Source organism: Ceratotherium simum, chromosome 34, assembly GCF_057802395.1.
Source record: "Ceratotherium simum simum isolate JZ-2026a chromosome 34, ASM5780239v1, whole genome shotgun sequence".
Lineage (NCBI taxonomy): Eukaryota > Metazoa > Chordata > Mammalia > Perissodactyla > Rhinocerotidae > Ceratotherium > Ceratotherium simum.
In genome coordinates, this window is record NC_141933.1 from 10,673,182 (window position 1) to 10,745,270 (window position 72,089).

General features: G+C 42.1%; 2 protein-coding genes and 1 long non-coding RNA gene across 4 annotated transcripts; 1 reads left to right on the forward strand and 2 right to left on the reverse strand.

Moving 5' to 3' along the window:
- Positions 1-592: 592 nt before the first annotated feature.
- Positions 593-25,947, reverse strand: ASRGL1 (asparaginase and isoaspartyl peptidase 1). 2 transcript variants are annotated; one of them, XM_014792892.2, is made up of 8 exons: positions 25,330-25,947; positions 24,550-24,750; positions 14,270-14,412; positions 13,314-13,471; positions 5,047-5,165; positions 4,087-4,197; positions 3,247-3,489; positions 593-3,014 (listed from the first exon to the last, which is right to left on the reverse strand). In XM_014792892.2, the coding sequence occupies exons 2-7, from the start codon at positions 24,737-24,739 to the stop codon at positions 3,284-3,286; spliced, it is 927 nt and encodes a 308-aa protein (XP_014648378.1). In that variant the 5' UTR covers positions 24,740-24,750; positions 25,330-25,947; the 3' UTR covers positions 593-3,014; positions 3,247-3,283. The 2 variants fall into 2 exon arrangements, with proteins under 2 accessions (XP_014648378.1, XP_087278913.1); XM_087422787.1 differs by having other exon boundaries at positions 593-3,489; positions 25,330-25,946.
- Positions 10,041-23,372, forward strand: LOC147912557 (uncharacterized). Its single transcript, XR_015549722.1, has 3 exons — positions 10,041-10,225; positions 11,624-11,713; positions 23,234-23,372. It is a non-coding gene; the product is annotated as an uncharacterized LOC147912557 (long non-coding RNA).
- A 19,449-nt stretch (positions 25,948-45,396) lies between the features above and the next one.
- LOC101398213 (mammaglobin-A-like) lies at positions 45,397-49,025 on the reverse strand. The gene is made up of 3 exons (XM_014793146.2): positions 48,851-49,025; positions 47,340-47,527; positions 45,397-45,435 (listed from the first exon to the last, which is right to left on the reverse strand). The coding sequence occupies exons 1-3, from the start codon at positions 49,023-49,025 to the stop codon at positions 45,397-45,399; spliced, it is 402 nt and encodes a 133-aa protein (XP_014648632.2).
- Between the last annotated feature and the right edge of the window lie 23,064 nt (positions 49,026-72,089).

Consider the following 72,089-nt stretch of genomic DNA (forward strand, 5'->3'; position numbering starts at 1 on the left):
AAGCGCGTCTCATTCCACCTTCCTTTGTCCTCAGAGTTTATAACCTCTCACGCTAGAAAGGAACATGTCTAGAAAGGACATTATTTGAAAAAAACATTTATTGTGCAACAGCTACAAAGTTAAGGCTCTTCCTTCCCAGGACTTGTCCTTCCAGCTCAACAGGGTGGGCCGACTGCAGCGTCTCCTGCTTGGGCAGACATTCGCTCTCAGCTCTGGCCCCTCCTGTGCTCCTTATTATCCCACCATTTTGGCAAGTTTAGGCCAAGTTACAATTGATCTGTCTTCCTGGCTGGAAGGAGCAATGAGGGCAGAGGCTGGGGCTGCCTGAGTGTGCTCACCCTGAGATCCCCAGCACTGGCAGCAGGAGCAGAGTGGGCTTCAGTTGTTTTAAGAGTCAAAGACATGGTTGATTTTGACGGGTCCTGTGGGGCATTTGCTAGTGTTTGTGTTTTGGACAATTCTGCTATAAAATAAATTGTAGTATTCAGATGAAAATGAAAATCAGGAACAGGAACCTCTTTTGGTTCCAAATTTTCTGACTAGATTGTTCTGATCCAGAGTCAAGATAAATGATCTCTCCTTTGGATATTTTATAGTTTGCTGCCCTCTTGTGGTATAGAAGTGATAAAAAGATTGCCACTCTCTTTCAGATAATATCTTGCTCATTTATTTGTCTGACAAACAGTTACAGAGCAGGTCACAGGGCAATGTGTGGGCAAAAGACAGAACCATACATGGTCTCTGCTTATGGAATTCCCAGGCCAGTGGAGGTGACTTTTCACAGAATCAAGGTCCGAGGGCAGGAATACACACCTTGGCTTGCACAGGGGGCTGATGTTTCCTTACTGGACGGGGCTGGGGCCGCTGGGCCCAAAAGGTCAGGCGCCCACACTGAGACTCCAGCAGTCCGTGATAACTGGAGTCACTTCCCTTGTGAATGGCGGAACTCATCAGCGCAAAATCACACCTTTCACCTGGCCTCCCTATCCTGCCCCCACTCCTTTTCCCTTATCTACTTAGTTATCCCTACTTCTCCAACCCCTAATGTGTTTCTGCTTTGGCTCCTCTTATGGGCTAAACTGTGTCGCCTCAATATTCATATGTTGAAGCCCTAACCTCCAGCACCTCAGAATGTGACTGTAGTTGGAGACAGAGCCTTTGAAGAGGTGGTTAATTTAAAACGAGGCTGTTAGGGTGGGCCCTAATCCCACCCGACTGACATCTTTAGGAGAAAATTTGGCCACAGATGTGTATAAAGAAAAGACCGTGTGAGGACACGGTGAGGAGGCAGCCATCTGCAAGCCAAGGAGAGAGGCCTCAGGAGAAACCAGACCTGCTGACACACCCCAATCTTGGACTTCCATCCTCCAGAACTGAGAGAAAATAACTTCTTGTTGTTTAAGCCACTGTCTGTGGTATTTTGTTGTTGGCAGCCCTAGCAAACTAATATATCTCCTAACAAAACACTGATTTCTAAAGGGCAGTTGTTGCATATTGAGGTTTTCAAGGACAAACACACAGACTCCCTGCTGGGCCTGGCCACAGTTTCTACATTTGTCCACAGGATCCCTAAGGTAAATACTGAGCAATTTTCCTTCAATTTCATTTAATCTTCATAGTAATCTATTTTATAGATGAAAAAATTCTTAGAAGTTAACTTGCCCAGGGTCATCCAGGTAGTAGGGAGAAGCAGGATTCAAACTCACTTCTGCCCTCAAGTGCCACCTCTTTCTCTGTAGTTCAGAGCAGCTGACGTGGCCCAGGGAGGGTCATGGGACAGGAGCTAGAATTGTGCGACTGTCTTGGCGTGAACAATGGCAAATTACAGGAAGACTGATCCATAAACCCTGCTGATACTTGCAAATGGTGGTTTGGTTTCTTCCTTAACCCATCCAGAAAAAGCTCAATTCTTCTAAAAAACTCTCCAATGTACTCTACGAGACAGGATATATTATCATATCCACACCCCACCCATACCTCGGAAGGTCACTTTAACTAGTGCACCTGTCTTAATTGACAGACCAAAGGGAGCTTGTGTACATTCTGGTCTTTGTCAACAGTGACTCCTAACCACACTGTTATTCTTTCAAAATACATTTTATTAGTGGCACATGGAATTTAAAGTTAAGCAATTTCTTTCCAGAGAGAAAGTAAGCCCTGACAGACTAAAAGACTGAGCAGATATGTCACAGCAGAAATACCATTTCCCATGTAAAGAGAGATTAACAGGAATACTCTCCACCAAGGAAATTACTTTCTTCACCATGCTCACCACATTGTACAAACACCTGATTCAGCTGGGGTGGGGCGGGGGGAGGAATCCCATAGCACTGGACAGTATGAGAACGCGTAGAGTCATGGTGTCATCTCTACATGGATCAGCCCTGCCTTGTCGTAGGAGAGGAGAAGTTGTGAGCCCCGTTGCTCACTATGAGGACCCAGAGGGCCTGTGGCAGGTGGAGGCTCTGGTCAGCCGTCCTGGCTGGTGGGAAGACAGTAGGTGGGTAGACTCATGTGTGAGCCCAGGAAAACCATCAGACTTGAAGAGGCACCACAGAGTCTCCATTGTGACCCCTCATCTCCAGACTAGGGAGCTACGGGTTACCAGAGGGTGCTTTTAAAGTGTCTGTAAACATGTCCATGTTAGTAAGTCAGAGAAGATCTGAACTTCCTTAGAAAAGTCCGTTTACCCTCTCACAGATTCTTTCACCTGATGTCTGACTCTAAACGAACTCTGTGACACGCTGCGGTTCACCTGGACTTCTCTATTAGCTCTGGGGCTGCTCCTGTCTCACTTGTACAGACCTCCACCAGGCCCTTCCCTCCTCCTTGCCCCTTCCCTGGTCCTGGGGGAAAGTCTCAACCAAGAGAGCCCGGGCAGTCGGTCTCCTCCGGATCCCCCACGGCTTTCAGGCTGCAGCTTCTGTCGCTGCTGTGGGTCTCCCACTTCCAAAGGCTCCCCGCACTGAGGCCATTCCTGTTGTGTTAGCATCAGGTTGTTTCTTCTTCCTAACCTAAGATAAGGGGACTATTCACGAGGAAGGCTCAGCAGGGTTTGTCACCCTCACTAGTCTTACTTTGACCTGAAGACAGGCATTTCCCTCATCACTTCAGAATCCGCCTCTCAACCAAACAATCATATACTTATTGATCAAGGCAACAAAAGGAGTGACAGACTGCAGAATTTTTCCATTTCTAAATCTAATTGATTAAGCTAAGTCTCCACACCAGGGAACTGTACTTTACCTCCAAGCTAGCATCTAGAATACAATCTTCCAGGGGCTTAGGGCAGGTCAGTGATACAGGTGTCGTCAAGATCAATTCCGCAGTGCAGCTTGCCATCCTTGACGGCCGCCCAGGGCATGGATGCAGAGGTCCACTTTACTGCCCAGTCTCCTGCTTTGTTGACCAAGATGACGCCCCCTAAACCTTTGAGCCTTGACTTCATGTAACCCAAGGAAGTATCAGCAGCCTCTTCTAATGTCTTTCCTGAAAACAAGAAAAGTTTGAGAAACAACACATTGAAAGAAATCTCATGGGAAAACCATTTGCAGTATGAAAAACCAAAGCGAATTAACAAAGATCTTTGGTAAATAATTTCTGTTTGCATGCTTCAAAGAAGGATCCTCACCATAAAAGGCCCTCCTTGCACTGAGACGGAGCCCTAGCACCAGCCTGAGCAGAGCTGCCCTGTCTCCCACACCCAGGCTCACAGCTTCTCTACTGCCCCTTCTCCCGAGACGTGCAAGACAAATGGCATTCTATTCGCATCCTCTGCCTATTTTTTGATGGGGTTGTTTGCTTTTTTGTTGTTGAGTTGTATGAGTTCTTCATATATTTTGGATATTAACCCCTTATCAGATATATGATTTGCAAATATCTTCTCCCAGTTGGTGGGCTGACAAACGGTATTCTAAACACTCTTCTTTCCAGATCCTAACAGGAGTCACAACAGTGTTAACCTGAAAATAGTGTTAACCTGAAAGCAACATCTACAGCAAACAAGAAAGGGCTTCATATACTTCTCCATCTATTTACAAACAGCTTCTCTTTACTCATCTTCAGATCATATGAACTTCTACGTACCTTGTTCTACGTGGAAGAGAGCAAGTCTGGCCAGATTCGTCTTCATGATGCTTTCCCCATGCCCCGTCGTTGAAATGGCTCCAATGTCATTGTCAGCATAACCTCCAGATCCTGCTCAAAGAAGGTGACTGGTTCTAACTGAGCATCAACAGTCAAGAAATTCAAACACATACCACAATCTAATGCTACATCCATATGAAATCCCAAGGAGTGCCAAAGTGTAGACGAAGATCAGATTAGCAGCCATCACTTGCGATGCACAGGGGGACCAGTAAGCGCCATGTGACTACCCTGCAATCAGGACGAAGGGAGCCTCGGGGGCGGAGGCCTGACCTTTCATGCAGCAGCTACAGCAGGACAGCTCCTCCTTTGCCCCAAAGCATATCTACCCAGCTGGCACAGGGTGGAACACATACACCCCCCACTCACCCACTCCTGGGAATTAGATAATGTGCTTCAATGTTAATGCAAAGAACATTTTGATCTGTAATATCTCTATAATAGCAGTATGTCACTTTCATGCCACTCAAATATAAAAACTGTAAACTTAAATTCTCAGTTTTCTTTGTTCGTTAATCTCAGCCCATGCCCATGAAGAGGTTTTGTGTACTTAGTCCTTTGGGAATAAGTCTGCAGATGCTGACACTGGGGCTAGAGAGAAGAAAGGGGCACTATGGGGTAGCATGGGGGTGACTTTAGCATCCTCCATCTCCATCTCCCTCCCAGGTCATCCCAAAGATGTGCAATCTAGGAGAGACAGCCGACTAGATACAAATGCCCTCTCAAAGCAGTGTCCTAACTCCTTCCAGCCCAACTGCCACTCCCAGAAATTCTGAAGCTGCCACCAAGAAGAGGAGGGAAATGAGGAAAGAAAGAAAACAAGAGGGGGTGGAGAACAGAGGATGAGAACTTGAGGACGGGGGAAGAAAAGAGGGGGCAGTAGTCATCCATAAAGCCCACCTATACACGGTGTGTCCCCCACTCGGCCGACCATTTTATTAACGATGCCCCCTGTAGAGGTTGCATAAGCCACGTCTCCTTTGCAGTCCAAGGCCACAGCACCCACAGTTCCCAAGTTTCTGCCAAAAATAAACAGAGAAAGAGACAGGCTGAAGATGAGAAACACTCCCACAGGTAACAGTGTAGCTTAACGCCACTCAAATTCCCGCATTGTATGTTAATGGCAAATGGGACACGTTTTGATTCCAACATTCCCTACTCACGGAAATGGCAAAGCAAGTCTGTTTGCTTTTTATTCCACATGTCAGTTAGATTGCTAGACACTCTGTCAGGCCCTGACTTTGAGTACATCCATTCCCAGCACCATCATTTTCTAGCTGTGTGACTGACTCAAGTTTTACTTTCACTTTCCTTGTCTATAAAATGGGTAGAAAATAACTGAGTGCACCTCAACCTTGAGTGTGCATAAGAACCCCCTGGCTCCTGGCCTCCCCCAGAGGTCCTGAGTAGGTAGGTACAGGGTGGGACCCAAGACCCTGCATTCCTGACAACCTCCCAGGAGACGTCAATGCTGCCTGTCCACAGACCCCACTTTGACTGTTTCACGGGGCTTGCTGTAAAGATGAAATGTTCATTTTTTTCCCTAACATTATAAACTTTCAAGTAAAAAAGCTGAAGAAATTATACAATAACAGTTATATACCCCCTGACCCGGATTCTTGTGAGGCACTGTTGTAAGTGCAGGGACACAGCAATGAACTCAATAGACAAAAGTCCCTTCTCCCATGGAGCTTGCATTTGGGGCTGAGGATAACAGGGCAATAAAAATTTCAGGTTTAATCAAATAGCAATAAAAACTAAGAAGACTACAGGATGGGACCAGCCCCGTGGTGTAGCGGTTAAGTGCACACACTCAGCTGCTGGTGGCCCAGGTTCGGATCCCGGGCGCACACTGAAGCACCGCTTGCGAGGCCGTGCTGTGGTGGTGTCCCATATAAAATGGAGGAAGATAGGCACAGATGTTAGCCCAGGGCCACTCTTCCTCAGCAAAAAGAGGAGGATTGGCATGGATGTTAGCTCAGGGCTGATCTTCCTCACCAAAAAAAAAAAAAAAAAGACTACAGCAGATTATGGGGAGAGTCATGGTGGGGAGGTGCTGTTTTATATAGGGCCTCTTTGAAGGAAGTGAGGGGCAAGCCATGCTGATTGCCAGGGAAGAACGTTCCCAAAGCAGGAACATGCTTGCCAAGTTCATGGAATTTCAAGAAGGCCACCGTGGGTGGAGAGAATAAGGCGAGGGAGAGTGTAGGAGGGTCAGAGGGACCGCCAGCAGGCAGATCATGAAGGCTCCTGTGACAGGTGGGTGACCATCCATCCTGGTTACCGAGGACAGCCCTGATTTATGCCTGTAGTCCTGGCTTACTTAATAGCATCCCTTTCATTCTCAAAACTAAGTTCCAGTTTCTGTTTCTTAAGTTCCCGTTTCTTCCCACAAAAACATGGAGATATGTTCATCCAAAAAGTGTACAAAAATTTTCACAGCAGTACTATTTGTAAACAACAGCGAAGTGAAAACAACACAAATGTTCACCAAAGGTAGAGTAAATAAATTGTGATATATACATGAAACGGGATACAGTGCAACGAGAATGAACCATTGCTATGTGCACCAAATGGATGAATCTCAGAAATATGATGATGAAAAAAGGGACCCCAAAAAGCACAGACTATGATTCCATTTAAATCAAGTTAACAAACAGGCAACACGAATCCATGGTGTTAGCAGTCAGGTAAGTGGTTCCTTGGGGGGAGGCTAGTGAATGGAAGGGGGCATGACGGGCAGCTTCTGGCAATGTTCTATTTCTTGATCTGGGTGCTGATTACATGGGTGTGTCCACTGTAAAAGTGCACCAAGGGGTACACACAGGATCTATGCACTTCTCTATATATGCGGTACTTCTACAAAAAGTTTATCATAAGATAATTATTCTCACTACTGTGTTGACTGAAGGAGACAAGAGTGGAGATAGAGATGTTAGGAGGCTTGAAGAGACGGTGGTTTGTGTTAGGGTGGACCCAGTGGAGAGGGTGAGAAGTAGGCTGGACTTGGGACATTTTAAAGGTCGAGTTGACAGAATTTGCAGGTGGACTGGATGTGAGAGAGAGAAATCATGAACAACTCTAAGGCTTCTGACCTCAGGAACTGAAAGGATGCAAGGATCATTTACTGAAATGTAGACGACTACTAGGAACAGATTTTTGTTTTGTTGTTGGTGTGTGTGGAGGGGGACAGGTGGAGAAAGAAAGAGTTCAGTTTGGGACGGAAGCCTGAGGTACCTTTCAGGCAATCTCACGGAGAGACTGAATCGCAGCTATAGATGTAGCCTGGCACTCAAGGGGCTAGAAAGAGAAATCTGGCATTCTGTTTAGGAGAAACAGAAACCGTATCTCCCACCATTCACAAAAATCAACTCCAGATAGCTAAAGACCTAAATATAAAACATAGAACAAAATTCTTCAAGAAAATGTAGGTGACTATATGTCTCAGGGTGGGGGCTACCTTCTAAGTTTCTGGTCTTACAAACTCTACAAGAAGAGGGAGACTATGTATCTGATTACAAAAAAATTAAAACTTTTATATGGCAAAAATACCACAAGCAAGACTAAAAACAGATTTGGGAAAATTTCTTAACGGAGAAGATGGCTTTAGGACTGATAGGGAACGAAACAACTAAAGAGAAAAAATGACCATAGGACAAAAATAGGCAAATTCATAGAAAGCAATGAGCCACAAACAAATGGAAAATACTCAAACTTGTTAGTACTCAGGGGAAAGCAAATTAAAGTGACAACATCATCCTCATGTCAGATAAGGAAAGGGGCACTTCTAGTCATTGCTGGTGGCAGGTCCACCCCTAACATTTGCAAGACGCCAAAGCAAGACCACAAATGCAAATGGAGGCCCAGACACCAAATGTTTTATATTTAGAAGTTATAAATATGTTCTATCCTCTTACTGTGATAAATGTATCTTGAAAAGTATTGTAAAGCTATGGTTTTCATATGACTGAAAGTTGACAAACTAGTAACGATGACAATTTAATTATTATTGTGCACTGGATCTTTTGTTGATCAGCTGGTGATGGCTGGATGAGTGAAAAAGACAAGACACACACACACATTATAATTCATAAGTTATTTATTCAATAAAGTTAATTTTCCTTGCCTTCATTTCAGGGAGCACTGATTATGTTCTTACAATCAACATTTCCACACAACATGCATCCTATTGACAAAGTGCCAAATAACACAACCTTTCTTGAGTCAATGTGGTTCATAGCAAGTTTTTCATTCAATTTTAATTTGGAGAAGCTTCACTCTACTAAGGCAGTAGCAACTGGAATTATTTCTTATAGCAATACTTAGATTTGGAAATTGAATCCTGATTTTTACATTACCACACTCAAATGCTATATGGGGTTACATATGATTAATTATCACAGAAGATATTACTAAATATTGTAATTTAATCATATAAATCACAATCACTTATTATAGTCATTTTCATCATCTCTTAAGCAGTATTTAGATCCATGCAAAATGTCTTAGGTTCTCCTTTCAAATTTCAATGCTGGTATATTATAAAGAAAACTGAAAACAGCAGTATGTTGTTGGATTTTGTTCAAATCTCTCTTCAGATGGTTCTATGCTCTGATTTATAATGAACAGAAAAATAGCCTCCATAGAAACTGGTTTCGACATTATTTGTACATGAATCTTTTCTTTCAAGTTAGGCAAATATCTTCGTTTCCTTGTTTCAATTTCCTTATACTTTATTGGAATGTCATTTTTCTTGTGTATTTCACGTTATTTTTACTTTTCTTTTTCTAAATTAAAAAAAAAATTTAATCCTTTGAAAAGTGAAATAGCCAAACAAGATTTTTTTTTTTTTTTTTTGTGAGGAAGATCAGCCCTGAGCTAACATCTGATGCCAATCCTCGTCTTTTTTTGCCTAGGAAGATCGGCCCTGGGCTAACATCTGTGTCCATCTTCCTCTACTTTATATGGGATGCGGCCACAGCATGGCTTGACAAGCAGTGTGTCTGTGCGCGCCCAGGATCCGAACCTGCAAACCCTCGGGCCGCCGAAGAGGAGCATGTGCACCTAACTGCCACGCCACCGGGCCGGCCCCTAAAATGACGATTTTTAAAGCTTAAGGTTATCAATAGAAATTAACAGTTCATACTAAATAACTGCAGATAGCGCAAATTCAAAATTACTTTCACTTCCTGTTAAAGCCCATGACTTGCTCTTTGAGGATCTTCTGTGGTTTTGCTGAACCCTTCTTATCTAAATTCAACTTAATTACTTTAACAGCATTTACTTGGTATTCCCACCATATGTCTGAGATTTGTTATAAGGTCTGATATGAGTTTAATCAAGCTGTCCCATATTTGGGCATTATCTAGAAAATTGTGTACTGGACCCTCCACTGTCTCACAACATCATCGCTGTCCCCACGGCAGAGGGCCTGTCTCCTAGAAACAAATTCAAACTGTGAGCTGTTCATGTCACACAGAACACTTCTGGATTCTTGACAAACTTTGTGCTTCTACACCTTTTATCTACCAATCATGTTAGCTCCATTATCATAGGCTCGCCTTTGACAGTCTTTTAAATGTTAGTTTTTCAACATGTCTTCTGACCATGGTACATTTTAGTTGAACTGAGTATTTTTTTAAAAAAAACTTTATATACGATTTCATCTCCCACTTTATTATCCCTTAATCTGTTTGAATTCTCTATCCTAGATAGTGATCATTAGTTTCAATATTTTTTGTCCTAATTATGGTTGGCATTTTATCAAATTTTGAAATAATTTTTACTAAACCTAGAAATTTTCCATTGTTTTTTGTAAACATCGTGGTGGTGGTGCCATGAAAAGCATCATTAGGCTTGGCTAAATAGCGGAAATATTATATTATTCTTTCAAGAACAGTACATTGATGTTTTCTAGCTTTGTCTTTTTCTGGTATTATCATTTGTTGTTTATTCAGTCTTTTCTGCCAATTCTAGTAACTGTGTGTGTGATTCTTTGTGATTTGCAGTCAAATCTTCCTTTACTAAAGAACATGAAGTTGCAGAGATTTCATCTGAACTGTTCAAGTTGTGGATTATGGTGAGAACAAAAGTCTTACTAATTTTTATTGTTTTGAGAAGTAATTAAATCTTCATTGAACAAATAATTTGTAATGTCCTGTTTGTGATTTTTATGTGGGTTATCCTGGAAGAAGACTGCTTACTTTTACTGTTTTATTTTAATTTTTTTTGTGAGGAAGATCAGCCCTGTGCTAACATCTGCCAATCCTCCTCTTTTTTTGCTCAGGAAGACTGGCCCTGGGCTAACATTCCTGCCCATCTTCCTCCACTTTATATGGGACACTGCCACAGCATGGCTTGCCAAGCGCTGCATCGGTGCACGCCCGGCATCCGAACCGGTGAACCCTGGGCCGCTGCAGCGGAGTGCGCACACTTAACCGCCTGCACCACCTGGCCGGCCCCCTGTTTTATTTTTAAAAATGCAAGCAGACTATTTATTTGAAGATTTTTTGCTTCTTTTTTCCATTCAGCCTTTTTTTTCTTTTGTGAGTTCTTCTTAAGTATTCTTTTTCTATCAAAATCTTGACTTACACTCATTTTCAACAATCTAGAGATTAAAAAGTAAAATGTAATTATATTTAAAGTGTACAAAATTAAAATGTTTTCATCAAAATTAAGAGCAAATTCAAAAAAATAAGAAATCAAAGTAATTTGCAGACATAATTTCAAAAAGTTAGTTTTTTAATTATACAAAATTATTAATATTAAAGTCAAAATATGAATTATAATTAGTGAATATAAAATTTTAAATCAAAATTATTTAAGGGCTGAAATTTTTAACACTATCGAAAATTTAACCAAATCTTTTAAATATTTTTGTAAGAATAAAACCATTCATAATTCTAATATTCAGTGTCCATTTAGTTGCCGACATGGAGAATTGGTTTTTCACGCAGGTTCCATCTAGACCTGCGCTGTCCAATACAGCAGCCACTAACTACATGTGGCTACTGAGCACTAGAAATGTGGGCAGTCCACAGTGAGATGTGCTGTAAGTGTAAAATACTCATCCGATTTTTAATATTTGGTATCAAAGAAAGTAAAATATCTCAAATAATTTTTATATTAATTACATGTTGAAATAATAATATTTTGGGTATACTGGGTTAAAATATTATTCATTTCACCTGTTTATTTTCTTTTAAATGTGGCAACTAGAAAATTTTAAATTACCTATGTGGCTCTCGTATTTCTATTGGACAGTGCTGGTCTAGACCTACATATATACAAATTCAAAAGTAACAGGAATCAGCCCTCGCATGCAAGTCTTGCAGATACTGTACTAATTCACGAATACCTCCAGAAGCACAAATTGAAACGCAGAGAAAATGGACACTGGGCACTACTGGGAAACAATACTTCATCATGCAAGAATTTATTTGACAAGTTATTAATTTGTCTTTTTCTCTTACCTAAGTTGTTCTGCTGTTCGATTCTTCCCCACACTCCAAAGCAGCGTCCATTTCTGACGTCAGCAGGGGCACAATCCACAAACCTTTAAACTCAGGTGGGCTTTGCTTTTCAGATATAGAGCAAGAGATGTAGAGAAGCATTTCGCTGAGGGCTGAATGATGTTAGTCACAAGAGTGGATGATGAGGGTTATGGGTCATGCTGTGCCACTGCTGAGTGACAGAGGTGCCCCATGTGTCTGTAATAAACCAAGTGTTTTGTGTATTTGTGATATGAGGGTCCTCTAAAGTGCAGTGCCCAGGGCAGGAGCCCCTCTTGCTTATATCTAAAAGTAGCACTGGCTGGTGGAGACGTGTGTTGTTGCAGAATTTTTGGAAAGCAATGTGGCAAGATCTATTAAAATGTACACAAACCAGTGATAAAGCAACCCCATTCCTGTGACTCTAGCCTACAGATACAACAGCACTTGGTAAGGTTATCAACAGCTACCAACATATGGCCAATATTATAAAACAGATTCTTAACCTGAGGACACACCAGAATTACCTGGGAAACTTTTTCCTAATACACCTGCCTGGCCTCTCTACCTCAGATCTGTTAAATTAGATTCCTTAGGGAAGGGGCTCAGATAGGTATATTTTGAAAAGGCTCCCTAAGTGATACTAAAGCACAACTCTGGTTAAATATTACAAATCTAAAAAAGTATGCAGAGTCAATAGATTATATGCCATTATAAACTCTCAGGCCATATTCAAATTTTATTTTTCAAATTTTGCTTTAAATAAGGCGATTTTTATTTGGGATTCTGAAATCTCTAACACAGAAAACTGTAATTCAGAACACAATTAATTCAAACTTATAAGAGTTGTACTGATTTCTCTGCACTATGAAAGAGTGCTTAAGTAAGTTCACAGGGTACATTAGATCATAGAGAACCTGTTTAGTCTACAGCAGTCCCCCCTGACCTGAGGGGGATACGTTCCAAGACCCCCAGTGGAGGCCTGAACTGTAGACAGTACTGAACCCTATAGATACTATGTCCAATTTATAAATTAGGCACAGTAAGAGATCAACAATAACTAATAATAAACTTGGCTCTGGCGCCATTATTAAGCAAAATAAGGGCTACCTGAACACAAGCACTGCGCTATCACGATTGTCGATCTGATAACCGAGACAGCTACTAAGTGACTAACAGGTGGGTAGTGTACACAGGATGGTTACGATGGACAAAGGAATGAATCACCTCTCAGGCAGGACAGAGCAGGATTCCCTCATGCTACTCAGAACGGCATGCAATTTAATACTTATGAATTGTTTATTTCTGGAATTTTCCATTTAATATTTTTGGACTGTAGTTGACTGGGGGTAGGGGTAGCTGATACTATGGAAAGCGGAACTGCGGATAAGGGGGGATTCCTGTACTTAAGGTAACAAACTGATCTAGAAGCATCCAGATAGTTAATACATTAACACAAGGCATTCTCTTATTAAACCACATTGGAGAAGGAATTCTGTTAGCCTAATTTGAGTACCAAAAGGGCAGTATTTACATTATTTACTGTGAATTATTTCATATAAAAACTGAAACTACCAACTTATGTTTGACTTACTGAAGAAATGTGGATACCCAGATATTTGTCAAACTTTCACACTTGAATAAATTCCAAAAACGTGAGTCACAGATGACACTTACTTTTGACAGTCTAATTTCTGAGCATCTTTCTCATGCTTCTCCTTTTCTAGGCGTTTTATGTTTCTCTCTGTTACCAGCTGCTTTCCAGGAACCTCTGGAATCCCCATGGCTGCTGCAAATTTTGTTGCACCTTGGTCAGTCAGAAAGCAATGAGGTGTCTTCAGCCAGAAAGAAATGGAAAAATGGTTTTTTGAAAAAGTTAAAATCTTTTTTTTTTTTAAATTTTATATATTTTTCTCCCCCAAAGCCCCAGTAGATAGTTGTATGTCATAGCTGCACATCCTTCTAGTTGCTGTATGTGGGACGCGGCCTCAGCATGGCCGGAAAAGTGGTGTGTCGGTGTGCGCCCGGGATCCGAACCCGGGCCGCCAGCAGTGGAACGCACGCACTTAACCACTAAGCCACGGGCCGGCCCAGAAAAAGTTAAAATCTTTTAAACTGTTCCAACTGTATAAAAATAATTACTTTTCTTTGAGCATAAAGCCTCAAAAATGCAAATTCCACTGGCTTGCTTTTCTGGATGTTGAAAAGAGCCTGGTTCTCTGAGTTTCTATATTTTCAATAAAACTAAAAAAATGATGGAATATTACTAGGAACGTGACTTACATATGATCTTAAATTTAGAGAACTTAATCCATTTTTATTTAACACATGCTATTAAACAGTGGGTCTGTTCAGTTTGTATGTGTTACATGTGTTGAGAGAAGGCTGAAGAAAATACAGGAAGATAACATGAAAACAAAATAATCACTGGTTAAAGGATTACTACTCAAATTACATCGTCAACAAAGTCAGAATCTTGGCTTATTTGAGAAACTTAACGTTGCTTCTGTTCTTGTATATAATTTTAGGAGAACAGTGATTTCAAGTTATTTCCCTATAGTCAGACCCCTTGTAGTCACTGAAGTACACAAGTAACATCCCTTAGGAAAAGGATGCTTTATTACCACATATACCTTTTCCATAACAAGCCGCGCAAGTTTAATGGGATTTGCTATACAGCGGACTGCAGACACGGCTCCTGCAGACAGGTCTTTTCCATTCATGATGCTAGCATCCATTTCAACTTCACCATTTGCGTTCAAGACAGATCCACAACCTAAAACCAAAAAGAAGTTGAAAAACAAGAATTAAGAATTTAGAAATGAGTTCAGAGTTTCCTCTAAGCTGCCTATTTTATTTTATTTTTTATTTTTTTATTTTTTGTGAGGAAGATCAGCCCTGAGCTAACATCCATGCCAATCCTCCTCTTTTTGCTGAGGAAGAGTGGCCCTGAGCTAACATCTGTGCTCATCTTCCCCCACTTTATGTGGGATGCCGCCACAGCATGGCCTGACAAACAGTGCATCGGTGCGCGCCCGGGATCCAAACCCGGTCCACCAGCAGTGGAGCGTGTACACTTAACCGCTATGCCACGGGGCCGGCCCCTAAGCTGCCTATTTTAATTCATTCTCTACTCCATTAGTAGAGGAACAATTTTTAAAACACAAATCTGACTTGGCACCCCATGACCTACAAAATAAAAAGTATGAAGCCCTTCTTGATCTGGCCTCTGACTTACTTTTCCAGCTTTATTTCCTCTCCTTGGCCACACTTTTAGTAAAATATTAGGTTTCTCTGAAAGTACCATAAGCTCTCATTACTCTGTGATTACTCTTTACTCTTGCACATCCTGTTCTCTGTATCACTAGCACACTTTCTTCAACATTCTCTGCCTAGAAGTCTAGCTATTCTTAACCTCTTTGTGCCTGTTTCCTCATTTGTAAAATGGGATAAGAACAAAGCTCAAGAATATTTAAAGGATTATAAAAATATCCAGCACCTAACAAGGTAAAATTCACAATGTCTGGTATCCAATAAGAAATTACCAGGCACACAAAGAAACAGGAAAATGTGACCTATAATGAAGAGAAAAAAACCCAATCAATAGTAACAGACCCAGACATGACACAAATGATAGAATCAGTCGACAAGGATGTTAAAACAACTGTTATAACGATATTCCATATGTACCAGAATGTGGAGGAAAATATAAAAGGACCCAAATAGAACTTTTAGAGATGAAAAAGAAGAGGTCCGAAATGAAAAATACACTGGATAGTATTAACACCAGTTTAGACACTGCAGCAAAAACGATTTATGAATTTGAAGAGACAACAATAGAAACAGCCCAAAATGAAAAACATAAAAGATTGAAACAAAAAAAGGAAAAAAAGAAGAACAGAGCATGATTGAGTTCAGGGATAATTTTAAGAAGCCCAATGTATGTATAACTGGAGGCCGCAAAAGGAGAGGTGAGACAGAGGAACAAAAAAAATATTGAAGGAAATAATGGATAAAACATTTTCAAATATGATGAAAACTATAAATTCACAGATCTGAGAAGCTCAATAAACTCCAAGCAAAAGAAATATGAAGAAAACTACATGCAGGCACACCATTAGGTAGAGGCAAAAAGATAAGATTGATAGCATATTTCTGTCAGAAATGATGTAAGCCAGAAGGCAGTGGGGCAACATCTTTAAAGGCCTGAAAGAAAAAACCTGTCACATTGGAATTCTTTTCAAAAAATGAAAACAAAGACATTTTCAGACATGTAAAAGCTGAAAATTTATCAATATCAGATGTGCAATACAAGCAATGTTTTTTTTTTAAAATTTTATTTATTTATTTTTTCCCTCAAAGCCCCAGTAGATAGTTGTATGTCATAGTTGCACATCCTTCTAGTTGCTGTATGTGGGACGCGGCCTCAGCAGAGAAGTGGTGCGTCGGTGCGCGCCCGGGATCCGAACCCGGGCCGCCAGCAGCGCAGCGCGTGCACTTAACCGCTAAGCCACGGGGCCGGCCCAAGAAATGTTAAAGGAAGTTTTTCAGGCAGAAGGAAAATGACAGCAGATAGCAATCAGGATCCCCACAAAGGAATGAAGAGCACTGGAAATGGCTAATATGTGGATAAAGCAGAAATAGTTTTTCCCTTTATTTTTACAATATCTTTAAAATATAACCATTTAAAGGAAAAATAATTACAATGTATTGGACAATTTATAACACAGACAAAAATAAAATATATGGCAACAATAGCACAAAGGCCAGGAAAGGGGAAACAGAAGTATGCTGTTATAGTGTTATAGCACTATGCATGAAGTGCTGTATTACTCGAAGGTAGACTGTGACAAGTGCAAGATGTATACTATAAACCCCAAAACAGCGCTTAAAAAAAGTTTAGGGGGCTGGCTCAGTGGCGTAGCAGTTAAGTTCCTGTGCTCCGCTTCGGCGGCCCAGGGTTCGCAGGTTCGGATCCTGGGTGTGGACCAACGCACCGCTTGTCAAACCATGCTGTGGTGGCATCCCACGTAAAGTAGAGGAAGATGAGCATGGACGTTAGCCCAGCGCCGATCTTCCTCAGCAAAAGGAAGAGGATTGGCAAAGGATGTTAGCTCAGGGCTAATCTTCCTCACACACACACACAAAAAAACCCAAAAAAGTTTAGCTATTAGGCAAACAAAGGAAGTAAGATGGAGTCATAAATGATATTCAATTATTCCAAGAGAAGGCAGAAAAAGACAGAGAAGAAAAAATGAACAATGAATATGCTGGACGAATAGAAAATGAATAGCAAGATGACAGATTTATACCTAACTATATCAATAACCACATTAAATGTAAATAGTTTAAACACCCCAATAAAAAGCAGAGATTGTCCAATTATATAAAAAAGATAAGACATAATCATATGCTGCCTATAAGAAACCCACTTGAAATGTAAAGACACAAAAAGGTTAAAAGTAAAAGAATGGAAAAGTTATATCCTGCCAAAATGAATCAAATGAAAGCTGGAGCAGCCATATTAATATCGGGCAAAGTATACTTCAGAGCAAGGAACAGTAAATAATAAGAAGGACATTAAGTAATAATAAAGGGGTCAATTTACCAAAAAGACAACAATCTATGCACTGAACAACAGTTTCAGAATACATAAAGCAAAAACTGATAGAACTCAAAGGAGAAATAGACAAATCCACAATTACAATTAAAGACTTCAACACTCCTCTCTTAGTAATCAATAGAAATAAACAGAAAATCAAGATATAAAAGATCTGAATAACATTATCCACCAACTTGACCTTATGAGATTTACAAAACTTTCCATCCAACAGCAGAGTACACATTCTTTTAACGTGCAAATGTGATATTTACCAAGATAGACCATATTCTGGGGCCAAAAAACAAAGCTTACAAAGTTTAAAAGAATGTAAATCACACAAAGTATGTCCTTTGATCGTAACAGAATTGAATTAAAAATCAGTAATATTTGGAAAACCCACAAATATTTGGAAATTAAATATCACACTTCTAAATAACCCAAGGTTTAAAGAGGAAGTTGCAAGGGAAATTAGAACACGTTTTGAATGGGACAAAAATGAAAAGACAACATGTAAAAACTTGGATGTAATCAAAGCAGTACTTAGAGTAAAATTTAAAGCATTAAATGCTTGAATCAGAAAAGAAAGATCTCAAATTAATGATCTAATGGGAAAAAGAAAAGCAAATTATTCCCAAAGCAAGCTGAAGAAAGGAGACAATAAAGATAAATCAACGAAATTCAGAACAGAAAACAGCAAAAGAAAAAATAAGAAAATCCACAAACCCTCCCCAAACCAAAAGCTAGTTCTTTGAAGCTCACTCAAAGAAGAAACAGATAATCTGAATAGTCTCATATCTATTAAAGGAACCGATCTCTTAGTTAAAAACTTTTGATAAATAAATGAAAAGCAATAGCATATGTTGGAGTATACGAGGAAGCCATTTGGTTTAAAACTAATTTGGCCTGACCTCATTTTTCCAAAAGGGCCTGACGTGGCCTGTTGAGCATGCATTGTAAATCTGCTTTAAACATTTACTATGTCCCAAAGACAAGAATGATGCCCTTAAAGATAGGGATGTAGCTTCCCCCCATATTGGCATTTCTTTAAGGATAAGCATCTCTTCCTGGAAATTAAGGATTAATCACCAAACTGCTGTGCCAGCTAAGCATTTCATGACAGTAGTAAAAGGGACATTCCTATCATATGTGATGTATACTCTTTGTTCCAAGATGGTATATAATCACTCTGTACACCCCACTTCTTCGGTGCCCTTCCTTCCTTGGGGAAAGAAGGCCCCGGACTATAGTCCTCAAATTTGGTTCATAATAAACTCTCCCCAATTTTGATTTATAGATTGACCATAGATTATTTGTGTTGACACTTACCACCAAAATGAAACAAAAACAAACTACAGGCCTAGATGGCTTCATTGGCAAATTCCACCAAACATTAACAAAGAAATAATACTAACTTTATACAAAGTCTTCAAGAAAAACAGAAAAAGATGGAACACATTTCAAATTCATCATATGAAGCCAGCATTATCCTCATATCAAAACCGGAAAGATATTATAAGAAAATAAAACTACAGACCAGTATGTCTGGTCTCATGAATACGGATGAAAGAAAACACTATCAAATCAAGCCTAGCAGTATAGAAAGATGATAACACATCACAACAAAGTGGTGTTAATCCCAGGGATGCACACTTGGTTCAAAATTCAAAAATCAATCAATCAATATTCACCCTATCAACAGACAAAAGAAAAACCGTATGGTCATCTCAATAGATGCAGAAAAAGGATTTGATAAAATTCAACATCCATACATGATAGAAAAAAATCTCAGGAAACTAAGAATAATGGAAGCTCCTCAACCTGAAGAAGGGCATCTGTAAAATCCTCCAACCAAAATCATACTTAATGATTGGGGGGAAGCAAGACACAGCTTTCCCTCTAAGTTTGGAAAAAATGCAAGGATGTTTGCTCTCACACTTCTATTCAACGTAACATTGGATGGTCTAGCCAGTGCAATAAGGCAAGGAAAAGAAAGAAAAGGTATAAAGATTGGAAGAGAAGAAATAAAACTGTCTCTATTTGGAGATGACACATACTACAAAGCTATATGTGTATCTCTTCATCTGGCTGTTGATTGGTATCCTCTAATATCCTCTGTAATACTGTGAACTGGTAATCAAGTGAGCAAACTGGCTTCCTGAGTTCTGTGAGCTGCTCTAGTAAATTAATCAAACCCAAGGAGAGGGTCATGGGAACCTCCGATTTATAGCCAGTCTGTTAGAAGCACAGGTTACAACCTAGACTTGCAGTTGGCATCTGAAGTGGAGGGCAGTTGTGTGGGACTGAGCCCTTAACCTGCGGAATCTGATGCTATCTCTGGGTAAATAGTGTCAGAACTGAGCTGAATTACAGGACACCCACCTGGTGTCTGAGAATTGCTTGGTGGTATGGAAAAACCCATACACATTGGAATTGGGTGCAGAATCTTAGGAACAAAGGCAATGCAATGGGCAAAGATAAGTCTTTTCAACAAATGATGCTGGAACAACTGGACATCCACATGCAAAAAACCGAAACTAGACACAAACCTTACATCCTTCACAAAAATTAACTCAAAATGGATCACAGACCTAAGTGTAAAATGCAAAATGATAAAACTCCTAGAAGATGACATAGGAGAAAATCTAGATGACCCTGGGTTTGGCTTTTTAGAAACAATACCAAAGGCATGCACCAAGAAAAAATTATTAAGCTGAAGTTTATTAAAATGAAAAATTTCTGCCCTATGAAAGCCACTGTCAAGAGAATGAAAAGACAAGCCACAGACTGGGAGAAAGTATTTATAAAAGACTCATCTGATAAAAGACTGCTATCCAAAATATGCAAATAACTCTTAAGACTCAACAATAAGAAAACAAACAACCTGATTAGAAAATGAGTCAAAGACCTTAACAGAGAAGGCGGCAAATCAGTGTACGAAAAAAAATCAGTGGTATATTCATATACTAGCAATGAACAATTGGTAACTGAAATTTTAAAAAGTACTATTTACAATGGCACCAAAATATATGAAATAATTAGGTATAAACCTAACAAAATATTTATAAGATTTGTATGCTGAAAACTACCAAACACTAGTGAAAGAAATCAAAGAAGATCAAAACAAATGGAAGTATATACTGTGTTCATGGATTAGAAGGCTCAGTATTAAGATTTCAATTCTCTCCAAACTGACCTATAGATTCAATACAATCCTAATAAAAATTCTAGCAGAGTTTTTTTGTAGAAATAGACAAGGTGATTCTCAAATTTGTGAAGAAGGCAAAGAGACTAGAATAGCTAACACAATCATGGAAAAAATAGAGTTGGAAGACTCTTACTACCTGATTTTTAAGACAATATAAAACTAAGGTAATCAAGTTGGTGTGGTATTGGTGAAATAATATACATACAGATAAATGGAACAGAACAGAGTCCAGTAATAGACTCATACATATAAAGTCAACTGATTACCAACGAAGGTAAAAGGGCCATTCAATGGAGAAAAGATTGCCTTTTCAACAACTGGTGCTGGAACAATTATGCAAAAACTAAACCTTGATACATACCTTGCACCATATACAAAAATTTATTAAAAATGATCATAGACCTAAATATAAAACCTGGAACTATAAAATTTCTAGAAGACAACATAAGAGAAAATGTTTCTGTCTCTGGGTTTGGCAAATATTTCTTAAGATATGACACAAAAAGCATGATCCGTTAAAAAAATTGATAAATTGGACTTATACAAAATTAAGAACTTCTGTTCTTTGAAAGACACTGTTAAGAGAAAGCAAAGACAAGCCACAGACTGGAGCAAATATCTGCAAATCACATCCAGGCATATCTTAGAGATACTGCAAGTTTGGTTCCAGATCACTGCAATAAAGTGAATATTGCAATAAAGTGAGTCATGGGAATTTTTTGGTTTCCCAGTGTGCATAAAAGTTATGTTTACACTATACTACGTAGTCTATTAAGTGTGCAATAGCATTATGTCTAAAAAAACAATGTACATACCTTAATTAAAAAATACTTTATTTCTAAAAAATGCTAACCATCATCTGAGACTTCAGCAAGTTGTAATCTTTTTGCTGGGGGAGGGTCTTGTGAAAAACAAAACATCTGTGAAGCACAATAAAGCAAAGAGCAATAAAGCAAGATGCAATAAAATGAGGTATGTCTGTATCTGAGAAAAGACCTATATCTAGAATACACAAAAAACTCTTAAAACTCAGTAATAAGAAAAGAGAAAAAATCAATACAGGATTGACAAAAGACTTGAAAGATGTTAAAATAAACATCATTTGCCATTAAGGAAATGCAAATTCACACTAGCATGAGTTCCACCATACATCTATTAGAATGGCTAAAATAAAAAATACTGATAGTATCAAGTGCTGGTGAAGATGCAGAATAACTAGAACTTTCAGACATTGCTGGTGGGAATGGAAAACAGTAGTTACTTTGGAAGACGGTTTGGCAGTTCCAAATCAAGTTAAATATACACTTGCCATATGACCAGCAATCTCACACCTAAGTTATTCACCCAAGAGAGATAAAAACATGTTCACACGAAAACCTGTTTGCAAATGTACAGTGATTTGTAATGGCCCAAAATTGAACATGTCCTTCAGTGGGTAAATGACAAAAATGGTGGTATATCCATACAATGGAATACTACTCAACAATAAAAAGGGATGAACTACCAATACTTGTGCCAACACGGATAACCCTCCAATGCCCTACTCTAAGTGAAGAATCCAGACTCTAAAGACTACATATTGTATGATTCCATTTACGAATTCTGGAAAAGGCAAAACTAGAGGGACAGAAAACACATGAGCTGTTGATGGGCTAGGGGTGAATGGAGGTGTGGACTCAAAGGGGTATGGGAGAATTTGTAATGGAACTGTTTTATATTTTGATTGTGGCGGTGGTTACACGACTATTTGTGTTTGTCACATTCACAGAACGGTTCACTAAAAAAGGGAAATTTTACTATATACAAATGACACTCAAAAAGAAATCTGTTAAAATGGTATGGTATTGGGGCCGGCCCGGTGGCGCAAGTGGTTAAGCGCATGTGCTCCACTACGGTGGCCCAGAGTTCGCTGGTTCGGATCCCGGGCGCGTACCGACGCACTGCTTGTTAAGCCATGCTGTGGCGGCATCCCATACAAAGTAGAGGAAGATGGGCACGGACGTTAGCCCAGGGCCAGTGTTCCTCAGCAAAAAAGAGGAGGATTGGCATCGTATGTCAGCTCAGGGCTGGTCTTCCTCACCAAAAAAAAAAAAAAAAAAAAAAAGGTATGGTATTAGGCTAGTGGATTCTACAGCTGGTTGTACTTCAGAATCACCTGGAAATCTTCAAAACAAATTAACAAAAAATTCCTAGACCCCATCACACATTTTTATCTTATAGATGTTATATTATAAGGAGTTCAAGAAGAGGGTGGATAAATAAAATCCTATTATCTCAAAGACTCTTTGACAGCTTATAAAATTGAACTGTAGTAACTAAAGTTCTGTTTAAATATTGCTCAACTCCAGTGAAAACAAAGGTTCATTATTTCGTTGCCAATCTAAGCAAGTCTTTAAAGAATATTTCTAGCATTCACATCTAAAAGTTCAATTTTTACAGTGTTGGTTTCTAATAAATAAACTACTTTTTAATTAAGTATTATGAAACAAGCTTTAAACAAAAGTGAAATCCATACTGAAATGTGAATACAATGTAAACAATGTTATTACAAACACTCAGAAAAGCTGTGTTATGAATGCTAATTATTGCCACTTAGCTCAATAACTACCAGGAGCCACCTTTTGTAAGAAGTTCCCAAATAGTTCTAGAGGATTATAGCTGAAGCTGCCGGAAATACTGTTTGTTTGTATTGACCTCAGCTGGGAAAAGCAAATAGAAAACAGAGCTCAAGGTAGACAGTAAGCTGTTAAAGTCCCACTTTTCCCCCTAATTCTTTGATTTCCTTCTCAGCCCTACTTTCTTCTTCCTCAACGTGGTGAATAGCAGACATCTGGGAAATCAGAAGGGAGGCGCTCAGAAGGCTCTGGGGACAGAGCAAAGAAACAAGACCTAGCTGCTCAGTTCCCTAATCCATACGTCCCAATTCACGCAGATGACTGATCCTGTTAGAGAAGGTAGGAGACCAGAACGACCTGGCCAAACGAAGGTCCTGAGTGAATAAGAGGGGGTTTGTCATCCAAGAGGGCCCAGACTACTAACAGGCAAACTGTTTAACAAGCCCTGACTGAAACGGCGGGCTGCTCCCCCTGCTGGCAGGGGAGAGCATGTAGTAAGTTCTGGCTCAACAAACAGCCATAAAAATGCAGTTACGCCTCACTCTATGGTCAGGCACACTTATGAAATTTTTCTTAAGTGTTAAAGAATGCTTAGCAGAGGCAAGGGGACAGAAAAATACTCAGTAGATATCTGATGACTAATTGGTTAAGATTTCCTGAAATTCTTTTCCCTGACAGACGCTGGGTGGGTGGTGTATTTCCAAGAAGTATTTTAATCCCTAGATTTTAGGTTTTCTATTTTACAGCAAAAAGGAAATGCGTGTCTTCTAGCAAGTTACTTAATCTTTTTGTGCCTTAGTTTTCCCATCTGAGAAATGAGCATAACAATTACACCTAACTCACAGGACTACAGTGCAAATTAAATGAGTTAATCACATAAATTTCTTAGACCACTGCGTGGTACACAGAAGACACTCATAGTAGTTATGATGATCATTACTCCAAAACAGGATTGATTGAGTGAAAGGAGCCAAACACAAAAGAATACACTCTCATGACTGCATTTATATGAAATTCCAGAGAATGCAAATTAATCTATAGTGACAGAAGCAGATCAGTGGATGCCTGGTGCTGGGGATGGAGGGGGGATTAACTGCAAAGCTGCATAAAGGAACTTTCGGGGGTGATGGAAATGATTTACATCTTGGTTGTGGTGTAGTTACATAGGAGTATATACTTTTCAAAACTTAAAATGGGCAGTTTATGATATGTAGTCTACTCCTACCCTCCACAAAAGCCTTAATAAAAATGCCCCTTGGGATGTGAATTCTAGGAAGCAGGTTAAAGGAAAAAGGGTGAGTTAATGGGTTTAAAAATTCTTTAAAACAACTTTGTCAAGAGGCAAAAAGAGAAAAATCAGATCTCTTCAGCATGTTAAGTTTTACCACAAACCTGATTAGATTCATTGACACTTTAGAAAAGTTCTGTTTATTTTTCAGGGAGCAGCTTAACCTGATTAGGCATCGTTTACTAGCTGCAGGGCAAATTTACCCGCGTTGAACTCCGGGTCATCTTCCAGGACGGTCACGGCTCCTTCCACGGCGTCAACTGCGCTCCCTCCCCCCTTGAGGATGTTGTAACCAACGGTGGCGGCTCTGACGATGCCCTGGCGCACCCGCTCTTTCCGGTCCTTGGAGATATTGCTGGCCCCGCCACCGTGGACCACGACCACGGGATTCATGCCGACGGATGCTAGGGATCAGAAAGACGAAAGGGTCATTGCAAACGGGTCCAAGCAAACCGCACCGGGCATCATCATCTCGTGAGATTCGCCTGGGGACAAGGTCCAGTTTCTGCTCCGGGAGGGTGGCAGGGTCTACAGCCTCAGGCAGTACCCGATACCGAGAGGGTAGCGGGGGAAAGAGGCGGCTCGGCTTCAACTTGGCACGAAAGGCCGAGAGCGCCCCGCCCCCCAGGCCCCTCGGCCTCGTGGAGGTGATGGGCGCTCCGGAACCCACAGCCCATGCCCCCTCCTCCGGGCTGCCACCGGGCCTCAGTTTCCCCGGAGAACCCCGGCTCCCGCCCCGTGCTGATCCACCGGCCGAGGGGGAGCGGGGAGGGAGCTCGGAGCCAGCGCTCCAGCCCTCCTCCCGGGCTCCACGTCCGGCCTCGGTTTCCCCGGAGACGTGTCCCCCGCTCCCATCCCCGCCGAGGGGCCCGGGGCGGTCTGAGGGCTGGACCTCGTCAGCACCCTCCCGCCTCGACCCCCCGGCACCGGGGCGGGCGCTTCCCGGGTCGCGGACGGCTGCTCGGGCAGGGCTGTCCACTTACCGACGACGCCGCCGGAGGCGGAGGCCGGGGCTTCAGGCTCAGAGGCCACACGCTCCTGGCCCTCGGCGAGGCGGTTCTGGAAACCGCTCGGCTCGCAACCGCTCCACCGGCAACGGCTCCGCGCCTGCGCACGAGGGCGGGGCAGCCGCGCAGAATTACCGTAAAGCCCCGCCGCGCAAAGATCGCGCGCGTTTGTCGGAGTCTCAACTCTCGGTTCGATCCCCGCCGTCCGGCTCCCGGATCTGGGGCTGTGCAGGTCCTCCACCCACGCAAGCTTCCTAGTGGGATGTGGGGAGCTCCTCCTCCTCCTTATGAGGCTGGGCGGGATGTTGGTGTTGGCGGCGCGATGCGTGATGCGATGTGCTCCGGTCCAGTCGTTGAAAGCTGGAAAGCAGCGCTGCACGCGCTGAAATCCTTCCTCTGCCTGAGAGGTTTCGCAGGCTTGGTCGTTATTCTTTTAAATTCAAGCCTCTTCCTTTTAATTGTCTCTCTTCTTAACCTTTTGTAAAGAACAAAGATAAACTCTGTGATTGGTCTGGTTCTCGGGTGCACTGAAGAGCCTAAACCCCCAATTACTCCCTGCTCTGAGCCTCAGGATCCCAGCTCTAAATTTCTTTAACCACAAGTGCCCTTATGTTTTTGTGGACACGTCTCCTCTTCCCTGCTCCAGAGTGTTCTGTTAAGACACTGACCCTCTAGATAACTGGAGCAATCACCTGAACTCTGGTGGGGCTCCCCTACATTCCCGTTATGGTAGCGTCCTTCCAATAGGAGTTTACATTTCTATCCAGTAAGACAACTGGCTACTAGATGAGTGGCAAGAACCAAAGGATACATTATTGTATTATGTAAAGTAGCCTTTTTGAGTTATAATTGTATTTCCATTATTAACTTGCTTTAAACTTTTTTGGTTGGATGAGCCAATGTCAAAGATAAACTTTCACTTTGTCCAACAAATACCACCCCTTTCGCCCCAACTTAAATTACTGACAATACAGGGGCTGATTCCTTCCCGAGAGGCTGAATATATAAAGGGACAATGGCCAGACCTTATACAAAAATAGAACTCTGAACTACAACTTCTGTAGCTACCGGTCCAGGAAACCAAATTTGTTGTGGGGCTTCAATGAGAAAACGTATGTAAAGCCCTAAGCATTAAGTTGGTACATAGTAGATGCTTAATACAGGATTGCTATTGTTGTGCTATTTTTATTATATTTATTATTCCCTCACCTCCACTCCCCCAGGGGAGAGGAGTATCTAGCTCCCTCTCTTCCATCGTTAGGAGTTCCTTAGTGGAGAAGTTTGAAAACCACTACAGAGGAAATCCATGCACAGGGCAGAGCAGCTTTTCTCAGAGCTGTGTCAAGAGGAATTTGCTACTATCAAAGATGAAAAGCTTTTCCTAAAAATTACAGCAGATTCAAAGTCATCCCTGTAGCAAAATTACTCTCAAACACTCACATTCTGACTTTACATTCCTAACAGGAAAAGAAAGAGGTGAAGTTGTCATTAACGACAAGGAACTGCACACCCCTGGGCTACTCTGTGGGGATAGGTGGGTGGGCAGGCATTAGAGGCCAAAGCCAGAGGTAAAGGCTTGGCCTGATGCCCTGATTTCCAGTGCTGAAGAAAGCCAGCCACTCCTCCAGAGTCCCTTTTAATTCAGAGCTTACTATACCCAGGGAATCAGCCATCATTACTCATGTGGCAGAGACTCAAAGACAGGCAGGGGAAAAGCTGTCAGTCAAGTGGTGTCAACCTCTACAAACAGAAACCAGTTTAAGAGGCAAAGTGTTTATTTGGGATCAAAGAATTGCAATTCGGGGAGCACAGATTCAGGTAGAAACCCAAATATTGTCCCACTAGGGAGTAAAAGTCAAGGGCTTTTAAAGGCAATGAAGGGAGATTGTATTATAAAGTATTTTAATTGGAGTTGGAGGCAGAGAGCTAGTTTTGGCTAAACATTGATTGACTATTGATTTTATCTTCAGAAAGTCCACTGTCCTCTTTCTGATCAGGATGTCAGTTCTCCTGCTGACTTCTCAAACAATTGCTTATAACACAATTGTCATTTTGGGCCAGTCCAAAGGTTTGGCTCAGTCCAAGTTTCGAGACAGCAAGGCAGTTTCTCTGGAAAGGCAGCTCCAACTCCATTTTAAAAGGGCTCCATTATTGTTAATTTTGACATTTTTCCCTTTTGATCGAGATATTTCTTTGAAAGCATCGCTGATCAACCATTTGAAAGCATTGCTGATCAGCCATCAAAGCATTCTTGGTCCCTCATCACCAGGAAGGCTCATTCCTGCTATGTCATGTCACAGATAGAAGGAAAAGTGGTTTCCTTAAGAGCCTTAGGCCACATTTGAGCAACAAAAGTGCCAGAGTAGAGAAAAGCCTTACTGTCAAGTTCCTTTAAGGGCAACCATTGTAGTTCCTTGAAGTTTCTCAGGTGAAGTCTCGTAAGCCTTAGCAATCATTTCAAAACACTGAGTGACCATTAAGCCAGTGGTATTTTTATAACATTGAGCTCTGCAGAAGAGACAAAGTTTTACGACAGTGAGAATTCTTATAGTAATAAACAAAATGCTAAGTCCAAATTGAAGAATAAATCTAAACCAGGAGGCAATTCCTGAGAATAGCCAGCTAAAGAGATCAAAGAACCGTGGAGGCGGTCAGTGGGCACAGCATTTAACCATTTGGCCTGTGCTCAGATTTTGTCTAGTTCAGTTTTTACTTCACCAGCGGTGTTTACTCAAGTACAACAAGAGGTGTTTATCACAGAACAACTCCACCTTGTTCAGCTAGGAGGTTATCAAGAGCAATTCTATTGTCTAATACAACCTATGCAAGGGAATCCAAAGATTTTTTTGGTGGGGGGAGCAGCTATTGCTTTAGCGACAGATTTAGCAACATCCGCCAGGGTATCAGACAAGTTTCTGATCATACAGTCATTCATGGCAGTGCCTACCCAAGGAAAAAGTGTTTTTCCAAATCTGGTAGCTTTGCTGGGGTTGATACTGCGAGGCATTAAACACCCTTGATTATACATAAAACAAGTCTCACATTTTAGTCTGTGAAGTAGATTCAAAGGTGATGCTCAATGCTGAGTTTCTGATTGATCATATAATGAAATAGATGTAACCAATAATCCAATTGCATAATGACCTCTAGTTTGATAGGGATTTAAACAGTGTGTTCCCCATAGGTCTTTCTGCCAAGTACAAGTGAAAATATACCCTAAGGGAGCACAAATCATGGAGTCATTATAATGAAATCAACTAAACCAAGGATTTGATTGGTTAGGCAATGAGTTCTAGACACTTAGCACAAGGAATTAGGGGAGGAATGGCAGAGAGATTGGTAATTAAATGTACTAAAGGATTCTCCAGATTCATGTACAGAATGAGGCTTCTGATGACAAATCCAACAGTCAGAAGGATTTCTCCCTTTTGTAATAGATTGGGAGATGCAAATAAGAGTATTGTCTTTCCAAGAAAGAGAGGGAGAAAATAAGGTAAGAAGCAACAGCAAGTAAAATGTGTATAGGCCTGGTTAGGCCATCTGGGGAAAGCTGTCTGTCTCAGATGTTGGTTGCTTCTCTTCCTAGTCAATTTGATTTGGAGGTGTCTAGCATTTGTACAGGACCAGGTGTCGAGTGGAGCCTGCTTGAGCTGTGAGATGTATCTCCAAGGTTAAATGCCTTCTAGTTCTGCAGCAGTGTCAGTGGTTAGGAGCACTTGGTAAGGTCCTTTCCAATGGTGCTTGAGGGCTGTCTTCCTCTGATGATGCTTCTGGAATACCCAGTCACCAACCTCTAGACTGTGACCAACAAGATCCTTTAAATTGCAATCCAAGAAAGCTTCTTTAACCTGGTGATGATAGTCTTGAGTATAAAACATTAGAGATTTACAGTAGCTGGTCATACCAGCATAAGACTGGAATCTAATATCTACAAAGGTGCAAACACAATTTTTCTCTCCACTGTTACCCTCAATTTTTTTCAAAGATAATCACTATAAAACTAATTTGTTTATATTAAAAACTTGGCCTGAATAAATGAAAATAAGAATACTCACTGGGAGTTTCTGAATTCTGGAGGAATCAGGTAGAAAGAAAAAGTAAATATTTCATCTTTGTTCTCAAAGGTATATCTTACCAAATTGTTGATAGCTTAAAAGAAAAGATTTCTTTACATCTGGAAAAGCAAAACATTAGAGCATCCTCCTCAGTTCATGTAGTCCCATATAATTAATATTTGTTCTTGATCTTTTGTTGGTAGTTTTATGAAGTCATTAGTTTTTCCATTATAGTTCTATAATTTCCTACCCAGTTCAGTTTTATGATCTGGAAGTGTATCAGAGACCTGTATTCTAGAGTAAGTGTCAGAGTCCTTACCATGAATCTCTCTGAAGATGAAACATATTTGCAAAAGCATCAGTGTAGAACAATAACTGTCTGTAAATGACAGAAGACTTAAATTGGCATGGTTAAAGATCTGATTAAAATGCAGTTGACAAGGAAATTTGGTTATTTCTGTGACACACGTTTTAAGATAATGACTAGAATTATAACATTATACCAGGACATATCAGATTTTTAGGAATTTCATATAATTTTTAGAACATTTATATTAATAACATATATGCATACAAGGATATCCATAAAGGAGACTCAGCATCACTTATTTGACGATGCTTCGTATGCAAGTTAACATACCAAACAAGCCTAACTAGTTTAATCTCTCCCTCTTTATAGGAAGAGAGAACAAATTCTTTGAGAAGTCCCAGGGGTCTGCTGGAAATTCTCAAAGTTACTTTCAGGTAAAAAAACCAGACTTTATTTAGGATTTGAATTTTCAGAAGTTTCTCAAAAATATAAGAAGATTTTAAAACATTTGGTCAAATAGGATCATAGGTCACTGTGAAACAATGCTTAGTTATCCATTTAACCAAAGTGACAACAGAAGATGTTAAAGGCAAACACAGAGAGTTAAACAGTTGGAAAAAACCCCTTAGCTCTCTTAATACAGAGGCCTCAGTTTTTTTGAACATAGGAAATTATTTTGACAAAACATAGAATCCTTGCCTGTTAGGTAGACGTACTCAAAGGTAAAGAAAAACTTTCATAATCTCTTTACCAAGAGCAGACTAAAAGTCCAAGGAAACTGTCCTTTTAAGAGAGAAACTAAATTCTAAGAGAGAGTGGGTTTGCAGAATGAAGCTATGTAGTAAAGAATTAACCTTACCAAAAGAAAGATCTGGCCTTTTCCCTTTGCTCCTGGAAGATGATCTTTAAACCCTTGGAATGTCCTACCTGATAAAAATGTCTTTGTTTCCCTGGTAGGTGGGTGGGGGGCTTGGGCCACACCCGGTGGTCTAACAATGTGATTACATGAAGAAGGAAATTTGGACACAGAACCAGAGGGAGAAAACCACATGAAGATGGAGGCAGAGATTGGAGTGATGTGTGTGCAAGCCAACAAGCCCGAGGATAGTCAGCAACCACCAGGAGATAGGGAGAGGCAAGGAAGGGTCCTCCCGCAGAGTCTTCAGAGAGAACATGGCCCTACTGACATCTTGATTTTGGACTTAGAGCCTCCAGAACTGTGAGGGAATAAATTTCTGTTGTTTTAATCTGCCCTCTTTGTGGTAATTTGTTCCAACGACCCTAGGACACTAATACAACCACCTAGCTCTCAATTGTTTCTGCAGCCTTGGGATCCAGGTGGGCTCTTTATCAACACAGAGCTCGAAGATGTTACAGAAACTTCTCATGATGCCCAAGTCTGTTTCCATGGTCCCTTTATATGAGTCAGCCACAGTACAATGCTTTACTTCAGTTGGAATCTCATGGGGCCTGAAGCTTTGAATTGGGAGAAGAAATAAGAACCAGGCCTTGCCCAGAGAGAATTAAATTCTTCCCTAAGTGCTGTCTTTTCTCAGAGACCACAGAGATTGGGGCGAGAAGGTATCAGCAACCAAAATTATCTTATTTCCTTTCTGACCACTCTGGCTAACATAGCTCCACATCTGGCAGTTGTTATTTATGAAATTTCCCCTAGAGACCTATGAAGATTCTCTCAACACTGGACTGTTTTACACAAAAGGCACTTTTGAAACATCTTCCTACTTCTTCTCCGTGTAGTCAAATCTATATGTCATACTCAAGTTGTGGCTTATCTGCAGCCACTTTGAATCCCAGCCTACATTCCCCTCTCACTGGGGAACACTTTGAGGACCCAGTGTGACACTACAAGCCAGGAGATCCAGTTAAATCAACATTAACCTAAGGCCAAGGCCATGGAAAGGAAGCCTGCTTCAGCCTAAAGTGTGCTACACCATAACCTTGACCAGGAAACCTTCAGTTCGTCCTGCTTCAACTATAATTCACCTAAATTCACTTTTTGAGAAAAGAAGTTAAGGTTTCAGTCTGATAGGACAATTTAACTCTATGGTTGCTTTTCCTCCCCTTACATGGAGGGTCAACTGTTCAGATAGTGAGTATGTTTTGGCTCAAAATGTGGCAGAAATCAATGTATAACATTGTATGGTTCAGCAACACCCAGTCAGGAAAATGTAATGATTTATTAAATTGGCCCAAGAAGATAAGCTAGCAGAGTTGATAATAGTCTTAAGAGGTCTTAGAAGGAAACAAGGCACTGAGAGATATGGATCCCTTTCTCCTCCTCTGCTTTATCAACCTGAAAGAGAGGAACAGATGTGCAATGGCTTCTGCTCTGACAGACGGGGTGGGGAGAACTTCATGAAAGATATGAGCACTGGTCATGTCCTGGGGCTGCACAGTCAGCATTACATCCATCCTGGGGGATGGTGCCCCCAATCCCAAACCCTGACCCTGGGCCTCTCCCTGTGATGTGAAGGGTGAGAAATGTGCAACCGAGCCATCATCCAGGGCAGTGGGTCTCAGACTTTATCAAGCATCAGAATCACCTGGAGGTGAAATGCAGCTTGCTGAGCCCCACCTCCAGCATTTCTGATTCAGTAGGGTCTGGGGTGGGTGGGGTCCAAGAATTTGCATTTCTAATGAGTTCTCAGGTGAAGCTGCTGTCGCTGGTCTGGGGACCACCCTTTGAGAACCACTTGTCTAGGAGGAGCCATTGGCATCTTGTCCTTTGTAAACTCATCCAACCTGAGGTTGATGGCAGTCTTCTTCACGGGATCCAGGGTAGGGAATGGAGATTGGGAAATTTTTGCCATTTTTGGTTTTCCTTTTTTTCATTCAAGTGTTCCATGAAAGATGAATGAGCTTCTTTTGTTTCTGAAGTGCCCAATGTTCGAGTTGCTTAATTCAGTCCATCTGTGTGTGTAGGCTAAGGGGGAACTGAAGTGGGCTGGGAATGATTAAAATTAGCCCTCAGAAGTGAGTTTGCAGTACTAATGGTAGTTCTGAATGAAGAGGCAGCTATTCCCGTAAGGGTCTACCAGCTAAGCTTCCTGCCATAGCACCACTCACATCTTTTCCATGGAAATTCCTGGCATTGATTGTGGTTCTTGGTGGGCTCTTCTGTCTACAGACTAAGCCATGAACATCTTATAGGCAGGAGCCTTGACTGTTATTTGCGACACAAGGCCAGAACAGTGCCTGGCTCTCCAAAGCTTTTCATAAATGTTTGTTGGATGAAGAACAAATGGTTCAGCAACTCAAAAAAGCAAATTCCCAGCAGCTGGAGCAACAGGTCTTGGGAGGAATGAAAATAGAATGATCTGGATATTTGTGAGTTGGTCAGTGAACATGACTTGTTGCTGTGGGAGAAAAACACTGGATTTCAGGTAGAGGTGCCAGGAACTCATTTTCCAGGCAGAGTCACCTTGGTGCCTATTTGGGGCTGTGGCTGTAGAGGTAGTAATAGCCCCGTGAGGGCACCATCTGGGCGGTTGTGTTCACTGCTCTATGCCCTGGGCTTGGCACGGAGACTGGCACACTGTAACTGCTCAAAATGTTTATTGAATAAACAACAGGCCAGCTTCAGATGGGGGCTCCAGCATTGGACTGAGGGGTTGGGCTGAGGTTTGGAAGTGCTGCACATACCAATGTACAGCAATTATAATTCAAAGCTCTACATCTGAATGAGAAAACATACTTACTTTACTGCACAAGGAAAGATCCTTCTCTAGATTAATCAATCCTAGGAATTCTAAATTAGACATAAAAATACATTTTCAGCTCAAGGGGTATATTTGTCCTAGACAAAGCATGGCGAAGTATAAAGAACAAAATAAAAATAGCTCTAATTCTGCCACTCAGAGATTCTCACAGCTAAATTTTTTGTTATATTTCTCCCTTTCTCTTTCTGTTAGGATCTGTGTTCCTTACTTTTTCACTCAAGTAGTATTATTTGTGAGCATTTCCATGCTGTTATATGTTTTCCATGTTGTACTATTAGAAATAATGCTTCCGTGAACATCTTTATACATAAATCCTTATTTGCATTTTTGATTAATTCTCTAAGAAAAATCCATGGAAGTAGATTTTTTAGGTCAAAAGTTGTGATACATGTTGCAAAGCGGTTGTGGGGCAGGAAATAAGTTATGTTGCAGGAGAATTGATGAATTATGACTTTCCGTCTACCAATAATTCACATAAAATATATAAGAATTGTTTCTAAAATAGTTTTGGGGAGCCACAGGCTTTATATGGAGTGTATAGCTGTGTTACTGCCCTGGACAGGATTACAATAATCACTCCCATTGGAATGTGCTCTGTGCATAATATACACATAGTGTGCAAATTGCCAAATTCAGAAAGAAAACAGCAAGTAAATAAGCTTTTAAAATGTAAGGCCCTTTAAGAAACCAAATAAACTACACAATGCTTACTGGAATCAGGCAACTCTGCAAGGCATGCTGGGTACATCCCCAAGATGACAGGCCACTAAATTGTGTTTCTATGCACAATAAGGCACCCTGATTGGCGCCCGTTTTGGGAAAAGTGGAAAAAGCAGATAAGCAACCAGCCAAAAGCTTTATTGACTCATTGGAATTCAGCTGGGGTCCGGTGGGCATCTGCCATCTGGGCTGTTTTGTTCACTGTTTGTCCTTGTGCCTGGTAGGAAGCCCAGAACACTGTAGGCTCCACAACACCACTCTCTCCCCTGAATGTGTTTCTCCCAATTCCACTCAGCATGGTCTGTATGGTCTGTTCTGGGAAGGTGCTTAGAGGAATATAAAAGCTCTCAAAGATCCAAACTGACTGTATGGAAGTTATCAACTAGCTTTAGTGACAAGACTGATTGTATTAGTTAAAGCTTCTGGTTGCATACAACAATACCCACCTGGCTAAATGAAGGTTATGAAACTATATATATATAAATAAAATATCTATTTGCCCCCCGTTCCTGACACAGAGCTCCTAAAATCCTTGTAATTTCCTAAGTGATAAGAACACTAGGAGCATCTGTTGTTCTAATGAGGTGACTCTGAGTGGGGTCCTGGATGAGTCCTGGATGGGGGCTGGTCACCAGAAAGACCAAGCCTTGATTAGAAGCTTGAGATTTTCAGCCCCACCCCTCAGCCTCTAGGAAGGGGAGAGGGGCTGGAAATAGAGTTAATAACTGATCATGCCTGCATGAGGAAGCCTCCATAAAATCCCAATAGTATGGGGTTCAGAGGGCTTCCAGGTAGGTGAGCACATCCGTGTACCGGGAGGGTGACACACTCCAACTCCACAGGGACAGAAGCTCCTGTGCTCAGGACACTCCCAGACTTCGCCCGATGTATCTCTTCATCTGCTTGTTCATCTGTATCCTTTATCACATCCTTTAATAAACTGGGAAACATAAGTAAGTGTTTCCCTGAGTTCTGTGACCCACTCTAGCAAATTAATTGAACTTGAGGAGGGGGTTGTGGGAACCTCCGATTTGTAGCTAAGTCAGACAGAAGTTTTGGGTATCCTGGGGACCTATTACTTGTGATTGGCATCTCAAGTGGGAAGAGGGCAGTCTTGTGGGACTGAGCCCTCACCTGTGGGATCTGACATTGTCTCCAGGTAGATAGTGTGAGAATTGAATTAAAATGTAAGACACCCAGCTGGTGTCATGGAGAATTGCTTGGGGTGTGTGTGTGTGTGTGTGTGTGTGTGCGTGGGAACCCCATACATCTGGTGTCAGAAGTGTTGTGAACGTGTAGTAGTGTGAGAGTAAAGGAGACATACAGGAGAGAAAGACAGGAGGAAGACTAGTACTTTTTTCCAATACAAAGGTGAAAAAGGATTTATTAAAGAACATTAAGAATTTCTGGGGTGCTCTAAATCCACACAGATGAGAATAATACCCAACCACGCGATGGGGCTTACTCTAGACTCTAGAGAAAATGCCTTCGCCACCTTCACTGGGCACCTTCCCTTGGGACTGGACGCCTGTCTCTCCAGCCCTGCCTCTCCTGACCACCAGGCACCTTTGCGACTGTGCTTGCCGGAGGATCAGTCCCCTATGCCACTTCTTCACCCTGCTCACTTCTGAATCCAAGAGCCAGGAGGATGCCTCTGATTGGTGGAACCCAGGTCACTTGCCCCCACCTTAGCTGCAAGGAAGTATAGGAATGCAAAATTTGGGATTTCTACTGTGGGAAGGCAGGATTCACATAAAAATATTACCAAAATGTAGCAAGAGTGTTGAAAAGATGTTGGCTGGCTGCAAATGACAGATATCCATTACCCAATGTATGAAAAATATTGGTTAAAAAAAAAGCAACCCAGTCAAAGGTGAGATTTTGTGGCATAAATTATTTGAGCATTAGAGGATTTCAGAGAAGGGAAAGGAACTTGTGATTGATGATTTGGCACAGACAACTTGGAGTAGACAGATCTTGAATTTGGTGTGAAGGAAATCAAGGATTTGAGTTGGGAGAGGAGAAGTAAACAGACAAGGGCGTTTCAGGTGGGAGACTCAGCATGAACAAAGGTGTGAGAGGGAGGGTGCCATATAATTTGTTGCCCAAACCCGCACACTTGAGGGTGAAGGAAGCATTCTGAAAACTTATAGTCAGACAATAGTCATCCACTGGGATTGATCCAGGCAAACTGGAGCTGACCCCCCGGTGGAAAGGAGAACCCCTAACCTTCTCGTCCTACCCACATGTAATTGAACATATGTCACCACTCTTGGGAATTCCCTTCACTCCTGGCTTAACTTCTCTTCCTACTTTAAGACTCAGTTTAAATGAACCCCCTCTGTGAAGCCTTCCGCTTGTACCCCCCACTGGATCCGTCACTCTTCCACTATATTAGTTTCCTTTGGCTGCTGTAACAAATTACCACAAATTTAGTGGCTTAAGATGACAAAAATTTATTATCTTATAATTCTGGAGGTCAGAAATCCAAACTGGGCTGCAGGGTTGTGTTCCTTCTGGAGGCTCTAGACAAGAATCCATTTCCTTGCCTTTTCTAGCTTCTAGAGGCCACTCTTATTCTTTGTTTCATGGCCTCTTCCTCCATTTTCAAAACCATCAGCCTGGCATCTTTAAATCTCTCCCTCCAGCCTCTGCTTCTGTTATCACATTGCCTTCTCTGACTTTTACCCTCCTGCCTCCTTCTTATAAAGTCCCTTGTGATTAAATTGGCCCCTCCTGGATAATCCAGGATAATCTCCCCTTCTCCAAATTCTCAATCTCTCCTGCAAATTCCCTTTTGCCATGTGAGGTAACATATTCACAGGGATCAGGACATGGACATATTTGGGGAGGCCATTATTCTGTCTACCACACCCACTGCTTTGAATATGATTATTTTAGCACGTCTCAGTTGTTGTGTGTTTCATCATAACACATCTCATGATCACTTGGGTTCAGCTAGATGGAGATGGGCACCAAATTCTAGGCAAGCAGGTTATAAAAAGTCACACACAAGTTTGAAGCGAGAGAGCCAGGACTTGAATTCCATCCTTCCGTCTCCAGGTCTTGTGCTCTCTCTGTCCTAAACAATTTAGCATCTCCCTGTACTCTAATATTGTAACTCACTTAAATTTTTTTTGGAAAGAACTAAGATGTAAATAATAAATAAATAAAATCCTATTTGTTCTATTAATTTATTACTAAACCTATGCTTTGAATTTGTATATATCTATATCTTTTTATCTCTCTCTCTCTCTCTATCTCTCTGTCTCTCTACTTATCATTTTCTCATTCTAGACTGATTCTCTTGGGGCAGAGGTTGTGTCTGGAACCCACCTGGCCTCTTTGCACGGGCTTTTTGCTAAGCCGGTTCTAAATACCGTTTGTGCTGTGGCTGATGAGGATGAGGAACACATGATAGCAGAGTTTGACTCTCAGCTCTTTTCTGATAGGGTAAATAAAATAGACCTTTGGCTAGGAATTTATAGACTAGACTGAAGAGACTTCTTTCAGAGCTAGCTGCATCCTCTCTTACTGTCCTTACCAGGGGCCGATGAAATCCATCACGTATCCTCCATGGCAGCCTCAGTCCATCCGGGGCAGTCCAGGGGCACGGGATGCAGTTACAGCGCTCTGGCCACAAGGAGGCACTGTCCCCTAAGGTTCGGCTGGCGGAGGACTTCCGATCATAATATTGGCCACTTACGGCAGCCCTCTCCGTCTGTGGTCACTCTTCTTTGATACAAATAAGATCACGCCCTGCGTGGAGTTTTGTAACTCCCTCTTCTCATTCAGTAATACATCTTGGACGCCGTTCTATGTCAGTGCATGTATAGCTGTAGGTGGTTATTTAGATTGTTTGCAACTCTTGGCAATTGTAAACATAGTTGCGATCATCATGATGGTACCTACACTGCTTAGAGCGGGGCTGCTTATAACCCACCCTTCACCTATCCGTAGAAAAGGGGTCCTCCCCTTCTCTGAAGGAGGATTGGCTTACCCGACTGTGAAATTGGGCAATGGATTATTGGGCGTGTGAAGCTATGCCCCTCCTTGGCTCTCTGAGGAGCGAGCCTACCTGCAGGTTGTCTTTTCTCCTCTCTGCTCCTTCCTTCTTCAGGAGGTTATCCTGGGGTATTAATTGTCAATTAATTTTTATAACACTCTAGAGTGTAGGTAAGGGCGTCATCATGCTCATTTTCCACGTTCTTGCATTTACTGGTCTGCTCCTGCTTCCTTCATGTCTTGAAGCTCCCTGGGGCAGCCCTGGGGATGGAGGCCAGTGGATGTTAGCTGTTCACCTCTGCCTGGGAAAGTTCATTGTGGCCTAGAATTGGGCTTTATGGAGCTGATGTTTTGATAGCCATTTTACTCCTGTGTATGTTTTTCACTTGATTCAGAACTGGGAGGGAAGAGTTGTGATTACTTAATACCCTCAAAGCAACAATGTGGATTCTAGAGGGAGAAGATCTAGGATTAAATCCCCATTCTTTCATTTACTAGCTTTGTGACTTTTGGCAAATTACCCTCTCTGAGCCTCAGTTTACTCATCTGGAACATGGAGATCATGATAATTAATTATCTTAAGAGCTATTTAAGTAATGGGTATAATAAACTTAACACATTTCTTGACTCATAGTAAATGCTCAATAAATGTTAGTTATCATTATTTTGACCTATGCTCTGAAACAGTTAAAATGGCATAGGAATTGTCTGATCCTTGAAGGTTTGTGAAAATTAGTTAGTAAATCCATCTGGGCTGGGGGCTTTTTGTGAGTTAGATCAGGGTTCAACAAACTATGGCCTATCACCAAATATGACCCTACATCTATTTTATTACAGCCTGAAAGCTAAGAATGGGTTTTACATTTTTAAATGGTTGAAAAAAGCAATCAAAGGGAGAACAATATTATTTATTTATTTATCTTGGAAACTTACTTTTTTTATTGAAATATATTTGACATATAACACGGTATAAGTTTAAGGTGTACAACATGTCATTTTGATACATTTGTATATTGTAATATGATTGCCATTGTAGTGATAATTAGCACCTCTATCACGTTACATAATTATCATTTCTTTTTAGGGTTGGAATACTTAAGTCATAGTCTCTTAGCAAGTTTGATGTTTATAAGACAATATTGTTGTCTATAGTCACCATACTGTGCATTATATGTCTAGGACTTATTTACTACGTGATGCAAGTTTGTCCCCTTAAACAACATTGCAGATGCTGGGCCCACGTGACACCCATTGGTTCCACTGCAGTCTCTTCCCCGTTATCTTAGATGGTTGGACCCTTAACTTGGACAAAGTCATGGAAGGTACAGGGTCTGAGCCAGGTGTTCATCCTGTGAGTCTTAGAACAAGTAGCACCCTGGGGCTGATGGTGAGTTTTTCCTATTCCTGTTTATTTCCTGAGTTTCTTAGTGATTCCAAGGTCTGACTGGTTGGAAGTGGAATTTAAAAGTCATGTGGCTGCTGTGTGAGCCCATCGTTTGGAATTCTACTAACTGGAACAGAAGGAACAATGCGTGTGCCCAGGGGAAGTTAACGGGATATTCTCTACGGATGCTGGTGGACATACGTGAAAGAAGAGGATGGGGTGGGAAGCATTGCTGAGAAATAACAAAGCCCCAATTTACTTTATAGAAACTGCCATGGGAGTTTTCTGCTCATTTTCCTTAGTATTAAAAGTACCGCTGAATGATTATCTCCTTCCTAACGAAGTCTCATTCATTTTAATTTTGGGGAGGAAAAGGAGTGAGCAACCAAGTGGTTCACAGAAGCTGTGCCATTCAGCAAAACACTGGATTTAGGAACCTAAAGATTTTTTTTTATTGCGGTAACATTGGTTTATAACATTATATAAATTTCAGGTGTACATCGTTATACTTCTGTTTCTGCATACATTACATCATGTTCACCACACAAAGACTAATTACAATCCATCACCACACACATGTGCCTAATCATCCGTTTTGCCCTTCTCCCTCCCCACTTCCCCTCTGGTAACCACCAATCCAATCTCTGTCTCTGTGTGTTTGTTTTTTGTTCTTTGTATCTTCTACTTATGAGTGAGATCATACGGTATTTGACTTTCTCCCTCTGACTTATTTCATTTAACATAATACCCTCAAGGTCCATCCATGTTGTCACAAATAGCTGGATTTCATCATTTCTTATGGCTGAGTAGTATACCATTGTGTATATATACCACATCTTCTTTATCCATTCGTCCCTTGATGGGCAGTTAGGATGCTTTCAAGTCTTGGCTATTGTGAATAACGCTGCAATAAACACAGGGATGCATGTATCTTTACGCATTTGTGTTTTCCTGTTCTTTGGATAAATACCCAGCGGTGGAATAGCTGTATCATATGGTAGGTCTATTCTTAATTTTTTGAGGAATCTCCATACTGTTTTCCATAGTGGCTGCACCAGTTTGCACTCCCACTAGCAGTGTATGATAGGAACCTAATGATTTTGAAATGCTAAACATTGGTTCCTTCTGTCTGCTCAACACTCTTTCTGCTTCATCTCTCATTGGCTGGTCACTGGGCTTGGTCCAGGGTCACTGGGATTGTCTTTTTAATTTACACAAACACAGGAGGAGGGTGAACTAGAGACAGAAGACTCTGTGGATTAGACAGGGCTTGCCACGGATGTGGCTTCAATGAGGGAATGGAACAAACAGGCTCACTAGCCCCATATGGAAGGCATAGGGGTGGGATGGGCAGTCACAGAGAACCAGCCTGAACCTTAACAGAACTGGCCAGATAGAGGAGAGAGCGAGGCAGTGGTGGGGTGAGAATGGGGCAGGGAGGACTGGGACATTGAGGGAAGGAGGAAAATACCAACGTTATATCTTGAGTCCAGCTGCTAGGCTGGTCCAGGCGTTGCTGAAATGCAAAGGATACCTCAACACACTCAGCCACTGCGAGGGCTGCAGATCTGGGTCTGGAGATGCTATCAGCATGCGTGAGATGAGCAGTTTATCAGAGATGAGTGTGTTGGGATGATGGAAGACTTAGGCTGGTCCTAGTTTTATTCCTTCTCCCCCACAGTGATACAGGACACTCTGTAATAAATCCCTAGTTCTAGCCCTGATATTGTTCTTGGAAAGAGTTTTTGTTGACTGTTTGATTCTCTTTCCAGAAGGTGTTGGGAAAGGAAGAACAGCAAAACAATGGTCCAAGAGAGACCTTGGGCTCAGTGGCTGGTGCAGACTTTTTTATTTCTTGTGTATGTAAATATGAAGGTAGTAACACAAAATCCTTTAGACGTGGACCTGGGCTGAACGGAGTCACCTCTGTGTGATTCCCTCACTAGTACAGTGGCTTCATGGATTTCTGTAGAAATAAAATCTTGTTAATATTTAATTTCAAGAAAAAAAATCTGTAGAATAAAATGATTTTATTGATGATCTTTTTTTCCCAAAGGTAGACGAGGCAGGTAATGAATCTGAAACTGTTTCTGGGAAGCAATGAAATTTAGACCCAAGATGGAATATCAAATCACATGATGATTGTTTGGCAAGGTTTAGAGAGAGGCAATTACATTCTACAGGAGATAAGATTACTCTTTTGGACTCTTGGAGAGTCTGTGAGAAAATTCTCAAAACTGATATCAAGAGATGCTTTAATGACTGGAGGAAAAGAACAGGAGGAATTTCTGCCTGGCCTCATGTAACCATCCTCTCTTCAACTCCAGGCAGTCCTTCCTCTTACTAGAGAGTGTACCTAGGACTGTATGGGAAGCACTTCTAGGAGGAATATTTCCATAGGGTCTTTTGCCCCATCCTCGTCTTGCCAGAAAGTATGGACACTACACTAATGATTCTAGCCTCCTCATAGTCTCTCTGATTCTTGTTTCTTTCCACCAGAATTTGTTACCAGTGTGTTTTCCATGGGGCATTTAACCCTCGGGTACCCAGCAACCACTCTCCATTCCCTATTCTCTGAATGCTGATGTTATGTGTTAGGTAATGAGGACCCTGGGTGAACAAGGTCACCATTACACGCCAGCACAGACCTACACCCCAGTGCTGGAGACAGACACTTAAAAATGATTTTTAAAAGTATTTGATGATTCATTGATTTTTTTAGGAGTGTGGTGTTTTTTACCAAGTGATTAGAGTTTTTTCTGTTACTGATTTTTAGTTTGATTCCACTACAGCCAGAGAACATACTTTGTATGATTTCAATTGTTTTGATGTTGTTGAGATTGGTTGTATGACTCCAGCTGGTCAGAGTCCTGGGCCTGCACGCTCCCATTCAGTGGTCTATAGACCACCAACCAACACCTGAAGCTAAGGGTCAGTCCCTGGAGTGATACCCTTGTCAGTGTTCCTGCTCTCCATGGATCTCCTCACACAATCAGTGCTGGGTGCAGGATCCATTTACCACCAGTGTCCCTTGAGCTGAGGCACTGCTCCAGACCTCTGACTCGACAGCACTTCATCCAGTCTTGATTAAGATCCTCAGATCCATCCATACCCGTGACAGGGAATTTTCATCCCACTGGGGAATTCCCAATGTGACATATGTTCCTCTAAACAATGTGCAGAGGTAATCTCCATCAGCCAAGACACTGAGCATTGCGGTGAATGTTCACTTTTTCTCCTTCTAGGTCTTGTCCAAGTTGGGCTTTCCCCCGAGAAAGTCAAAAGTCATCTGTGAAGTTTCCTCTAGACCAGTTGGTGTCTCATCTGTGCTTCCCACTGAGCCAACACTCCAATGGACAGTGATGAGTTCCCCAATGGTCTTCAGGCAGGTGCTGGAATGGGCACCGCATGCCTCAAAGACCCTTTTCATACCTTCTCATCAACCTTAAGCTACTTTGAACGCTTTTTCTGGAGTGTTCATTCCTTGGGCAGATTCAGGACCATTCACCTACATTGCCCTACGTGGTGTTAGGGTCCCTTTTCAACTGCATGGATCTGACACATTTGGCTATGGGCTCTTCCTTGGGAGCCAACCTCCTGTTCTTGGGCCCTCAGCTGCCTGCCACTTGGTGTGGGAGTTCTGGAGCTGCTGCTTCTCTTTCCATCCATCTCCAATATTTCTTTCAGCACTCCAGTCTGCTTGACAGTCTGGCAGTTGCTCTGTCAAAACATTCCACCATCATTCACTTCAACTCTGAAAAGTAATGCAGGCAGAAACCCCCTCTGACTGACACTCTCCACCTATATCATCAGATGAGTGGTGCACCCAGGAAACACACGACCATGTAAACAGGTGCCCTCACTCCCCTGGGGCAGCTCAGTGATGTCCTGAGGCAGACAGAGGCCAAAGAGGTCAAAGTGCTAAGACTGAGAAGGGGGAGGGGCCTTCCTGGGCCTGCCAGATGTAGAGATTTACACCCAATTCTGCACTCCTGGGAAGATATCTCCTTGGAGCTGCCGTTGCTCAGCATCCTGAGGCCTTTCCTCCCTGCCAAGCTGGTGACCAGTCTACTAGAGAATGGGCATTTCAGTGACTGCAGTCCTATTTCTCCTTCTGACTCCCCACTACAGGGCCTTCTGCTGCTCCCTCAAAACATCCACTTCTCACTGGGAAAATATCCACATCCTTCCTCACATGGGCCAGGGCCCATCTCTGAGCAGATGTGAACTTCTGTATATCCTATTGTCCATCTCCAGTTCCTGAATCCAAATCTCTTCCTTTTCCTCTCCTCTCAGGGTCCAAGAGAGAGAGGGTGGACTGAGGTTTTCATTTCTGAGAAGCAGAGAGCCTGAAACTCCTCCCTCCACAGTGGGGATGCACCAATAGCACCAAGAACTGAGCATAGCCCATGAGTTCTTAGTAAATAATAGTGTGTGTGTGTGTGTGTGTGTGTGTGTGTGTAATATGTGGGAATTCTAAGGTGTGGGTCCCGGGAAACGGTCCATTTACCTGGGTCTAATGGCGTCATGGATCCTGAGGCATTTTGGAGAAGGGGAGGGGAGGGCCTCATTGTGACTTTTGTGAGTCTTGGGTAATTTTGGCCACTTCTTCATAAAAACATATTAAATATTATATCTTACAACTGCATTGGTATAAAGATGAATATACCTCACACTGGTTCATTGGTATATATTTATTATTATTATAGTCACTTTTGGTTAATATTTTTAAAGAAATTATAACGCTTTTGTGGAACACTGAAGGTATTGTGTGCCTAATGTATTATGCCTGGTGGAAGAGCCAGCCCTGGTGGGAGCTGAATTGTCCTGAGAAACGGTCAGGGGTCTTCCTGGGTGAGAGGACAGCCCTGGAAGGAAGAGGGTCCTGTTGAGATGTGAGCAGAAGGGGTGGCACAAACTTATCATTGGTGACAGGATTGTGGGCATTGATAAAGTAGGGAGAGCTCAGGTTCAATGACATCTTGCTTGCTTTGCTTTATCCCTACAGAACACACATATTTCCCTCAACCTTCATTGCTTTGTGGGTCATTGCGGGAATGAGTGAATGGGCCACATTGCCATTTGCAGGGACAGGACTAGGGGGCATCACACAGTTTAAGGGGGCACCAAAAATCTCAGTAATTAGGGTACATAATATTTTAATAAAATATTTTTAAAAATAAAAATTAATGTCATATATCAAATTTTAAAATCAAGACAGGATTCACCCCTGCTTTGCACGAGTCCCCTCCCTGGCTGGCTCTGTTCCCGGCCCTGCACCCTTGGGTCAGGGACAGAGAGAGCCAGGAGAGGAGCCTCGCCATGGCACGCAGGGCTCAGAGTGGAGATGAAGACTGTGGTGGATCAGGAACCTGAGCAGGACCCAACCAGCAGAACCTCAGCGCCTGAGGACATCAGAGACAGTCCTGGGGGAGACGGGGTGATGAGGGAGGAAAGTCACTTTTCCAGAGCGAGGATCAAGGTCGGGCTACAGATGGGAAGGAGCAAGGGCTTTTCAGATTCTTCAGTCCCTCACCCATGAGTTCTTAATGAATAACTGTGTGTGTGTGTGTGTGTGCGTGCACGCGCGCGCACACACAGGTGTGATATATGAGGCTCTCTAAAGCCTCCATTTTAATCAGGTAACAAAAAAAGAACTTTAGGATTGCAGATACTTTATCGAAATAAAATGTAAATGAGGTTTCAACAATTGTCTTGCAGTTTGTAGATCAAAAGACAAAAAAGAAAGAAAAATTGTGGTTTATAGCAATCGATGGTTGGTTTCTGACCATTCCCTGTAGTCCTCTGAGCCAAGGGTCTTGTGGAAAGTTAATACAGAGCACACCAAGGACTGTTGTAAATTATGTGCTGGAAAACAAACACAAAAGACATCACTTAGATTTTCAATTCTTTCTTACAAAGTAAAATTCTGAAAAACAAACATTTCTTCCCTTTGTTTTCATGGGTTTGTCCACACACATCTGACATCCAAGAAAGTTAGTGCTGGAAGTAGCACTAACTATGAAGAAGGGGATCTTTTTTGCTAATTGCTCCTGCAAGTGAGGGGCTTCATGACAATCAGATGTTTTCTACTTTGATATAAAATACGTGTGTGTCCCACACATCTATGGTCAGCTAATCTTTGACAAAGGAGCCAAGAACGTACAATGGGGAAAAGAAAGTCTCTTCAACAAATGGTGTTGGGAAAACTGGATAGCCACATGCAAAAAAATGAAAGTAGACCCTTACCTTACACCATACACAAAAATTAACTCCAAATGGATTAAAGACTTGAATGTAAGACCTGAAACTATGACACTTCTAGAAGAAAACATAGGCAGTACGCTCTTCCACATCGGTCTTAGCAACATCTTTTCAAACACCACATCTGACCGGGCAAGAGAAACAATAGAAAAAATAAACAAATGGGACTACATCAAACTAAAAAGCTTCTGCACAGCAAAGGAAACCATCAACAAAACGAAAAGACAACCTAACAATTGGGAGAAGATATTTGCAAACCATACATCTGATAAGGGCTTAATCTCCAAAATATATAAAGAACTCATGCATCTCAACAACAGAAAAACTACCAACCCAATTAAAAAATGGGCAAAAGACCTGAACAGACATTTCTCCAAAGAAGATATACAGATGGCCAACAGACACATGAAAAGATGTTCAAAATCACTAACTATCAGGGAAATGCAAATCAAAACTACAATGAGATATCACCTCACGCCCGTCAGAATGGTTATAATTAACAAGACAGGAAACAACATGTGTTGGAGAGGATGTGAAGAGAAGGGAACTCTCATACACTGCTGGTGGGAGTGCAAACTGGTGCAACCACTATGGAAAACAGTATGGAGATTCCTCAAAAAATCAAGGATAGAACTACCATATGATCCAGCTATTCCACTGCTGGGTATTTATCCAAAGAACTTGAAAACACCAATTTGCAAAGGTACATGCACCCCTGTGTTCATTGCAGGGTTATTCACGATAGCCAAGACTTGGAAGCAACCTAAGTGCCCATCAAGGGACGAATGGATAAAGAAGCTGTGGTATATATACACAATGGAATACTACTCAGCCATAAGAAATGATGAAATCCAGGCATTTGTGACAACATGGATGGACATTGAGGGTATAATGCAAAGTGAAATAAGTCAGAGGGAGAAGGTCAAATACCGTATGATTTCCTTCATTAAGTAGTAGATAATAACAACAATAAACAAACACATAGGGACAGAGATTGGATTGGTGGTTACCAGAGGGAAGGGGGGAGGGAGGAGGGTGAAAGGGATAATTCGGTACATGTGTGTGGTGATGGGTTGTAATTAGTATTTTGGTGGTGAACATGATGTAGTCCATGCAGAAATAGAAGTACAATGATGTACACCTGAAATTTTTACAATGTTATAAACCAATGTTACTGCAATAAACAAAAAATTAAAAAAAAAATACGTGTGTGTGAGTGTGTGTGTGAACTGGGGAGCTGAGAGTTAGGTAAGAGTTTTCACGAGCGATCCTTTCCTTCTTTTGTCCTTTTCAATCATTCACTAAAGATTCCACAAAGTGAAGAGGCAAATCAGCACTGGGGCCTTGATGGCTTTCTTGGTCTCAAAGTCATCAGACTCACCACAGTTAAATTCTCTAAGATAAAATAAGGCATGTTCACCGTTGATCTGTCATAATTAGTGACAAACTTAGAGCCTGCTTGTCCCTGTCCAGTGGTTTAAAAGCACATAAGAAAAAACTGAAATTACCATCATCTCTCTGAAATTGGTCAGAGTTTCATTTGACTGGTTGAGAAAACATTGCTTGAATTCCTCTCCAGCCTTTGCAGTGGCCTCATCTGATATGAACTCTTGAAGAGCTGCTAGATATTCAGTCATGGACAGTTCAGGATTAATTGTCTTTTCAACCACATCCTTGAGAAGTTGGCAGCCGGAACCTGGGAGGAAAGCATGCAAAAGTGGGCTCAATTATGGAAGTATGAACCCTTTTTGGAGCATCACTATGATGTTTGTCATCTTCTTACATGCAGTAGAGACATGCATTCAGACAGATTATGGTGAATGATCTTGAGTTCTCATCCCTAGGAGAGTAAATTCAGGATCTGGGATTTCCTTTAAACCCTAAAACATCTCCCTTCCACCACCTTCCTGTCTCCACAACCCAGAGCCCAACATTATGCAACCATGATTAAGGACGACGCTCAAGAAATGAGGTGCTCTGACTTAGTGCAACATATTAAATATTATCTGATCTTTTTTTGTTCAGAGTCATGTGATGCTTCACTATTATCATTCAGAGCATCAAGTAGGATTTCCCACTATTGTAGATGTATTTGGTCTAGAATATTGTCCATTAGCTCTGTTGACACTAATTATTTTCTGCAAAAAAATAGCACACAAATAGAATTCTTGCTCATGAAGTGATCTGTTTTGGCTATTTGAGTTTCATAGGGGAATGTGCTCTGGAATTGGATTCAAGAGCCGGGTTTTACTGTTGGTTCTTCAATTTTCTATTTAGTTGACCTCGAACTTATCACCTTTAACACATCTGCACCTACTTCAGGAACAAATGAGGTGAGATATTAAAACAGGTTGGTTAACTCAACAAAGCACACTATTATTGAAGATCAGATTCTGGCTGCCAGGGCATTTTCCTCCCTCTGGATCTTCATTGCTAGAAGGAAACCTCCAGAAAGTGTGAGTTCTCCCCAGTTAGCATTGATCATGAAGAGACTGGGAGCAAGGGGTACCCCAGTAGGCTCAAATCAACTCTGCAGATGTGTGAAGAGTGGACCCCCCACTTGATGCAGGACACTGGGTCACACCTGTAGCCCGAGACTTTTCTCCTGGAAGGTTTCCTATTTCCTTCCACATTTAAGGAAACTCCATGAGTACCTCTTTTAGGAAACCCAGCTTGATGCAAATGACAGGGGGCCATCAAAGCATATGTTTCCCTTGTCCCACAGAAATGCCTAATTCTAATATTCAATCCCCAAACGCCTCCTGGTTTTCATGGTACCTGTGATGATGGTGATCTGTCCTGAATGGCATGAGATGCTACATGCAGCTCCATGGCGGAGGCACAGCCCATGAGGAAACTACCTTAATTTTCTGGAATTAATGATAATCCTTTGGGCTATTACACCCAGACACTTTATGCTGGGGCTGTCCTGTACCGGGGTTTGGGGACCAGGAATTCTTCCATAGGGGCCCTGACAACAACCTTTAGCCCAAGGCCTGCCTTCCCTGTCATTGCTCACCTGCATAGCAGTAGAGGGGGAGGGCCACCAGCATGAGGACTGTCACCAGCTTCATGGTGGAGGCAGCCATTGTTGGCTGGTCTCTGATGTGGCAGGAATGAAGGAACTCAATCTGGAGGGGAGTGCCAAGAACTCCTCCTTTTGTTCTCCTGGTCACTGCCTTAATTCCTCCCATTAATGAGGGAATGAGTCACGTGGTGAACCTGGCACTGGACCAGGAAAGGACAGCGAGACTCAGCCAGAACCCAGCCAGCCTGTGCTCTGTGTGCTGAAACCAAAGAAGCAGAGCCTTTTGGACCCCAAACAATTTTGGAAATGCAATAATGATACATAACTTTAGATGAAATTAATGCAAAGGTACTTTCTAAATAATAAAGCAAATTACACCATCGTGAGCCTGTGTTGTCACCCTTGTGCTTTTTATTACTGTGGCAGTCATTATCCCCTCTTTCTCTTCATCTTCCTTTTCTTTCTCTTCTCCTTCAAGGTACAAAAAACATATCCTGTGAGTCTGTTCCTGCTGATTTACCAAACGCCTAGGTTCAATGCAATACCACAGACCTCCTCCAGGAGGCAGACTTCTCTCACCCACAAACACTCACTCAGGTGCTTGAAGTTCGGGAAATATTAATGGCACCTCTCTGAAGGTTGTTTTTACAAATAATATCTCATTTAGTTAACTCAATTTCATAAATTCATTGTATTATAAATCTATGAATTAATTTTCTTTTAGTTTTTGTGAGCTGTTTAGAATCTTTCTACCATTGAAAGGATGACATGAAGAAGTAGAATAACTGATTGCTTGGGGGAGGTAGGGCTGAATGGTGGAATGGTGAGGAGATCTGGGCTCATGCAGGTGTGGGTTTGAATCTTGGATGCAACACCTAATCATGAAGTGTCCTTGGGCAAGTTAAAGTGCTGGTCATTCTGAGCTTCCTCTTCCTCCTTTCTAAAATGGGCATAAATGATACCATGCCTGGTGTTGTAAGGATGACAGACACTCTATGTAAAGAGCCTATCACAGGGCTGTAAACAGGGTAATCATGAAAAAATGGGAGGTTTTATCCATCCACTCACCCACCCATCCATCCATCCGTTGGTCTGTCCATCCATCTGTCCAACCATCCGTCCATGCATCCATCCATCCATCCACCCATCCATCCATCCACCCATCCATCCACCTATCCAATCATCCATCCATCCGTCCATCCATCCATCCATCTGTCCATTGTTTAACAATAACCATGAGCTTCTTCTATGACTGGGCCCTGTGCTCTGTGCCACAGACTGAGCTGTAGGAACACGTTAGAAGAGGACCTCGCTCTGTGGAGCTCACCTCTTACCAGGGAGGCAACAAAGAACCCTACAATTGAGTGAGTGATATTGGACAGTGACTGTGCAAAGAACAGCAACACAACCCCCAGGGGCAGCATCCTGCATGGAGGTCCAGGCAAAGCTATACGAGGAAGGACTTTTAATCTTGGATGAGTGGATGCTGATGTCCAGGGGAAAATGTGGGGAAGAGTGTTTTAGGCAGAGGGAACAGCATGTACAGGGCCCTGAGAGCAGATGGTACTTGGCAAGGTAAGGAAAGTGTTCCTTTTGGTGCCAAGAGAGGGACAGGACAGCCTCACTGATAGAAAAGCCACATCAGTCTAAGTAGGGATGATATGAAGGTTATGGAAACAGCAGAAACGAAGTTGGCTTATGTTAAAAAAAAAAAAATGTATCAGAGAGCCAGAGAGATGAGTCAATAGTTAATTACCCGTGAATGTATTATTTGCTGTCTGGATTATTTGGGACATCTTTGTTTCTGTCCTTCACTGGGGCATAACTTGCCAAGAATAAAACTGATTTGGCAAGATGCTAGAAACAGAGAAGTTTATGTTCTCACGTGTGTACTTTCATGCAGTTGACATTTGCTGGCGATTTTCATTCCAAAGGCAAGTGAAAGATTTTAATAATGAAATGGGATAATGTTTCTTTCATCAGGATTAATGGGGACTCTGCCTGGGGCCCCAGTTCTTATGGGTCTGCCATGTCACCTGCTGGGACTCTGGACCCTTCAAGGTTTCTTACTCAGCAAAAAAATTCCCACCCACGTCATGCACACATTGCCCACAATAAAGAGATGTGTTTTCTTTACCTCCCTGTTCTCTCCATACAACTGATGATGATCATCTCAGGTGACTCAAAAAACAATAACGTGGCTCAGAAAAGACTACTTTGGAGGTCAGCATTTACAGGGAGAAATAGAAGAAACCAAAAAATCAGAATGCTTGTGTTGCTGCCCTGATTTTTCTCTTCCCAAAAGAAACTTTGACTCAGGTCCCCAAATTAAGTTCCGAAATTAAGGAGTGAAATGGCCTTCAGTTTTAATGTTTGTGGGACACTTATTGATCACCTAGTATGATAAACCATGGTGCAAAGGTAAATTATTCAGATTTTACCTGGAATGAGCTAGTGTCTTCGGGGAGAGATAAAGCATGCGGTAAGAAGGAATTATATTTGGCCTGTCCTTGGGGTCATAGAAGCCCTGAGATATGCTTACACTAATATTTTGGTGATTTGAGGCCTTGCACACTTAATAAAAGCAATAACATTCAGTGAGAGCCATTTTGTCTCAGTGGCACATGCATTGGCACAAAAGCCTACAAAAGAGTTATTTTGAAATTGAGATGATCTAAATTTTTTTTAAATTGTAGATTACTGATATCAGCCCCACATTACTGGGGTAAGAGATGTTACATTTCTTCTTTTTCACTCATTCTGTAAAACTGCCCCTCACTTCTAGGGCTGTTGGGACATTTACCTCAGGCATGTTCTTTGGAGGTGAACCTCTTATTCCTTAAGATCATGCCAAAGTCTAGACCATGGGTGGAGAGGTATTACCCACGACAGAAACTTTAGGAAATGCTCTGGTCTTGGGGACATCTTGGTTGTCAGTGAGATGTCCATTGTCCAAGTCATCCAGACCATTCCTAGACCAGGCGCCTTCCTTGCCTTCAGCCAAGCCTGGTGTGGAGATTTCACAGCTCTGTCTCTTTGTACAGTGGGAATGATCCTAGGATTGATATGAGGCCTGAATGTGTTACAACATGTAAGTTCTCAGAACAGGGCTGGGCACAGGGCAGGTGCTATCTACATGTCAGCTGCCAGTGATTAATTTTATAAAATTGAGAAAGGTGATTTGATAAACCTTGAAGGACTACTAGGACCATTATAGACCCCTGAAGACTCTGCTTCTACTTTACGTTTTCTAAAAGATCTAGAGATCATCACATTCTGATCTGAGGTTAAAGTCCTAAGTTTGAAAATAAAGCACTGTATTTGATCCATGCTTTTTTGGTATTTTTCTGATTCCTTCTTAGAAGAGTTTTATTGGGATATAATTTACATATAACTTCTTCTCAAACATATTCTGCATTCTGTTGGCATAGGCGTCTGCTCAATACCCAGGACCAGCCCATGTTTACCTGTTTTCAAAATTTCTGCTTGAGGCCCACAGTTTCTGCTTGAGGCCTTTGCTCCCCTCTCCCACCGTCCTTACCTCAGTCCCACTGAATTGAAACTCCTTATTCATTCCCGACGCCATATCAAAGACAGCCCACTTCTTGTGCCCTTTCCTGGCCCTTGAATCTCTAGAGATCTCTTTCTTCCCAGGACCCTGTGGCTTTCCATGTGCAGCTCTCTCCTGACATCCCAGGACCTGATCCCATGGCCCTTTCGTCCATGTTCATGCTCCTTGAGGGCACAGCCTGTGCACCTCTGCTCTTTGTGTGACAATAGTCAATCTGTAGCTGCTTAATTTATTGTGTATAACTGCTTCACAGGACAGATTTTGAATTTTTACAAAGAATTCACTGATTATACTTCATGTTTTATCATTAGGTCTATTTAGAAAAATAAGCTCATTTAAATTTGAATCTTTAGTAAAGGCAGGGATCAAACCCAACACTAAAATCAGACATCAGTGTGACACCACCTTCTTTCTGTTCCCGGATGAGGACTTTGGGGTCACAATAGGGAGGGGGCAGGTGAAGAGAGGAGGAAGTTGGAGCCCGTGCATCAGGGACTGGGCCACCTGGGTCTCCTTGTTCCCCAAATATAACCAATATCTTGATCCAATCTAAACCGGATCCATCAATTGACTTGGGTCAGTGAGCCGGATCTGGAAGCTGAGGAAGGATCAGGTCAGCCCCAGGTAATCCTCCTTGGCTCATTCACCAAAACCCTGAACTTTACACAACTCGACATTTCTATAAAATGTGTGGTTAAATATTTAATCCCCTACTACTGTGACAGGTCATATGGTTCATTATATAACTACACCATTATCTTCTCTCTTTGTTAGTAATTTTCCCTCCACTGCATTCCCACATTTTCTTGCTAACCATTGGCATCCACAGTTGTGAACCTCTGGCATTACAAGGGGTGTGTGGGGACCTAATATAAAGTATTTCCACTGCTAGAGCAGTGATTCTCATCTGAGGCTGATTTACTCCCTCCTCCTACCCACTCCTGTGGGCAATGTCTGTGTCTAGAGACGTTTGTGGTGTCTCTGTAGAATGGGTAGTTTCCTATTGGCATCACGTGGGTAGAGACCAAGGATGCTGCTAAACAACCTGCGATGTTCAGGACATCCGCTCAAGAAAGAATTCTTCACCCTCTAATGTCAGTAAAGCCATGGTTGAGATACCATGTCATAGAGAAACATCTAAAAGCATTTGCCCCTGTGGTGAAAGGTCAGTAGTGTGAGGTAGCCTCTCCCGGTGGACAGTGAGTGGAGCTCTAGTGCAGACAGAGGCCGGCAGGAGTGTGGGCATCTGTATCCTCTAGTGTGCAGAGCTCAGCTTCATGGCCATGCCTCTGCTCGGATGCTTCCCACACTTTCTCTGTTCTGTCATCCTCTTCTACTTTGTCCTTCAAGATCCAACTCAGCATCACTTCCTCACAAAGTCTCCCTTCCTGGAGAATGCCAGCTCATAAGGGCTTTGTTCTTCCATGAATATCTTTGGGCCTCTAATTTCTGTGGCAGAATCTCATTCTCAGTGATAAACCTTATATCTCTTCTCAGTTCTCACTCATATGTCTTGTCATTTAACATAATAATTAGTTCCTTGAGGAAATTCATTAATTCTTTCAACAAAATACATTGAATTTCTCCTAAGTTTGGTGCAGTGTAGTTTCCAAGTTGACCTCAGATAATTTGCAGCATCATAACCTATTTTTTGCCAGTTTTTGTCCCCAACCATTTTTTTGCCCTTTTTCTTCTATCCTGTTCTTCCTTTTAATTTCTGTGTTACAACTTCCTCTATTTTCCAAAATTTTTACTTTAAAATAGTGATATAGGAGTGTTATTCAAAAGGAAAATATTGAAAAACAGCTCCAGTGAGAAGCACTAGACTCCTGTTCATTCCTATCTACACCATGTTGTCTCATACTTATCTATAACTTCTTTCACTGTGTTGCCTGGTATTGACATGTTCTAAATATTGTTTTTTACAGTTCTGTACTGATTCATCTATAAACATTTATGTTATATCCTGTTTTACCGGATTCCATGCCTTATCTTTCTTCATTTTCTCCTTTTGGGTAGAGCATATACTCTGATACTGTCTGAGAAAAAGCTCATTGGAGATAAAACTTCTGAAGACTTTCACTCTGGAATATCTTTATTTCTTCATGCTTAAATGATAGTTAACTGCATATAGAATTGTATTTGTGTGCAATTATAAGTTGGAGCTTCTGAATTTTTAGTGTTACTCTTGTGTCTTCCAGTCTTGCGTTGATTCAATTTTTATCCCCCATCCTTGAACGTGACTTAGTGTTTCTTTCTGAAAGGAAGACTTTTCTTTAGGATGACGTTCCAAAAAGTCACAGAAATGTGTTTCGATATGGGAAGTGAGTGGGCTATTCAATTTCATATACTTTATTTGTTTTTAAGTTTTTGGTGAGGAATATCAGCCCTGAGCTAATATCCATTGCCAATCCTCCTCTTTTTGCTTGAGGAAGACTGTCCCTGCGCTAACATCTGTGCTCAACTTCCTCTACTTTTTATATGTGGGATACTGCCACAGCATGCCTTGATGAGTGGTGTGTAGGTCTGCGCTGGAATCTGAAACCCTGGCCACTGAAGCAGAGCATGCAAACTTAACCACTATGCCACTGGGTCGGCCCCCTATGCTTTATTTCTATGGAATTTTCTTATAGTATTTCTTTGGTGGTTTTCTTCCTACCATGATCTCCCTCATTCTGGAATCTTATTAGTTGGACATGGTGGATGGATGCTTTAACATTCTTTTCTTTTCCCTCATATTTCTTTATCTTTTCCACTATATTTACACTACCATTGTTCCACTATTTTATTTTGTCTTCCAACTCCTTTATTATTTTTTTTCAGCTGTCACATTTTCAGTTTTTCAGAGCTCCTTTTTGTACTTTGAACATTTACTAAGCCACGAAGAGAATAAGAGATCTTAGTAATCTGGGCTTTTTGAAGCCCCGTGAAGGTGTTTCATGAGATAAAGTTCTGCCTGGCCCAGAAAACGTGGACCAGTTCTAAAAGAGAATGAGTCAGTTCAGAAATTTCTTATCTTCTTGTCCATCTCCTTTTCTTATGCCCTAACAAGGTCAGAAACTGTAGTAGCTGGGAGAGAAAAAGTAGAAGTAAAGGAGAGAAAGCAAGGAGAAGGCTTAATTTTGAATCAATGCAGTTTTAATTATTTTACAGGCCTGAATATTCTAATTTCTGAATGGAGACATTGAGCTTCATATCACAGGAAATGGAAGTCATTGAAGGTTTGCGTTAAGTGAGCTTGTGACAAAACCAGAGCTTTGTGTTCAGAATGTTGACCTTGTTATAGAGAGTGAGATGGCTGCAGGGAGAAGACACTTGAGGAGGAGAGCCCAAACAGAGCATGACAGGACTTGTCCAGGGGAGAACGAGAGGCCTCGAGGGATAAAGTCAGGACTCTGCATGAGTCAATCCTTTGCACTTGGTTAAACTCAGTCTGCGAGTTTGAACCAAAGTTTCTTAAAACCTAGTGATATCTTCAACAGAGAAAAATCCCGGAGGCAAATCAGAGTTTGCACCAGACATAATTAGATTTTGAGGTGCCAACAGCTCTGGGAGAGCATGTCCAGTGAGGATGGAAATACAGGCCATGCTCCCATTGCAGTCATCTTTCTGCTGCATTGCAGAGAGCTCAGCCCTTGGAGCCTTTCTGTGTTTGGTAAAATATACATAACATCAAATTTACCATTGTTACCATATTTAAGTGTACAATTCAGTGGCATTATGTTCATTCACAATGCTGTAGCCACTGTCCATTTCCAGAAACTCGTCGTCATCACAAACAGAAAGTCTATACCCATTACACAGTTACTAACCTTCTCTCCTCCCAACTCCAGCCTTTGGAGTCTTGCATTATCCCACCTCACACTCTTTTTTTTTAAAATGTTTTATTTATTTATTGCCATTTTTTTTTTTTACTGAGGAAGATTCACCCTGAGCTAACCTCATTTGCCAATCTTCCTCTTTTTTTTCCCTTGCTTGAGGAAGATTCTCCCTGAGTTAACATCGGTGCCAATCTTCCTCTATTTTGTATGTGGGGCACTGCCACAGCATGGCCACGGACAAGTGGGGTAGGTCCACGCCCGGGAACCGAACGTGAGCCGTTGAAGTGGAGCATGTGAAACTTAACCACTAGGCCACGGAGCTGGCCCCTTACCTCATACTCTTAAACCCAGCTTGTGAAGGAAAATCTTACTCTATGGGACCCTAAGTTTATTAGTTGATGAAGTGAAACTGATTGATCTGCAGTTCCCAGATATGAAGAACTACAGAGGTAGCCAAGGAAAGGTCTCAAGGTGACCTCCTTGGTGATGCTGGGGGTTCTCTGACTCATGTGGAGAGTCTCATCCTCCTCCCTATTCACTGAGTAGCTGCCTCTGTAGGAGGTGGAGGTGAGGAAACAGAAACTGCATGGGTTCTACTTGCAGAGATAGCAATATATATGGGGCCTGGGCATCACTTGCTTTTGAAATCTTCCCAGCTGATTCTAACACAGAGTCCGCTGTGTAGGACATTCTTCATCCCCACAGTCAGTGGTGGGGACATCTTTTACCTTCCTGGAGAGTATTAAGGACTATGTGAGACAGCACAGGTAAACTTCCAGGATAATGTCCAGATCATAGGAGTGCTCAATGAGTGTAAACTCTGTGTTTTAGAAATAATAATAATGGTTGATAATATTTGTTGTTTTATATAATTAATTTATGCAATAAATGTTCAAAACAACTCCGTAATATGAATATTATATCACAAAGATAAAGTGATAATGGAGGGAGGTGTATGCCTGTCTGTGTGCACATTTGTGTGTCTGTGTGCATGTGACTGTGTGTTTGTGTGTGTGTCTGTCTGATTGTGTATGTGTGTGGGTTTGTGTGTGTGTGTGTAAAAATATGTATCTCTGTGTGTACAGTGGAGTGTAAAGTGTGTATCTTTGTCAAAGGTTTATTTTAGAATGTAAGAGTCAGAGAGGACTTTAGAGAGGAGGAGATGTGAAATGGACCCTACAGATAAGATGTCAGCTGTCCTGTGCAGGGAAGGATATGGAGGCAAAGGGGACACCACATGCCCTGGTGCAAGGGTGTGACTCAACAGGATGCATAAGCTAATGACGTATAAACCATGATGGCTGAGCACAGAATCCTTTGTGAACAGGAAGATGAGGTCGGGGGGTGCCCAGGGACGGGGTCTTGGAAGTCCTTGTGTGCAGCACCAATGGAGGGACTGGATCCTCCAGAAGTGATTCCGATCTGGGTTTCTCAGGCTGTTGCAAGATCTCCATGAATCCTTGTGTCCACCAAGCACAGTATGTAGACTGAATATGAAATGTGTTTCACAAAGTAAGGACTAATTTAAGTGTACATATTTCTTGATGTGAATAAACATACACATTTATTGTGAAAGCATTGTTGATAATTGTTAATAGTGGATAGCTATTATCTTCTATTTCTCAATCAAGAGATTGTGTAAAAATACCTACTACATGTAATTTGAGAGTGAGTTTAGGATTAATAATAAGTTCTCTTACTTGAAACATTTGGAAACATGTCGCCACTAGGATTTTAGGGTTATTGAAGTGAGATTAGGATCATATTTTGATTTTAAGAGGGTCACTTTGGCATCCATGAGGGCAGTGTACTGCAGGAAGGTATCTCAGAGGCCAGGAGACCATTTAGGAAACTTTTGCACAAGCCGGGAAAGACTAGGACTGGACTGTGATGATGGCTGTGGGGATAGAAAGGAGGAGATGCTCAGAAGTGATGCTATGGCAGTGGAGGGGGCAGAACTTAGCGGACTCTTAGATGTTAGGTGGGAAATGAGATGTACTAAGCTCAGAAAACTCCTCCAAAATATGCACATCCTGATTCCTGGAACTTGTAATGTTATTCTTCTTTGGCAATAAGGACTTTGCATATGTGATAAAGTTACAATTTTTTTTTTTTGGTGAGGAAGATTAGCCCTGAGCTAACATCTATTGACAATCTTCCTCTTTTTGCTGAGGAACATTGGTCCTGGGCTAACATCCGTGCCCGTCTTCCTCTACTTTATATGTGGGACACTTGCCGCAGCATGGCTTGATAAGCGATGCGTAGGTCCATGCTCAGGACTTGAACCTGCGAACCCTGGGCCACCAAAGCGGAGCGTGCGAACTCAACCACTATGCCACTGCGCCTGCCCCAAAGTTACAGATTTTGAGATGCGGAGATTGTCCTGAATTTTCTGGTGTCCTCTAAATGCAATCTCATATATTTTATATGAAGGAGGCAAAGGGAGGTTAGACACACTCAGAAAGGGAGAAGGCAATGTTATCTCATGGGGTAGAGATTGGAGTGATGTGGCCACAATCCAGGAATGCCATCAGCCATCAAAGCTGGAAGCAGCTATGAGATTTTCATCTCCACTTTCCAAAAGGAGCAATGATTTTGATTGCTGATACAATGATTTTGGCAGGGTGTTAGAGATTTTGGACTTCTGTCCTCCAAACTTTGAGAAAAGAAGCTGATTTAAGCCACCAAGTGTGTGGTAGAGTGTTATAGCAGCCACTGGAAACTAATCTAGAGCCTGTGATATATCCATATTTCCCGAGTCCAATGCCTTATTGGGTGGTGGGTGCATTAGCCAGGATGGAGGGGCGCATATGGAAGAGGAGTAGGTTTCGAATAGACAGTCTGTTAAATCTTGTATATTTCTTCAGAAATAACTGTGGAGTGCTTGAATGGAGGTGTCCATATGGCTGCTGGATGCTTGTTTCTGGATATCTTGGAGAATTTGAAGGAGGAAACATCAGCCTGAGGTGTTGACGAGTGGTACAGACATCGATGAGCCGTGTGAGTGAGTGCACACAGTAAGAAAGAGTTAACTGAAATTGAACCCTGGATAGTCACTATAAATTGTGAGGTAGATGAAAACAAATTACACTGAACAGTTCACAGGACTGAAACCACAGTGAAGGGAAGAGGACCTAGCAGGTTGGTTGTGGTTATGATGAGGACAAAATATTAGTTATGCTGCAGGTTGGGAACAACATGGCTGGGCAGACAGGCTGCAGGTGTCCCTTGATACAAGACCAGTAGCAGGAACATTTTATTATTTTTTACCCTTAACCATCCTTTCCACTCATGGCCGTGTGAATGGGAAATCTGTAAAGTCATGCAGGATGATTCATGACAGAATATTTCCTCTTGTGATCCCTGCACCTCAGGCTGCCATGGGTAACTGGATGTTGAGTCTCTGAAATTTACTAGTGACAACATCCAATGGCCACTTCATGATGAAAACCATTCAACTTGAGGCCAGAGACTGTTGGATAATGACAAGACAGGTAGAAAAGTGCAGGGCAAGTGATTTATTGAAGCAAGATGTTGAAACCTTTACATTTCCCAGGAAAGATCAGGTAATCATTGAAAGACAGAGGTACTACTGTATAAGATTTGGTAAATTTGTGAAGTCTGTGAGACTACACTTCAAGAATACTTTCCCCTGAAACAGAAAAAGAAAGAAAGAAATGGGAGGTCAGTCATGCTGCTTCTGGAGATGACACGTTAACACAGACTGTTGTTCACCCCAAGATGTCAATGAAATTTCAGCCAACAAAAGGAAAATGGAAGATACCGGGCAGGATCCCAGTGTGCAGGTAAACAAAACAGACCTGTGACAGTTGCAACCAATGATGCAAGTAAGGAAAGCACCATTTCCACAGTCCAGCAAATAAACCCTGATGTGACCCAAGAGTAGGACTCAGGTTTCTATGGAAGGAGAAGGATGAAGAGTTGGACAGAGCAGCCCAGGATCTTTCCTCTGATGTCCCAGGACAGAGGACTCTAGTTTTTCACTCTAAGGGGGACACAGCGTTGAGAGATCAGGAGAGAGGTGGGAGAGGACTTGGGAAGTACTGCTTTCAGGAGATTCCCAGCCTCAGGGTGTGGAAATTCAACCTGATGGCACATGGACTTCTCAGCACTGAGAATCCAGCTTCTACAGGCATTTGCACCTGAACCTCGTGACCCAAATCCAGTGATAGATGGGCTGAGAGATACCTTTAACTACCTAATTTCTTAATAAAGACATCATTTAAGTGTTTCACCTTCAAATGTGGCTGCAGGAGATGTAACAAGGACGGTCTCTGCCCACTGGCTGTGATAAGGAGGAGAGTTGTAGTTGAGGAGTGGAAAAGTGGGTGGAGGTGCAAGAAGTGGGTCTCAGCTCTGCAGGAGCTGGCAGAGAACCCTGCCAAGACCCCCGCCATCCTGGCAGAGAGCTGGGGCTAGTTCCCTCCCTCCCATGGGTCTCCCCACTGAATGTTCCCAACACTCCCCATGAGATTCCACAGGGACTGTGTCCACTGGGTGAGGGAACTAACCCTCAGGAAAGCTTCCTGGCAGGGAGGAAGCAGTGCTTTGGCCCTTCAACATCACTGCATGGGGCCTTGGGTGTCCTCCTTCTTGGGACACTATGGGGAATCTGGCACCCAGGGAGCTGACCTGAGAAGGAGGAATATGCGCAGATGCTGTGTGCAGCCTTGCTATATCATCCACCCTGTGGCCATCAGAGGTGAGCAATGAGGCAGGTGCCTCCACCACCTGTGCCCTCCAAGAGCAGCACCCTCACTTACTTCCTGACTTACTCACCTGAGCAAATGTCTCTATGCACAAAGAAGAAAGAATTACCAATGTCTTTGCAATTAGCAGTTTGTTCTCATGGGAGATCTCGTTCGTGCATGTCTTCACTTGCAACTTGGCCTCAACAGCTTTTGGAGGTGCCATATACCTCTGAAGTTGTAACTTGTAGACAGGGTCAATAGGGAGTAAGAAGGCTGAGATATCAGTTGCAAGGGATGGTCAGATGATCACATTGGCTGGAGCAGAAGAAAAAAATACAATTAATGTGAGGAAAGTTGATTTTTCCTACAGCTCTGATATTAGAACTAGACAGGAAACCCAAGGATTTCATATTCCCATCTCTTAGTTGTGCTGATGACAATGCCAGACCCTCAAGGTCATGTTTTCCTCAAGGTCGCACTGCCAGTGGCAGAACTAGGACCGGACACCAGGTTTTCTGATGTCTAATTCTTTCTTGTCAAGCTCACCCCACTACTTTCCCAAGCTATTCTGGTTTGCTGAAATTCACTTTCCCTAGATTAGAAAAAATTGTTTTGCCTGCTAATAGAGCAACACCTTATTTGTCTTAGATATTGGGTAAGAGGAGATTTTTGATAATCAAATTTCAAATAAATGGTAGATGCAGAACCTTACCAGATCATAGAAGGGAGAGTAAATCTGGAGAAGAGTAAGTAAACTATTTATACAGTGGAAGATGCTATTTTGAGACCAAATTAAAGAATAGGATTATGTAATTGGATGCAGACATAGCTAAAAAGCTAAAAAAGATAAATCGAATCACTTTGAACACATTTGAAGCTTATACACAGAATTATGATTGGCTCTTTTATCCTGCAGTGATGCACAGAATTCCTTGGAGAGGGTGAGAGGTGGGAAGTGTGGCTCATTCCTGACCCCACTGGAATTGTGCTGAGACTTGAAGTAACCACTTTTCCTGGTCTGGATTCTCCATCCCCCCCATTGTTTGCAACCACCCTGCAGCCCAGGATGGGCTAGGCTCTGCTCTGACCCGTGGTCAGAAATCAAACTAGGCAGAGAATTTGGGGAGGATAAAATCAGAGGCCACACAGGGAAAGAAGATGATGTTTAGAAAGTCAGATGAAAGAGAAAGATTCAACAAAACTTGGGTGAGTATCAAGGGCATGAAGACACGCAAAGATATTGTTGAATGAATGGCTAGAATTAATACAAAAAAATAGAAATTGTAGCCCTAACAATTGTACTAGTTCTACCACAAATCCTGGTGATAGTCCTAGAAAACTAGCTTGTAGACGCATTGAGTGCTGTTTATTCACAGAGCCCATTTGAAGATTTATTATTCAGAGATTCAGAGAACAGTGGCTCTGCTTGAACTGAGAACTCAAAAACCCTTCCAGCTGTAACATTTTATGAGTTTAAATCTATGAGTTAAAAAGCTGCAGACTCAACTGTCACCTAAAAAACTCTGGAAGAAGGACATCTGATAACTATGTGATGTCTGCTCAATACATAGAGCTGGACTCCTGACACACTCCATCCCACCCCATTGTCATAGCTACTCTTGGTGGTAGCTGTAAAACCTGATGACAAGAGGAGACTTGGGGAGATTAAGCATTTTGTTCAAGGTCAAAGTGCTGGTAAGTGGCAGAGCCACAACCAAATCGTATTAGCTCATGCAGCTTCTCAAACACAGACCACAGACAAGGAGTGAGGCTTCAGGTGGAAAACTCTTAAAATTGGCCTGCAATGATTTTTTTGTAAAAGTTACAGAGCACTGGCATTTGATAAAATGAGCCCTGGGCTTTTGTGGGTCTAGTTCACAAGTAGACGGAAATGTTTGAATTTTGGTCTGTTCCTACTCCTAATTAAGTTCACCTAGTTCAGAGAAGGTTACTTACCAGGGCTGGTGCTGGGCTGATTAGAAGTGATACTCACCCTCATAGCAGCAAAGGGCTAGAGTGACCAGCAGGATAGACAGGGACAGCCTGTGGTTTATTTGCTTTGAGCTTTCAGCTTTAGCAAACGATGAGCAATTAGGAGCTGGACTCAGGAGCCTGGGGAGCCCAGGGCTATTTGTACCTGGAGAGCTTTGCTAGTCCTGCCCACATGGCACATGGCAGGTCACCATGTCTGGCTTCCAGCCCTCCCTTCCTTGTTCAGGGCTGATTCCATCCATCTATGTCACAGTCCCCATGCCTCCTTCCTTCCTGAGTAGGGCAGACTCCAGGAGAGCAACCCTGAGGGATTCTGCTCTGTCTTCCAGGAGGGCCTTCAGGCACCTCTGGAAATGTGCCTGCTTGCCTCTGAGCCTTTGATCTCTGTATCTTTGTTTTTTCTGTCAGTGCAGAGGCATAGGTGGGTTCTGACATCAGGAGGGCAGATCTGGGGACTGGGAAGCTGGGGGGCTTCACTTTGGTTCTAGAGACAGGCTCATAGGGAGACTGAGCTTTGACTCCTCCTCTGCTTGCTGATAGCTGACCATGCCTGGTTCGGGTGCACATGGATCAAGTCTGAACAAGAATTATCCTCTCCCTCAGTTCCCCTGCCATCACCATCATCTTCACGCAGAGATACCTTAAAACACTGTTGCACACATCCCACCCTTGGGAATTTCCTTGGGGAAAAGCTCCCTTATCTGTTCTCTCCTCAGCTCATTGCAAGGCCAGAGTTTTTGTTTCTGGTGGAGTTGACAACAATGCAGAGGTTCATATTCTCAGTCCATGAAGAGCAAGGCTGCCATGATGACTAGCCACCCACCTGTCATCTTAGGTTGATGTGGTGATTAAATGAACTCAATGCTCTTTTTTTCCAGGGATCCCTGGGGTGTCAGGAGTCAGGTACGCATCATAGTTGTTGAGAGTTTCTCTTCTCTTGGGATCCAGGCAGGGAAGATGATGGAAGGAAGAGACAGGTAAACAGGGTGGGTGTCCACTTCCTCTTCCCCCATTGGGTCAAGCCTTCCATTCAAACCTAGCTTTGCTACCTGGGTCAATTTCTTTTTTTTTTTTGAACAAATTTTTTTTTTATACTGAGGAAGATTGTCCCTGAGCTAATATATGTTGCCAATCTTCATCTTTTTGCTTGAGGGAGATTGTCCCTGAGCTTACATCTGTGCCCATCTTCCTCTATTTTGTATGTGGGATGCTGCCACAGCACGGCTTGATGAGCAGTATGTAGTTCTGCGCCAGGGATCTGAACCTGCAAACCCCAGTGAGTGGACTTAACCACTATGTCACCTGGCTGGCTCCTAATCTCTTTTTTACTGAAGAATACTCACCCTGAGCTAATGTCTGTTGCTAATCTTCCTCTTTTTTTGTATGTGAGCTGCCGCCACAGCATGGCCATTGATGAGTGGTGTAGGTCCACACTTGGGAACCAAACCGGGGCTGCCAAAGTGGAGTGCACTGAACTTAACCACTAGGCCGCTGGGGCTGGCCCTCAATTTAATTTGTTTTTCTGTGAGGAAGATTAGCCCTGAGCTAATTTCTGTTGCCAATCCTCATCTTTTTGCTGAGGAAGATTGGCTGTGGGCTAACATCCATGCCCATCTTCCTATACTCTTTATTTGTGGAATGCTTGCCACAGCATGGCTTGATAAGTGGTGTGTAGGTCCACGCCTGGGATCTGAACCCATGAACCCTGGGCTGCCGAAGTGGAGGGCACAAACTTAGCCATTACTCCCCCGGGCTGGCCCCTCAATTTCGTTTTTAATGGAGATGAAGGCAGCCCCCAGCTAAAGGAATACTCTTCCCAGCTGCCATTCTACTCTTGTGCCATGCTGCTCTGTGTGTGTAGGAAGCATTTTTTTTTCATCAGAAATTTCCTGCTTAAATGAAAGTATATTTGAGAGGACTCATGGTCTTGTCCAGAGGTTTGCAGTCGCAATTGTACAATCAAATCACGTGGGAGATTTTGAAAAATACGATTCCCTGGTTCCCCTCTCTGGAGATTTTGATTCAGTAAGTCTGAGGTGATGCCTAGGTACCCGTACTATGTAAACTCCACTGGTGATTCTGTGGGGCAGCAGGACTGAGAACCACTGAGAAAGACTTTTATTAATGAGGGGAGGTTTATGAGCTGTGTTGTCAGTGAGCACATTGCAAGTTTTGGATAAGTCCCAGTGGAGGGCCACAGTGGTACCCATGTCAATCACACAGGATGGTGGGAGGTCTCTATAGGCAGCTCTTCCTCCACCACCAGGAACAGGAGGCATGATGGTGAGGACCATGGAGACCTGGGCTCAGACTGTTTGTGGTCTCAGACCTTAGGACAGTTACTCAATTTATATAAGATAACCCAGTTTTCTCATCTGGAAAACGTGGCTAGTAAAAATGCCCTATGATAGGTTTTATAGGGTGGATAAACGTGTGTTTGTGTAAATTTACCAGGGTCTGACACATACTAAACTGTCAAAAAATGTTGAATACTATTGTCTTGTTCTCTTTGTCAAATGTAACGGGTTGTCACCAGTTCCTAGATTAGAGCACTGCTTAAAACCACATAATCACTGCTTTTCAGAACTATAAGGAAACCTAGATATACCACCTCTCTCTGAAATACATGGAGGAGGAGACCCAGCTCAGGGTCTCTGAGTCTACAGACCCACGGACGTGAATTAAGTAGTCAAACCTCTCTGACAGTAACACTGAGCTGTGAGAACGTCTCCATATCTGCTGAACAGAGCTTGTGCTGACATAGACTCAGGTTCACAGTATATTCCTTCAGGGAGGGATGTATTTTTATTACTCCAAAAGCTCTTCTTACCTGCTCAAGGTTTTTAAAATTTCCACAGTTCGTGCTTTTTCATGTCTGCCCTCTTCCTTGTCTAACTGACTCACTATTTCACTTCAATCTTCCCATCCTTGGGGGATTGGTCCCTGACCCCAGTGATTTGGTCAATGTCCCTTTTATGGGCTCTGCTGGTACATTGCACATCTTTTGACTCAATCATGAGGTTGTAGATTTACAAATGTGTAATCATTAATTGATGCGAGCCCCCCTGGACTTCATCTCCGTAATTTCAGGACAGTATCTGGTTTCCTCATCCTTGCTTAGCACAGTGTCTGGCACAGAGAAGAGGAGTAGCAGCATTCCTTGCCGGAAACATGCAGTTTACATCTTCCGTACAGGTCCGCAGGTTGCAAAACCATCTGTAGCTAATAACAATAGAGGTAATTAAGAGAGTAGCAACATTTTTGCCTGCTAACTATAGCCAGACGCTGTGCAAACACAATTTATTATATTTCCTTAAAAAATTATCGTGTTAAATGACAAGACATAAGAGTGAGAACTGAGGAAAGATGTGAGGTCTGTCTCTGAGAATGAGAGTCTACCATAGAAATTAAAGGCCTATAGAAATTCAAGGAAGAACAAAGCCCTCATGAGCTGTGCATTCTCCAGAAGGGAAGACTTTGTGAGGAGGTGATGACTGAGTTGGATCTTGGAGGACAAAGTGGATGAGGATGACAGAACAGAGAAAGAGTGAGGAGCAGTCCAGGTAGAGGCAAGACCATGAATCTGAGCTCTGTACACTAGAGGATATAGATCCTGACTCCTGCTGGTGTCTGTCTGCATAGGAGCTCCACTCACTGCCCACTGGATGAGGCTACTTAGCACTAATGACCTTTCACCACATGGGCAAATGCTTTTAGATATTTCTGTATGAGAGGGTTTCCAGACTGTGGCTTTACTGACACTAGAGGCTGAAGAATTCTTTGGTGAGTGGATGTCCTGAGCATTGCAGGTTGTTTGGCAGCAATCCCTGGTCTCTACCCACTTGATGCCAATAGCAAACCACCCACCCTGTGGAGACACCACAAACATCTCTGGGCACTGATATCATCAACAGTGGTGGGTGGAAGGAGAGAGTAAATCAGCCCCAGATGAGAATCACTGCTCTAGCAGTGGAAATACTTTATATCAGGTCCCCACAGACCCCCTTGTAATACCCTGAAGGACTAAAGGTTCACAACTGTGGATGCTGATGGTTAGTAAGAAAATGTGGGCGTGCAGTGGAGGGAAAATTACTAACAGATAGAGAAGATATTGGTGTAGATATCTAATGAAACATATGAACTGTCACATATGTATGGGGATTAAACATTTAACCACACATTTTGTGGAAATGTCAAGGTGTGTAAAGTTCAGGATTTTGGTGAGTAAACCAAGGAGAATTAGCTGGCACTGACCTGGTCCTTGTTCAGCTTCCAAATCCGGCTCACTGTCCCAAGTCATTAGGTGCATCTGGTTTAGATTGGATCAAAGTAATGGCTCTATATGGGGAACAAGAAGACTGCGGTGACCCAGTCCCTGATGGCATGGGCTCCAACTTCCCTCTCTCCTCACCTGTCCCCTGCCTGTTGAGACTCCAAGTCCTCACCCAGGAACAGAAAGAAGGTGATGTTAGCACCAGGATGTCACGTTGAGTCTGGTTTTAGTGTTAGATTTGATCCCCGCCTTTACTAAAGATTCAAATTTAGATGAGCTTCTTTTTCTAATTAGACCTCATAGTAAAACATGAAGTATAATTGGTGAATTCTTTGTAAAAATTCAAAATCTGGCCTGAAAAGCAGTAACACAACAATTAAGTAAGCCCCTATTGTATCCCTGTCATCACACAAAGAGAAGAAGTGTACAGGCTGTGACCTCAAGGAGCATGAACATGCAGGAGGGGACCATGGGATCAGGTCTTGGGATGTCAGGAGAGAGCTGACCATGGAAAGCCATGGGGTCCTTGGAAGGAAGAGATCTCTGGAGAGTCAGGGGCCAGGAAAGGGCACAAGAAGTGGGCTTCTTTGGTGTGGCATTGGGAATGAACAAAGAGTTTCAATTCAGTGGGACTGACACTAGGACAGTGGGGAAGGGGAACAAAGGCCTCAAGCAGAAAATGTGGGGCCTGCATGGGAGTCAAGGTCTCAAGGATCCATCTGAGCCACAAAGTGAAGGTCCATAACTCAAACTCAAGATATCAATAGTGTTGAGAGCTGTCTCTAAAATCACAACATCTGGCTCCTTATCCAGGCTCTGCCATCCACTAGCTGTGTGCCCTTGGTCAAGTTACTTGACCTCTCTTGTCTCATTGTCTGCAGCTGGGGAAAAATGATATGCCCACCTCTTGGAAAGAGAGACCACACATCTCAGTTTGCTCGGGAGAATCCTGGCGTATGTTGTTGTTCTGGCATTCTCTCCATTTAGTGACTTCTTTCACCCTCCAAAGTCCCCCAGTTTGGCCATTAGGTTTTATCATCACCTTACTCATTGGGTTGTTGTTGTGAAGATTAAAAAATGCTGTCACCAGTGCCCCGCATCGAGTAAGTGCTATAGTTGTTTGCCATTCATGTTTTGTTAAATTTTGAAAAGAGGTAAACATGAATTGGCAGTGGGTATTGAGGAGATGATTAGGCCAACGAAATGTAGAATAGGCTTGCAAAGATGTTATATGTAAATTATTTCTCAAAAAAAACTCTTTCAAGAAGGAGTCAGAAAAATATCAAGTAAAATGGACACAGTGCTTTATTTTCAAACTTAGGGCTTTTATCTTATATGTTAACATTGTTATCTCTAGATTTTTTGGAGAATGTAAAGTAAAAGCAGTTTTCAGTGGTTTATAATGGTCTATAAAGTTGTCATTTTCCATACAGGTCCTTGGGTTGCAAAACCATCTGTAGCTAATAACAATAGTGGTAGTAAAAAGAGTAGCAACATTTTTGATTGCTAAATATGGCCAGACACAGTGTAAATACAATTTATTATATTTAATCCTTGTTAAAAATTTAAAAGGTAAAAACGATTGCAATTTCGATTTTACGGTTGAAGCAACTGAATGGTAGGAAGTAAGAAACCTGCTCATAGCTGCACATTTCAAAGCCAGAAATCCTACCAGAAAGCATTGATAGTCTGTGAATGGCAAAGTAACAAAGTGATACTTTCAGTTGGGATGCCTGGCAGTGGTGACATATCAGATGGAATGAAGGCGGGTGCAAGTCAAGTTCTATCTCAGCTGCCTCTTGCACCTGAGTTTCTGATCAAATGAATTCTTCTAGTCGAGGACTCCTCATCGTACTTCTTCTTTAGTCTCTCTTCAATTCTTTTTTTTTTTAAAAAAAGATCATATAACAACAACACCAAATACTGGCATGGATGTGGAGAACCAGAAACTCTCATGCAGTGGCAGTGCAAAATAGTGCCCTACCTTGGAGGGCAGTTTGGAAGTTTTTTGTAAAACTAAGCATACTCTTACCCTAAGATACAGCAACTGTGCTCTGTGGTACTTACCCAAAGGAGTTGACGATGTATGTCCACAGGAAAACCTGAACAAGGATGTTTATAGCAGCTTTATTCATAATTGCCAAAACTTGGAAGCAACCAAGATGTCCTTCAGTTGTTGAATGGATAAACACTGTGGTACACAAGACAAAGGAATATTATTCAGCATCAAGAATAAATGGGCTATCAAGCCATGCAAAGACATGGAGAAATCGAAATGACTATTAATAAGTGAAAAAGGCAATCTGAAAAAGGCTACACACTGTATGTTTCCAGATATATGACATCCTACAAAAGGTAAAACTGCGGAGACAGTAAAAGATCAGTGGTTTCCATAGGTTAGGGAGGAGAGAGGCATGAATAAGCAGAGCACAGAGGATTTTGAGGGCAGTGAAACTATTTTGTATGATACCATAACAATGATATTGTCATTATAGATTTGTCGAATCCCATAGAATGTACAACATTGAGAATGAACACAATGTCAGCTATAGGCTTTGGGTGACAATGATATGTCAATGTAGGTTCATCATTGGAACAAATGAACCATCTGATGGGGGATGTTGATAGTGAGGGAGGCTGTGCCTGTGTAGGGGAGGGACTATATGGGAACTCTCTGTGCAATCTGCTCAATTTTGCTGTGGATCTAAAACTTCTCCAGAAAATAAAGACTACTGAAACAAGGAGGGATATATGTTGTTCAAATTTCCTCTTTAAACAAGGAAAAAATCCATACTGGAACAAGAAAAATCAATGAATCAGTCACTACTTATAGATAGTTGATTTGATAATGGATATCAAATACAATCTATTGAAAAAATTATTGGAATTCATAAGAATTCATCAAGTTAGCTGAATACAAGATCAGCGTATAAATATCAGTCACTATCGACAAACCAACTATGACCCATACATAACATAATGGAAATAATGATAAATGAACAATACTAACAACAGCAACAACAAAAATGTATTGAAATATACCTGTTGGAAATATGCACACTTTTAAGGATAACACCACAAAAATCTACTCATGGAAAAAAAGGGATCTAAAGAAATGAAGGCACACACCTAGTTTTCAAGGAAATAATGAGAACATTTAATGCTGTGAAGAGTTCTCAAAGTATTCTACAAATTCAAGCAGCCCCCATCAGAATCCTAATAGGGTAGTTGTAGGATTGTTTTGAATTCTGAACTGCTGTTTGGATCTAGCATGTATTCATTTATTGACTAGGAAGGAGGAGGCCAACTTTGGGCTCAAACTACCAGGGTTCAGGCTCGGCCATGGAAATATTTTGGGGCCATCAGCAAGTTGCTTGCCCCTCATCCTCAGTTTACTCATCGGCCAAAGAAGGTTGATACGTGTAGGATTAGTGGAAGGATCAATGAATACAGGAAAATGGTCAGCACAGTGTCTGGCAGTAAATTTCAGCTCTTACACTTATGCAACGTTAAGGAACAAGCCAAACAAAATTAATCACCTCATTCTCAAAGTAAATTATCAAACTGAGTCTGACTGTCTCTGCCAATAAGGAATGTTTACTTATCCTAAACGCTAACAAAGTGTGACTCAGAATTTGGCTTTCTTTCCATTGAGATTTCTCTCAGTTAAGGTGAGATTGCTACTTTTCACACAATTAATTGTTTTCTGGTCATGTCTATGTGACTGTTATTGTAGTTTTAATATCATGAATACTGACTCTTGGAACTAAGGGTATAGAAGGGTGGTGGGTGGGGGTAGATATTATTTATCTCAAGGCACACAGGGTCTCTGGACTCATGTCCTCAGCAGGATGTGCTGGTAATTTGTGTACTTTTGGCTGAGGTTGAAATCCAAGGGATTCTCTAGGGCTCATGTCTTGAACTGGATGAACATGTATCAAACCTCCTGTTTCAGAATCCCTCTTGTTCAAATTTACAAAAGACAGAAAGCATCGGATTCATCCATCTCTCAGAATCTTAATACATACAGAGCATTGACTCTGAATTTATAAATCTCTTGTCTTCAAAGAAACAATTTAAGGTCTTATTTTGTGGTTCAAAAACTTTTTTCTATAGTGAGTAATTTCTTTTTCCTTGCCTTTAATAAACCCAAAAGAGGAATTAATTTATCCATAGCTGATAAATCATTAAAAATAATTTTGAGGAGTGACATTAGCATCATGGTGGAGTGAGAGTTTCCCTTTACCTCTCCCCTCTAAATTACAACCAAATAGATCCGTTGACCAAAAGAGGCTTCCCTACCCAGTACAGCAGGATGCCTAAGAGATTCAAGCACCTATACATCTGAAGGTGGGTGGACTGGATCCCAAGGAAGCAGTGAAACTAGGGGAGCAGCCCCTGTCCCCACCCCTGGTGGCAGCAATCCAGGACATGGAGACTGCAGGATTGTGAGTGGAGGCGAGGGTAGCTCAGCCCCGTGCACCTGAATACGGGGGTGGGGGGGTGGTGGGGGCGGTGGCTGCAGCCTGGCATACACACAAATACCAATGCAGCAGCTGGCAGTGGCCCTGTGGGTGTGTACAAACCCCCGCATGGCACCAATGGTGGCAGTGGGCCAGTATTCATGCAATGGCTGAGGGCAGACAGCAATGTGGCAGTGGCCCTGCCCCACAACTGTCAGTGGAGTGGTGGCAGAGGCAGCAGCCTGACATGCACAACTGCAAGCAGACAGGGTGGGAGCATCCAGCCCCCAGGGGCAGCACCCCTGACACCAACTCCACCAGTGCAGGGGCTGCTTACAAGTCCCTGGGTCCCTGGGCCCCTACTAGTGACAGCATGAACACAGCACCCCTGACAGCAG

Coding starts and splice junctions, on each gene's coding strand:
- LOC101398213 (XM_014793146.2), bottom strand. CDS start 49,025: ATGGGAGGAATTAAGGCAGTGACCAGGAGAACAAAAGGAGGAGTTCTT. Junction 47,528..48,850: donor CCCCCTCTACTGCTATGCAG/GTGAGCAATGAC, acceptor CTTTCCTCCCAG/GTTCCGGCTGCCAACTTCTC. Junction 45,436..47,339: donor CCAATTTCAGAGAGATGATG/GTAATTTCAGTT, acceptor TTTGTTTTCCAG/CACATAATTTACAACAGTCC.
- ASRGL1 (XM_014792892.2), bottom strand. CDS start 24,739: ATGAATCCCGTGGTCGTGGTCCACGGTGGCGGGGCCAGCAATATCTCC. Junction 13,472..14,269: donor CGCGGCTTGTTATGGAAAAG/GTATATGTGGTA, acceptor TTCTGGCTGAAG/ACACCTCATTGCTTTCTGAC. Junction 5,166..13,313: donor CAGAAATTAGACTGTCAAAA/GTAAGTGTCATC, acceptor TATTTTTGGCAG/AAACTTGGGAACTGTGGGTG.